The sequence below is a fragment of the Rhinoderma darwinii genome, chromosome 6 (assembly GCF_050947455.1).
Source record: "Rhinoderma darwinii isolate aRhiDar2 chromosome 6, aRhiDar2.hap1, whole genome shotgun sequence".
NCBI classification, from domain to species: domain Eukaryota; kingdom Metazoa; phylum Chordata; class Amphibia; order Anura; family Rhinodermatidae; genus Rhinoderma; species Rhinoderma darwinii.
In genome coordinates this window covers 11,622,650-11,694,738 of record NC_134692.1, presented here as the reverse complement: position 1 = coordinate 11,694,738, position 72,089 = coordinate 11,622,650, and the positions used below count along the sequence as shown (strand labels likewise).

The window sequence follows — 72,089 nt, the reverse complement described above, 5'->3', positions numbered from 1 at the left end:
TGGCTGTAGACCTAGAAATACATAGGTCCAGCCAGAATGAAGAAATGTCATGTTAAAAAAGCAAGACGCATCCGCAGCACACATAACATGTGCATGACAGCTGCGGACTTCATTGCGGAATTTTGAATCTCCATTGAAGTCAATGGAGAAATTCCGCCATGAGTCCGCAACCAGTCCGCCACTGCTCCGCAACAGACAGAGCATGCTGCGGACACCAAATTCCGCTCCGCAGCCTATGCTCCGCAGCGGAATTTTACTCAACGTCTAAACGAACACTTCTAAATTAAAGTGGAAGTCAATGGAGAAACGGCTCCGCTGCGGATTAACGCTGCGGAGTGTCCGCAGCGGAATTCAAGTGCAATTCCGCCACGTGTGAACCCAGCCTTACGGTGTCTGCAGAAATCGGTGAAGATAAAAGTGAGGAACGAAGGCACTTAAAATCTCAGGTTAGACACAATAGAGCAAAGCTTTTTTTATCTAGTTTATGCCACTTTAGTGCCGTAAAATATGTCGGCACATGCTTGTTTTGCGCAAACATTTCGGACTTTTTTCACTTTTACGCCAGTGTATTTTAGCAAGAGGGGCCGGAGTAATCGCAGTGCGACAAATCATTTATGCCATAAACGGACGTAAATTATGGCACAACATCCATAGCTGCAGAAGATTTGACAGCCGGGTATTATATATTTGTCAATACGAACGGTCGTTCCCGATCATTGCTCAGTGTAAATATTCCTGCCGCTCGTTTGTCGTATCAAATCTTTTATGCAAGCAGAAATTTATAGTTTGTCGGCAAAAGAGAATGGAAACTGATGAGAGGTGATTGGAAATAACCAAGTACACGAGCGCCGGTCGACCTCCTATATCGTGGATGGCGCTCGTTACAGGCAGTTTATCTGCCCGTGTAATAGGACCTTTACTGCATTCTATGGGCAAACTATCAAAATGATCAATTCTCTCATCTCTAGTCGACGACTGTCTCTAACCTCCTGGTGCTTTCTTGATGGTTTCACAAATATTCAATGTTTCTCTCATCTACAGTTGGTCTGTGTGGCATCATCTACAGGGGGTGTGTGGCATCATCTACAGGGGGTGTGTGGCATCATCTACAGGGGGTCTGTGTGGCATCATCTACAGGGGGTCTGTGTGGCATCATCTACAGGGGGTCTGTGTGGCATCATCTACAGGGGGTGTGTGTGGCATCATCTACAGGGGGTGTGTGTGGCATCATCTACAGGGGGGGTCTGTGTGGCATCATCTACAGGGGGGTCTGTGTGGCATCATCTACAGGGGGTGTGTGTGGCATCATCTACAGGGGGCATCATCTACAGGGGGTGTGTGGCATCATCTACAGGTGGTGTGTGGCATCATCTACAGGGGGTGTGTGTGGCATCATCTACAGGGGGTGTGTGTGGCATCATCTACGGGGGGTTTGTGTCGCATCATCTACAGGGGGTGTGTGTCGCATCATCTACAGGGGGTGTGTGTGGCATCATCTACAGGGGGCTGTGTGTGGCATCATCTACAGGGGGCTGTGTGGCACTAACAGGGGGGCTGTGTGGCATCATGTACAGGGGGAGTGTCTGGCATCATCTACAGAGTGGCTGTGCATGGCATCATCTACAGGGAGTTGTGTGGCATCTACAGGGGGTTGTGTGGCATCTACAGGGGGTTGTGTGGCATCTACAGGGGGTCTGTGTGGCATCATCTACATGGGGTCTGTGTGGCATCATCTACAGGGGGTTGTGTGGCATCATCTAGAGGGGGTCTGTGTGGCATCATCTACAGGGGCGGTGTGGCATCATCTACAGTTGGTGTGTCTGGCATCATCTATAGGGGCGGTGTGGCATCATCTACAGTCAGGCTGTGTGGCATCATCTACAGGGGGTCTGTGTGGCATCATCTATAGTTGGTGTGTCTGGCATCATCTAAAGGGGGTTGTGTGGCATCATCTACAGGGGGTCTGTGTGGCATCATCTACAGTTGGTGTGTTGCATCATCTACAGGGGGGTGGCATCATCTACAGTTGGTGTGTGTGTGGCATCATCTACAGGGGGTGTGGCATTCACCTACAGGGGGTGTGTGTGGCATCATCTACAGGGGGGCTGTGTGGCATCATGTACAGTTGGTGTGTGTGGCATCATCTACAGGGAGGCTGTGTGGCATCATCTATAGTTGGTGTGTGTGGCATCATCTACAGTTGGTGTGTGTGGTATCATCTACAGAGTGGCTGTGCGTGGCATCATCTACAGGGGGTCTGTGTGGCATCATCTACAGGGGGTCTGTGTGGCATCATCTACAGGGGGTGTGCGTGCCATCATCTACAGGGGGTGTGTGTGTGGCATTATCTACAGGGGGTGTGTGTGGCATCATCTACAGCGGGTGTGTGGCATCATCTACAGGGGGTCTGTGTGGCATCTACACGGGGGTCTATGTGGCATCTACATGGGGTCTGTGTGGCATCTACAGGGGGTCAGTGTGGCATCATCTACAGTTGGTGTGTGTAGCATCATCTACAGGGGGTCTGTGTTGCATCATCTACAGGGGGTCTGTGTGGCATCATCTACAGGGGAGGTGGCATCATCTACAGGGGGTCTATGTGACATCATCTACAGTTTGTGTGTGTGGCATCATCTACAGGGAATCATCTACAGGGCGGCTGTGTGGCATTATCTAGAGGGCATTGTGGTATTATCTACAGAGGGTGTAAAGGATCTGCTAGACACAGCTTCTGTGTCGACGCCCGTGGTTAATCAGCCTGCATCTGCTCCTAGGTCTGTTAGAGTGACTCGATCTGCTACCACTCAGGCTGGTAGGCTGAGGAGTGGGAGAACCTATCACAGCCTGGCCTCATCTACAGGGGGTGTGTGTGGCATCATCTACAGGGGGTGTGTTGCATCTACAGGGGGTTGTGTGGCATCTACAGGGGGTCTGTGTGGCATCATCTACATGGGGTCTGTGTGGCATCATCTACAGTGGGTCTGTGTGGCATCTACAGTGGTGTGTGTGGCATCTACAGGGGGTCTGTGTGGCATCACCTACAGGGGGATGTGTGGCATCATCTACAGGGGGTCTGTGTGGCATCATCTACAGGGGCGGTGTGGCATCATCTACAGGGAGTTGTGTGGCATCATCTACAGTTGGTGTGTCTGGCATCATCTATAGGGGCGGTGTGGCATCATCTACAGGGGGTGTGTCTGGCATCATCTACAGGGGGGTGTGGCATCATCTACAGGGGGGTGTGGCATCATCTACAGGGAGGCTGTGTGGCATCATCTACAGGAGGGGCTGTGTGGCATCATCTACAGGGGGGGCTGTGTGGCATTATCTACAGGGGGTTGTGTGGCATCATCTACAGGGAGGCTGTGTGGCATCATCTACAGGGGGGCTGTGTGGCATCATCTACAGGGGGTCTGTGTGGCACCATCTATAGTTGGTGTGTGTGGCATCATCTAAAGGGGGTTGTGTGGCATCATCTACAGGGGGTCTGTGTGGCATCATCTACAGTTGGTGTGTTGCATCATCTACAGGGGGTGGCATCATCTACAGTTGGTGTGTGTGTGTGTGTGTGTGGCATCATCTACAGGGGGTGTGTGGCATTCACCTACAGGGGGTGTGTGTGGCATCATCTACAGGGGGGCTGTGTGGCATCATCTACAGTTGGTGTGTGTGGCATCATCTACAGGGAGGCTGTGTGGCATCATCTACAGTTGGTGCGTGTGGTATCATCTACAGAGTGGCTGTGCGTGGCATCATCTACAGGGGGTCTGTGTGGCATCTACAGGGGGTCTGTGTGGCATCTACACGGGGTCTGTGTGGCATCTACAGGGGGTCTGTGTGGCATCATCTACAGTTGGTGTGTGTAGCATCATCTACAGGGGGTCTGTGTTGCATCATCTACAGGGGGTCTGTGTGGCATGATCTACAGGGGAGTTGGCATCATCTACAGGGGGTCTATGTGACATCATCTACAGTTTGTGTGTGTGGCATCATCTACAGGGAATCATCTACATGGCGGCTGTGTGGCATTATCTAGAGGGCATTGTGGTATTATCTACAGAGGGTGTAAAGGATCTGCTAGACACAGCTGTGTCGACGCCCGTGGTTAATCAGCCTGCATCTGCTCCTAGGTCTGTTAGAGTGACTCGATCTGCTACCACTCAGGCTGGTAGGCTGAGGAGTGGGAGAACCTATCACAGCCTGGCCTCATCTACAGGGGGTGTGTGGCATCATCTACAGGGGGTGTGTTGCATCTACAGGGGGTTGTGTGGCATCTACAGGGGGTCTGTGTGGCATCATCTACATGGGGTCTGTGTGGCATCATCTACAGTGGGTCTGTGTGGCATCTACAGTGGTGTGTGTGGCATCTACAGGGGGTCTGTGTGGCATCATCTACAGGGGGATGTGTGGCATCATCTACAGGGGGATGTGTGGCATCATCTACAGGGGGTCTGTGTGGCATCATCAACAGGGGCGGTGTGGCATCATCTACAGGGGGTTGTGTGGCATCATCTACAGTTGGTGTGTCTGGCATCATCTATAGGGGCGGTGTGGCATCATCTACAGGGGGTGTGTCTGGCATCATCTACAGGGGGGTGTGGCATCATCTACAGGGAGGCTGTGTGGCATCATCTACAGGAGGGGCTGTGTGGCATCATCTACAGGGGGGCTGTGTGGCATTATCTACAGGGGGTTGTGTGGCATCATCTACAGGGAGGCTGTGTGGCATCATCTACAGGGGGGCTGTGTGGCATCATCTACAGGGGGTCTGTGTGGCATCATCTATAGTTGGTGTGTGTGGCATCATCTAAAGGGGGTTGTGTGGCATCATCTACAGGGGGTCTGTGTGGCATCATCTACAGTTGGTGTGTTGCATCATCTACAGGGGGTGGCATCATCTACAGTTGGTGTGTGTGTGGCATCATCTACAGGGGGTGTGTGGCATTCACCTACAGGGGGTGTGTGTGGCATCATCTACAGGGGGGCTGTGTGGCATCATCTACAGTTGGTGTGTGTGGCATCATCTACAGGGAGGCTGTGTGGCATCATCTATAGTTGGTGTGTGTGGCATCATCTACAGTTGTTGCGTGTGGTATCATCTACAGAGTGGCTGTGCGTGGCATCATCTACAGGGGGTCTGTGTGGCATCTACAGGGGGTCTGTGTGGCATCATCTACAGTTGGTGTGTGTGTGGCATTATCTACAGGGGGTGTGTGGCATCATCTACAGGGGGTGTGTTGCATCTACAGGGGGTTGTGTGGCATCTACAGGGGGTCTGTGTGGCATCATCTACATGGGGTCTGTGTGGCATCATCTACAGTGGGTCTGTGTGGCATCTACAGTGGTGTGTGTGGCATCTACAGGGGGTCTGTGTGGCATCATCTACAGGGGGATGTGTGGCATCATCTACAGGGGGATGTGTGGCATCATCTACAGGGGGTCTGTGTGGCATCATCAACAGGGGCGGTGTGGCATCATCTACAGGGGGTTGTGTGGCATCATCTACAGTTGGTGTGTCTGGCATCATCTATAGGGGCGGTGTGGCATCATCTACAGGGGGTGTGTCTGGCATCATCTACAGGGGGGTGTGGCATCATCTACAGGGAGGCTGTGTGGCATCATCTACAGGAGGGGCTGTGTGGCATCATCTACAGGGGGGCTGTGTGGCATTATCTACAGGGGGTTGTGTGGCATCATCTACAGGGAGGCTGTGTGGCATCATCTACAGGGGGGCTGTGTGGCATCATCTACAGGGGGTCTGTGTGGCATCATCTATAGTTGGTGTGTGTGGCATCATCTAAAGGGGGTTGTGTGGCATCATCTACAGGGGGTCTGTGTGGCATCATCTACAGTTGGTGTGTTGCATCATCTACAGGGGGTGGCATCATCTACAGTTGGTGTGTGTGTGGCATCATCTACAGGGGGTGTGTGGCATTCACCTACAGGGGGTGTGTGTGGCATCATCTACAGGGGGGCTGTGTGGCATCATCTACAGTTGGTGTGTGTGGCATCATCTACAGGGAGGCTGTGTGGCATCATCTATAGTTGGTGTGTGTGGCATCATCTACAGTTGTTGCGTGTGGTATCATCTACAGAGTGGCTGTGCGTGGCATCATCTACAGGGGGTCTGTGTGGCATCTACAGGGGGTCTGTGTGGCATCATCTACAGTTGGTGTGTGTGTGGCATTATCTACAGGGGGTGTGTGTGGCATCATCTACAGCGGGTGTGTGGCATCTACAGGGGGTCTGTGTGGCATCTACACGGGGGTCTATGTGGCATCTACACGGGGTCTGTGTGGCATCTACAGGGGGTCTGTGTGGCATCATCTACAGTTGGTGTGTGTGGCATCATCTACAGGGGGTCTGTGTTGCATCATCTACAGGGGGTCTGTGTGGCATCATCTACAGGGGACGTGGCATCATCTACAGGGGGTCTGTGTGGCATCATCTACAGGGAATCATCTACAGGGCGGCTGTGTGGCATTATCTAGAGGGCATTGTAGTATTATCTACAGAGGGTGTAAAGGATCAGCTTCTGTGTCGACGCCCGTGGTTAATCAGTCTGCATCTGCTCCTAGGTTTGTTAGAGTGACTCGATCTGCTACCACTCAGGCTGGTAGGCTGAGGAGTGGGAGAACCTATCACAGCCTGGCCAGATGGTTTTAGCTCCCACCCTCGGTCTATTTATACCTTAATTTGCTTCTTGTCCTTTGCCTGTGATTCTTTCCTGTTTCCTGGCTCTGCTGTTCCAGCATTACTATTGACCTCTGCTTCATATTGACCCTGGCTTACTGACTACGCTCCTGCTCTGTGTTTGGTACCTCGTACACTCCTGGTTTGACTCGGCTCGTTCACTACTCTTGTTACTCACGGTGTTGCCGTGGGTAACTGCCCCATTTCCCTTAGCTTCTGTGTACTCTTGTCTGTTTGTCTCTCGTGCACGTATTGAGCGTAGGGACCGTCGCCCAGTTGTACGCCGTCGCCTAGGACGGGTCGTGCAAGTAGGCAGGGACTGAGTGGCGGGTAGATTAGGGCTCACCTGTCCGTCTCCTTACCCCGTCATTACAGAGGGCACTGTGGCACTATCTACAGGTGGCACTGTGGCATTATCTACAAAGAGCAGTGTGTGGTACAATCTACAGGAAGCAGTGTGTGGCAATATAAACAGGGGGCCATGTGGCATTATCTACAGGGAGCAGTGTGTTGCAATATCTGCAGGGGGCAGTGTGGAGCTCCATCTATAAGGGGCACGGAGTGTGGCACTATCTACGCTGGTTTTTACACCAGTAGTGGTCAGCACATATCGCCTAGCCCTAGTGATATAGTGAGACATCACCTGCCTGTAAACAATCAGATAACCAGAGACATACCGGCCACCATAGTTGTCAGCCAAACTAGTGCAGAAATGTTGTTCTTTTTTTTTTGTATGCAGAAATTCTGGAAAGTCACGCCCACTAGCCACACCCACCAGATAAACCATGCCCTCATAAGACACACCCATCAAAGACGCCACACCCTACGTGTCCCTGGACATTTTTTAAACATTTTGGCAACTAGGGGCGTAACTAGGAAAGACTGGGCCAAATAGCAAACTTTTGACTGGGGCCCCCCCTCCCCTGGGTATCACACAACCCCCCCCCCCCCTTGTAGATAGTGCTTCCCTATAGATTCCACCACACAGCGCCCCCCTATAGATAGCACCATACATAGCCCCCTGTAGATAACACCATACAGCCCCCCTGTAGATAACGACTTACAGCCCCAAATCCCCCCTGTAGATAACGCGTTACAGCCCCCCTGTAGATAATGTCTTACAGCCCCAAATCCTCCCTGTTGATAACGCCATACAGCCCCCCTGTAGATAATGCCATACAGACACCCCTATAGATGCCATACAGACCCCCCCTGTAGATAATGCCATACAGCCCCCTGTAGATAACGTCTTACAGCCCCAAATCCCCCCTGTAGATAACGCCATAGAGACCCCCCTGTAGATAACGCCATACTAACCCCCCCCCCCTGTAGATAACGCCATACAGACCCCCCCTGTAGATAACGCCATACAGACCCCCCCTGTAGAGAACGCCATACAGATCCCCCTGTAGATTACACCATACAGGCCCCCTCAGTAGATAACGCCATACAGCCCTCCCCTATAGATAACGCCTTACAGAACCCCCTCCTGTAGATAACGCCATACAGACCCACCTGTAGATAACGCCATACAGCCCCCCCTGTAGATAACGCCATACAGTCCACCTCTGTAGATAACGCCATACAGACCCCCCCTGTAGATAACGCCATACAGTCCACCTGAAGATAACGCCATACAGATCCCCCTGTAGATAACGCCTTACAGAACCCCCTCCTGTAGATAACGCCATACAGACCCACCTGTAGATAACGCCATACAGATCCCCCTGTAGATAACGCCATACAGATCCCCCTCCTGTAGATAACGCCATACAGACCCACCTGTAGATAACGCCATACAGACCCCCCTGTAGATAACGCCATACAGACCCACCTGTAGATAACGCCATACAGCCCCCCTGTAGATAACGCCATACAGATCCCCCTCCTGTAGATAACGCCATACAGACCCACCTGTAGATAACGCCATACAGCCCCCCCTGTAGATAACGCCATACAGATCCCCCTCCTGTAGATAACGCCATACAGACCCCCCCTGTAGATAACGCCATATAGCCCCCCCCCCAACAAAAAAAAACGGCCTATAGTTTTGACCTACAAAAGACATGCATCCCCTATCCACAGGATCTCCACAGGATAGGGGATATATGTGTGATCGCTGGCAGCGATAAGAACGGGAGACCGAAAGTCCCCCCAAGTTCTCCATCACAAACCTCTGACTTCCGGAGTCTGCGCAGTTCAATAAAAATGAAAGGAGCGCTGGTCCCGCATGCGCACAAGCGCGACCGGTGCGCAAGTCATTTCTACGGAGCTGCCGACACAGTCCGGGGTTTGTCATGGAGAACTTCGGGGGACTTTCGGTCCCCCGTTCTCCTTATCGATGGGCGTCCCAGCGATCACACATGTATCCCCTATCCTGTGGATAGGGGATGCATGTCTTATGTAGGAACAACCCCTTCAGTGGCGTCGTGCTGTAGCAGCCATAGCAGCTGCTAGCGGAGCCTCCGGCCATGGGGGGGGGGGCCGTGCCGGCGGGTGGCACGGGCCCCCTCATGCTGCGGGCCCTGTAGCAGCCGCTACTGCTGCTATAGCGGTAGTTACGCCACTGTTGGTAACTATGCATAAGGACACAGTGATGATCAGTGACTCCAGTTTAGCTGCACTGTCTATTGGAGTCTGAAGTAGTCTTAAATCCACCTCCTGTCTCATCAGAGGGTCAGATTACTGCTCTGTCCCTCTTCCTTGCTTTACACTGCAGCTCTACTCGGGCAGTTGGATTTTCCCCTTTCTGCACTTTCCTTGTAAAGAGGTGATTTTGGTAATAGGAGTATGATAGGGAATTGTTATAATATGGCTTGCTTGGAGTTCTGTATATTATGTATCAGTACTGGTTATCCTTTTTGTTTTGTATGTCACAAAATGTATAAATAAAGAGTGTTGTAATAAAAAGTGGCAGCTAGTAACCAACCAATCAACTCGCTGCTTTCATTTTTTTTTACCCGTATCAGATGGATAATAGCTGTATGCTGATTGGTTGCTTGTGACAGCAATGCTGCTTTTCTTTGCAGTATTTTTTTTTTTTTACATCTCTCCCAGTGTGTTTCTGATTCTCTGACTCTCCTCTCCGTCTCCAATCCAGCTCCGCACCTGAACCTCTCATTCCTGCATAACCTAAAACGTGCCCGTAACAAGCATGGCCGCTGCTTATCCAAATCCTTCCCACAAACCCACAGTGCAATGAAAATGACCTATCATGTGACTAGAGGATGTTAGCTCATTGCCGCCATTTTTACTATGGGCACCCTGTCTGTTAAAATAATAGACACGGAGAAATGAAGGCAGAGAAAGACTAGGAGAATAAGACGAGGCAGATCCCGCATCTCCCTGTGTCAATCAGTCACGGGTTAGTTATTCAAGACTCATTCTACCATAGCGTTCGCCTGTTCCCGCAGCCACAGCCGCCTGTCCCATGGTGCGGAAGCAATTCCGTACAGTGACGTCACGTCCGCGCAGCATCATAACAACAACGTCCCGGCTGAGAGGAGTCCGTACACCTGGGAGCTGTCAACGGGGGCCACGTACAGCGCAGAGCCCGGGGCCAGGGGGTAGAAGGACGGGGGCAGAGAAGAGCTGTGGTGGTGTAAGGACAGGACAAGCAGAAGGTGGGAGACAAACATAGACCTGGCAGGATGTGGGGGGAATAATGACAGGGCAGGCAGGGGTTGGGGGGGAGGTATAAGGATAGGACTTGAGAGTATATAGCAAAAACAGGCAGCGGACAAGTAGGGCTATTGGGGTATAATAGGGGTTTAAGGACAGGGCAATCAGTGGGTAGGGGTATAAGGGCATAATAGGTTAGGGCAGGCAGCGGGTAGAGTATAAGGGCATAATAAGTGTTTACGGTCTGGGCAGGCGGCAGTTGCAGGCAGTGGGATACAGTATAGGGGTGTAATAGGGGTATAAAGTCAGGGCAGGCAGCAGATGCGGATATAAGGGCAGGGCAGGCAATTGGGGGTATAATAAGAGATGGTTGGGTGATATAAGTTCAGGACCGGCAGGGATTACAAACATAGGGAAGGGGTTGGAGATCGGGGGTATAAGGACCGTTCTGGGGTCTACACACAACACTAGTAATCTGGGGGTTCAGAGTAGAAAAGCGACGTCTATTAGTTAATAATTGGACAGAAAAAAACTGTTCTGATTTTAGGAGCTTTAACACAGGCGCCGATAAGCGTCGTTGACTTGTAATTATTTTCTAGGTTGGGGAGGTCAGAGGCGAATGAATGATGGTGTAGATGAGATCTGCGCGGGCGTGACGGTATGTAGACGGAGCCGGGGGCCGGTGACTGAGACCTCTGTGATTTGGGGTTGGTAGAGTCTGCAGACAGGGAGTAGCACGAGGGGAATGTTGCGGAGGAACACGGGAGAAGCGGCGTCGTATCGGAGGCTTGGAGGTGCGTTCTTTCTGGGGAGATATAGGAAGTGCTAGAAGGCGAAGTCTGGTTGACGCGTGGCGGTCTGGACACGATGAGCGTCATGGCTGAACCGTCCGCTCCCGGGGAGCAGAGAATGGTCCGGGAAGAGGCGACTGCTTGGTCTTCAGGAGATCCGTCCCAGGGTGATGAAAGAAGCGGCCGCGACTCCGCAGCCTCCGAGGAGGACATGAAATCCTTAGAGGCCACTCTGCACCAGCACCTCAGTGAATGGGCACCGCTGCTCACTGCTGGGCAGCGGCTTCTGGTGTGGGAGCGGCCGGTGCCCAGTCTGCTGACCGCTGCCGCTCTTCACGGGATGTTTTGGTGAGTCTGCCTCATTCCCTGCCTGGAATAGCTGATAACAGGGGACAACAGATTGTATTAACTGCACAGGAATTGGGAGCTGTAATAATGGTTATATTGGTTGTCACCCAGCTTTCCCAGAACAAGACATAACCAAGAAACCGCAACTGGACACAAGAGTCGTAGATTCCTCTTAAAGGGGTATTACCTTCTATTAAAGGGATGACCCTAAATTAAGGAGCTGCAGCGCCGATTTAGAGCTGCGTCCCCTTCGCTGTTTTTCCTTGCACAGCAGCGCCCTGGCCACCCACTGTGCATGTGAATAGGACCCGCTACACAGTCCGGTAGCCTCTGCACTGCAGGGGGACGCAGCGCTAAATTAGCACTGCTGCAACCCCCTAATTCCCAGGATCGGCGGGGGTCCCAGAGGTCAGATTGATCCTAGTGATATGCCATCGCTTTATAAGATGGGAATACCCCTTTAAGGCTGGGGCTCCCTGACCTCATGAAGTCGCTGCAATACGGTTTCAGTTGTTTCTTATAGGGGGAAAAAAGTTGCGCGGGACCTTTTATCAGTTTACTTTCTAATGCGTCTTCCTTGCCTTTCGTTGCAGGTTATTTTCCTACCTGTCCCTGAGACCTCTTTTTTTGATGAGCTTCTTTCTGCTGGGCCTGCTGGGTGTGGATCGCTGGAAGCCCTGGCTGCTCAGTCGCTGCAGAGGTGACGCCCTCATATAATTATAGACTGGCGGAGTTCTGCTTTATACATAAGATAAATGACATCATACATGCTAATGACAAGTGGTTGTGGAGTTCGGGATACTGAGTATATTGCTGTTTCCATGACAACAGAATTCTGATCTATATAAGACCAGTGACACGTTGCAATTTTTGGATTGTAATGTTGCAATTTGACGTAGTGACCCATGAAAGTCAATGGAGTTTAGTAACAATTCAAAGAAATGTTTCTTGCAACTGAAATGGACCAATGTACATAAAAGTTCTGAAACTTTTTTTATGTACTATTTTCCAAGATCTCTACTTGCTGTCAAAAAATTCAAACTGTGGTAGCGAATGAAATTCAAAACTCCCACGGGTGATCTGTCTCTCTCTCTCTCTCTCTCTGTCTCTCTCTCTGTCTCTCTCTGTCTCTCTCTCTCTCCATAGACAGCAAGCAAAGATCCTTAAAACAATTAAAATTTGAAAAATATTAGAACTTTTTGTTATACAATTATTAAGCTTTATTAACTGTACAGGTGTGCAATGGGTCTATAGAATCATTGTATATTTTAAATATTAGGTCACTAATTTGGGGGTTCTGCTAGCAGCAAGAATGTCTAAGTGTAGGGACACACACAGCGTAAACACTGCGAATTTTCCGCAACATATTTAATTGCAGAAAATCCGTTCATAAATTGACAAGCGATGCCCGTTTATGCTGCGGAGTCGCTGCTCTTCTGTTGCAAAAATGTTATTTAAACCCTACAACTTTTTCCCATTATTAATATCCCGTTTTCTGTTTTACAGTTCAGACTCTGGGGGATCCGTCCACTGACAGGTAAGAGCTTCATCCGACTCTACTACTCAACTGCTGAGGGTCCGTCGTATTCCCAGCCGCTCCCCTGCCTCCCTGCATTTTAATTCTCACTGCATCTCGGGGATAACGATTATATGTAAATGAGCTGATGAAATCGTTGATGATACCTAGATGGGCTGAAAATGGAGACCTGAAAAGTGAGAATTTTTACAGCTGATCCTGGCAGCCGTCCCAGCGCTTTGCTGATTTTTGTCAGAAAAGTCGCCATAGGTGCCGCTAAAGTGCACTGAAACATTATATGTTTATTGTTATTTGCACATAGAATATGAAAAGTGAATAACCATCTGAGACTGCTACGTCATATGATATAGGAATGTAGACTAAGACCTTGCTGTATATTTATAGTGACTCCATGTCGGCGGTTGGGGGGACCGGTCATCACCGCCTGCTGAGTCTACCAGAGCTGTGTCACTGCCTAGCGGAGACCTGGTTCACGTCACACCAGTACATCCAGGAGCTGCTGCTATCCAAAAAGCAAAATCCAGGAAAGGTGGGTAAATACAAGAGGGAGAAGTTACAGTGAGAGGATGCGGATCGCTCACTATGATGTAAGGGGGCTTGCACCGGCGCGGGCACCCTCCCCATGCCCGGAGGCTCCGCTAGCTATGGCTGCTACAGTGGTAGCGACACCACGTTCAATAGTGTCTGCATCCTTTGGACGCTGATGCTATTGAACACTATGACAGAGCAGGGAGGTATCTCCCTGCACTGCCATAGGCTACTGTATACAGTGGCGTAGCTCTAGGGGTCGCAATTGCGACCACAGGGCCCCCGTAGCCACACCGCGCTGGTCCCACTTCCTGAATGCTGGAGCAACGAGCTGACTGCTCCTTGCTCCAACATTCACTCTGCCGTGAGAGGGTCGGCGCAGGCAGGCGCGATTTAGTAACGTCATCGCGCCAATCTGCGACCTGTCGTGGGAACGGGGATAGGTAAGTAATTATGTTATTTTTTTTTCTGTTAGACACTATGGGGCATTATACTGGGTAGGGAAGGGGGGCTGATAGGTGGCAGCTGTAGGAGCATTTTACTTTATGAGCAGCATTATACGGTGGGAGCATTATACTGTGTGGGGGGCATTATACTGTGTGGGGGACATTATACTGTGTGGGGGCAGCTATGAGGGTATTATGCTGCATGGGAGAATTTGTTTGGGCATTGTAGAGCATGGGGCATCTGTGTGGGCAATATACTGTATGGGGGAATTATACTGTGTGGGCTGAATCAGGTGTTTATGGGCGAGGATTGGGTGGGATTAGAGGCGTGGCTTAAAGAAAAATTGCCGCTGTGCGCCACATTGAATGTCCCTCTTTGTGATACTTGAAAGTATAGTACTGTCTACAGTGGGGGGGAGCTGTATGGCACTGTCTGCAGGGGGGGGGGCTGTATGGCACTATTTACAGGGGGGCACTATCTACAAGGGCGTGGCACCCAGGGTGGCGGCAGTCAAAAGTTTGCTATGAGGCCCAGTGTGTCCTAGTTATGCCCCTGGTTGTATTAAAGGGATATTCCCACAAATTATTTTTATCACACCAGTTACCTCTAATATAGTCCCTCGCTAATGGTAGAAGATGAAATGAGCAAATGAGGGGTCATATATATTATTTGTGAGGAAGCGCCTTTAAAAGGGGTGTCCAGTTTAGGAAACCCACATCATACACCCTATTAGTGAATTCTGAGTTTTAATATTGTGGGGTCCTCTGTTCAGGATCCTCATCTCATCGCAGAGTGGAGAGCGGTTATATAGAGAGTCTCTCTCTCTCTGGAGGACCAGTCCTGTATTACACAGACAACACATTGATATGAATGGACACTGTAATGCTTCATTTCTCCTGTGGTGGCGCTGCAGGGAAATTGAACACGCACCTCCAGGTTTCCCTACAGATCACAACTGATTGCTGGGGGACACTTTGTGATCAGTTTATTGTCAGGGTGCCCTTCTAACAAGTAGAGATTGTCCATAGCGGAGAACCCTTATAGAGAGTTGTCCTCTTCTGTTCCACCACTTCTTAGTTATATCTATTGGTAGGAAAGATGAAACCACACAGCCCAAAATGTCCGGCACCTGGGGGGGTTTTCACCCTCCTGAAGGGCAAACTTGCTTAGTAATGAAGCGTACAGGAGCATGGCGTGTACAACTGCCAATAAGGAATATTTGCCTCTCAGTGCTTCAAGAAAGTTGGGTAACAACCCCTAGGGAGCTTTAGTGATGGCCATATTGGTTGGTCCCCCAAGAAATTTAACTAAGAACAGATGAGACGCCATTTTTAACAGCTTTGCAGTGGACGAGACTGGATGTAAAGAGCAATTCCATCCTAGAATGAAAATTATGCTTCACCATTTACACAAAGAATTGGGGAACTCTCGTAAGGTGGTCACGGGCATAAGATAACTGTTTTGCCAAACTCGCCCATTAACATGGGCATTTTATGCTTTGTATTGATGGATGGAGATAAGCTTGTACCAGGCGCCGCTTATCTCATACAGAATCGGATAGAATTTTTTTTTATCTGTCCCTATAATGGGAAGTATATGTACGACTAGTTCTACTGCTCGTATACACGTGTATGGGTTGTGGTCGGATCAGTTGTTTTGTATGTAGTGTGAGTTTTATTAGGGGAGGGGCTGCTGCTGAATTGAGGGGGCCCCCCAAGGCTTTTGATCTCCCCTCTGCATAGAGGATTTATTCATTTTTCTTCTCTTTCTACTCAGTTCTGTGCAATGGTTTGTTCGTGCTGTGCAGTTCTGGCTGTGGTCGGACATTATGTTCCAGGCATTATGATTTCCTACATAATACGTAAGAATCTCCGCTACTGCTAAGCGACATTTGTCCTTTACGTGATGAGACGACGCGCACGTGACGGCGGCGTCTGCCTCTCTTTTGCAGTACTCAGCGTGCTGCTGTGGCCACTGGTTGTGTATCGAGAACTCATCCAGAAGATGTACACCGCTCTAGAACCCATCCTCATGAAGCTAGACTACAGCATGAAGGGAGAGGATCTGCCGCGTTCCCATAAGAGTAAGTATCGTCCTGAGGGTTGGGGGACATAGAGAGGTGCGGTGTGGGGAGCTATAAGGGGTGCAAATATTTAGCATCGGGATCCAGTAGCTGCAAGATGCATCCACTACTGAATTTACATACCAGGCCACTCCCATGAATAAAGCCACACCACAACCACCCCCATTATGCAAATTAGCGCAGTGTTAACCTGAAAAGAACTTGCACTGTAAAAGCGCCATACACTGACCATTCTTTCATGGCCGCACATGTCGGACTACTGCACAACTGAGACTTGTGTGTCTAATTAGAAATCCAGCCTTCCGGCATCATTAAGGCATGGCTGCTTTTTCTTTTTTTTCTTTTATAACAACAGCGCCACTCCTGTCCATGGACTGTGTCTGGTATTGCATCTCCGTCCCATTCACTAGAATACTGCAGTACCAGGCAAAGCCCATGGATATAAGTGGCGCTGTTTCTGGGTAGACAAACCCTTCGAAAAATGGTCATCCTGTTAATTCAGGTGGCTTAACATTGTAATCAGACTTTTTTTTAGTTGTATCTATTTCTGGGAAAGCAGGGTGACCAGCAATATGGTCGCCATTACAGCCCTTAAAGGGGTTGCCCATCCACAGTCTTGGTTTCCTGAATAGTAAAGCGGTCTAGTTCTACAGTAATACATCACCCGTTTCCATATGGCTCCATAACGTAAGGTTTGCCATTGGGAAAAACAGGATGACCCTTCCCAGAATCCGAGGCTAAATATTCTATTCTACTTTTTCATAACCATTTATAGGAACCGATCGTTCCTAATTCTCAGAGTATCTCTTGTCGGATATTTTTTTTTTTTTTTTTTATCGTATTAGAAAGACAAACCAAGAAGGAGCCGGAAGAGGGTCAGGAAATGACCGCAGATACAGACAGCGAGAGCGAGATCGAGTTGTCCGGCTTCTCTCCTGAGGTAGGTGGACGTAGTCCTGGCCGGTAGGTGAACATTTTGTAGCATTATATGACGGCCGTTGAAATAAATGGAAGTCCATGTAATGCATAGACGCTCCGGTTCCGGAGCAGCTCTCCGTTTCTGCTCATAGAGTGAGATTTGGCGCGGAGGACCCCCCCCCCCCCCCTCTATAACATCCATATGATCAAATAGGGCATCTGCACAGGGGTTGTGGTCATCATGAGACCATCCCTTTAACTGTGTATAAGGCCAGTCCTGCGCATGGAGGGCTGTGACCCAACAACCTCTTCAATGACCAGATAAGATTGGTTGAACAATAAAAATTTATTTTTGAGACTGGCGATCAAAAATAAGTTTTTCTTGCGGAGACCTTCGCGCATAAATACTCAGAAAAACATTAGATCTGAAATCATTCACCGGGGTAAAAAGGGGCCGAACAATGTTGAGGGTCAGAGGGAAAACTGAAAGATCGTCAGAGATATGTGGGAATGATAATGGGGGCAGGGATTTGTCTGGACTTGCGGTCAGGAATATCAATGATATCTCCCCAGCGTGTACTGGCTGATAACATTGAATAGTAGATGGCATTCACCTGCAGAGTATCTCATCTTGTTGGTGGAATGGCAGGTGAAGCGTCTAAAGGCTGCCATCGGAGTGGAGGATAAATGCTGTTTTTGCTCCCATGAAAATTGTAGGGGACCAGCCAAATGCCCCATGCGTACACTATAAGGCCTAGTTCACACTGAATTTTTTGGCGCTGTTTTTGATGCCTAAAATCGCCTCCTACTGATTTCAATGGGAGGCGGAGGCGTTTTTTTGTTTTCCCCCGCGAGTGGAGGAAAACGCTCGCGGGGAAAAAAAAAAGCAACGTGGTCTTTCTTCAGGCGTTTCCGTCGCTGATCTCCCATTGACATCAATGGGAGGCAGAGAAAGAGGTTTTCGCTGCGTCTTTTGTCTGCAGAGCTCAATGGCCGCGGCCGAACAACGCGGCAAAGTGAGTGCAGGCAGCTTAATATCTGCCTCAAAATTCTTGAAGGAAGTGTGAACAGGGCCTAAATAATTCATAGCTTTATAAATGCAGTTGCATCACTAGACTTGACTACAGCGTCTGGTGACTTCTAGCCGTGCTCTGAATCCACTACAGCTGTTGTGGCCTGCTGGGACTTGTAGTTTCACATCAGTCTTCCATGGCCTGCTGGGACTTGTAGTTTCACAACAACTGGTGGGAAGGGCGGACACAGGATGCAGAACACTAAGGTTGTTCCCATTAGACATTTATGGTATGTCCGGAGGATAGGCCATAAATGTCTGTTAGCTGGAGGTCCCTCTGGGGGGGGTCTCCTGTTCTTGGTGCAGGTCCCAGAGGTGGTGATGGGGATACCCCTTTAATTATTAGACACTGTTCAGGATATACAGTGATATGATTAACTCCTTGTGATCTCTTAAAGCTGGACGTGAGAATCACCGCCTTAGCCCTGTCTATAACCGACTCTGAATTGTCCGATGAAGAGGCTTCAATCCTGGAAAGCGGCGGATTCTCCGTATCCAGAGCGACGACACCGCAGCTGCCTGACGTGTCAGAGGGTGAGTGACCAGTCGACAAATAGACTGATTAGGCTCCGGGGTTATTTAGATGTGCAACTGCTCATCTTCTATAGGTGGAACTCCAGATCTGTTCTATATGGGATCAAACACCGCATACCCTCCCTGATTGGTAAGGGGCTTAGTAACGTAAATAAAAATCCATGTATCACACCCCTGGGGTCACTGGACGGCTTCACAGGGGAGACGTGACCGTGACAGACTGTGATCTATCTTCCTGCTCTTAAGGCCCTATAAGTTTATTAAGGTTAATTTTTTTTATTTTTGTTTTTACCTCCGCTCCTGTAATTAGATTTGGAACAGCCGGCGGCCGTCTCTGAAGAACCCCCTCCCATAGATCCCACGGAGTCACCATTGTGGCTGAGGCATCGTGACGGCGATGAGAAGCGTTTACCACCGTCTGAGATGCCGCTTTTACCGGCTGAACAACTAACCCTAAATCCAGAAGAGCTGTTGCCCACACTCACTTCTCCCCTCCATTTTGTCAACACGCACTTCAATGGGAAGGGGCAGCCCCACCAACAGGAAGGTGAAATCCAAAACCGAGAAGAACCCGCCAGTAGAGTCATCACCACCACAGCAATTCAGAGCTCAACGGCCCTTCAGAGCCCAGCCGCACCTTTAGCCGCTCTGGAACTTTTACATCCTGAAACCGTAGAGCCCGGGGGGGATGGGGAGGATTTTGAGCTTCTGGAACCGGGCGAGCTGGATCTGATGCGGAAGGAGCTGGAGGAAGCCGAGAGGCCGTTATCCTCTTCTCAATCCCATCAACAAGAGCCAGATTCTTAAGGCTGCCATTTAGGAGCGAAAGTTTGTGTCTTTGTTTTTTCTCCGGCCCACAACCAACTAAAGGTTACACGCCATTTTAAACGCCGCCCCCTGAAGCATGGAAGCGGTATGACACATGGGCATTGGCATAAAGCACAGATTATCGACAACCTTCTCAAACGAGAAGACTTTTATCCATTTAAAGCACCCAATCCGGCCTTTTAATTTATCCCCTTGAACTTGCTTATAGTGTTATTACATTGTTTTAATAGGTTTGCTACCCCCCAATCCAAGCAGCTGGTCGTCTCGCCGAGGACCTCACTAATCCAAACAGCTGACCGGCTGAGTTTTTGTAAGAGTGTTTACCTGGGTTTGTGGATTTTTTTATTCTGGTAATTATTTTTGTTCTTCTTTCGTAGCTCCCCTCACCCAAGAAAAAAATAATAAAATACCTGCCGCTGATTTGATCGGTACCTATCTCATTGCTGCGAGGGGTAAATGCACAGGCAGCCTTAGCACATTTAAATACCTTTTTTTAGGATTTACAAAGATTTAATATAATTAAGCAACTTTGTAAATGATTGTACTGATCTTGAGTTACACATCTTATGCTCCAGTCACATCCAAAGCTGCATTTTAAAATTTCACTTCGAATAAGACCCCACTCGGCAGACAGCTTTGCTGTGCTGTGATCTGGGAGATGTGTTTTATCCATATATTAGACTACTGCACACAGCCTGGTGTGAACACTACATCTCCCTCCGTGCAGAACAGCTGGACATGCTCTGTTCAGACATTGAACCAGCTTGGCGATAGCAGTGGGATGTGAGGCGAGAGCAAAGAAGAAGACTTTTGAATGCAGCTCTGGATGTGAATGAGGCATGGAGTAACTCAAGATCGGGTATGAAATGCAAGGTGTTTGCAAAGTTACTCAGCAGTGTATATAGATAGTAGGTGTAAAATGGTGGTAAACCGGTGCAGTCCCCTTATGTGGTGTTGATCCGAGCATCGATACGCCTCGTCATGAGGGTAGAGGGTTTGGACATGAAGTGCTCAGGCAATGTAAAATGTTTGCAGGATAAAGCATAGGACTGATCCACAAGTTGTGTCCATCCTATATCCGCCTTGTGTTACTTCGGAATATCTGTGTATCCTCTAAGGCCCATATAGGAAGGATTACACGGCAGGTCCAAACACGGGGAACACCGGAAAATTGCCCCTCCGGATTTGCCAGGACAGATCCTCTTAGAATGAGCTGATCTGTACAGGACGGGTCCTTCCTGTGGTGATTGCATCTCAAAAAATGCTGTTCCAAATTGAAACTTTTAAGAATTGTTATTTACAGTACTAATATTTATTACCATATTATATTGTTACATCGTGCGTTCAGATTTTGAGGATTTTTTTTTAACGGTCTCTGCAGCATCTTCTAAAATGTCTATGAAGACGGAAGACACTTTCATAGTGTTTTTCTAAAAAGTGGTAGGTTCCAGTTTCTGAATACACATTTAACTTCAAGGGTTTCTTCTAAAGGTTTAAATCCATATAGTTTTGTCACATAATTTTACAGTTTACATATAGATATGATCTACATATAAAGTTATCACTTTGTAAATACATTACTTATCCTGTACTGATCCTTAGTTACTGCCTGTATTATACTCCAGAGCTGCACTCACTATTCTGCTGGTGGAGTCACTGTGTACATACATGCATTACTTATCCTGTACTGATCCTGAGTTACATCCTGTATTATACTCCAGAGCTGTACTCACTATTCTGCTGGTGGAGTCACTGTGTACATACATTACTTATCCTGTACTGATCCGGAATTACATCCTGTATTATACTCCAGAGCTGCACTCACTATTCTGCTGGTGGAGTCACTGTGTACATACATTACTTATCCTGTACTGATCCTGAGTTACATCCTGTATTATACGCCAGAGCTGCACTCACTATTCTGCTGGTGGAGTCACTGTGTACATACATTACATTACTTATCCTGTACTCATCCTGAGTTACATCCTGTATTATACTCCAGAGCTGCACTCACTATTCTGCTGGTGGAGTCACTGTGTACATACATTACATTACTTATCCTGTACTGATCCTGAGTTACAGCCTATATTATACAGGCTGAATTAACAAGTCTCCAGCCTTCAGCGCTGGAAGCTTCCAACATCTCTTGCTGGTTCAGTGTCTACACCGAGCTTTCACTGATGAGTTAAATTCTGAGTTGTGCCATCTTTTATAGCACTGTGTGTGGAATAATACATGCCCCATGCTCGGCTCAGCAGCTAGGGTTGTGTTTCTCTACAATCTTGTTGACTGTTTACAATAACAACCAGCAGAATAGTGAGTGCAGCTCTGGAGTATAATACAGGATATAACTCAGGATAAGTAATGTAATGTATGTACACAGTGACTCCACCAGCAGAATAGTGAGTGCAGCTCTGGAGTATAATACAGGATGTAACTCAGGATCAGTACAGGATGAGTAATGTATGTACACAGTGACTCCACCAGCAGAATAGTGAGTACAGCTCTGGAGTATAATACAGGATATAACTCAGGATCAGTACAGGATAAGTAATGTATGTACACAGTGACTCCACCAGCAGAATAGTGAGTGCAGCTCTGGAGTATAATACAGGATGTAACTCAGGATAAGTAATGTAATGTATGTACACAGTGGCTCCACCAGCAGAATAGTGAGTGCAGCTCTGGAGAATAATACAGGATGTAACTCAGGATCAGTACAAGATAAGTAATGCCATGTATTTACAAGGTGACTTAACTTTTTACATAGATTATATCCATATATAAGCTGCATACATGTATGGACAAGTCCTTTGAAGATGTAGGTCACTTTAGGTTTTAATAAGCCAATGAGGGAGTAAACACAGTTTCCTACCCTCCTCTGTGTTGTGAGCGAGCGTGCGTGTGTGTGTGTATGAGTGTATGTGCAGATGATGGTGTGTGCGATCAGTCTCATCTCCTAGTGTAGAGCACTGTGTACATGTCTGTAGCTGTATCTGTAAGTCTGTGTGTAGATGTACAATAATATGACTAACACCCGCTCCCTCCTGAAAAAACAATATGAGAGCAATGTATTTACAGTCCGCTCATCATGTTCACCTTCTCCCTGGATATAAATCATTAAAGATGTTACACGATACCTGAAGCTTGTGGGGAAATTATTTCTAGCTATAGAAGTTTTGTTATTAAACTGTTCTGCTCCCCAAAGAGCTTCATAGATTGTGAAAACCTTTTATCTTCTTTTTTATGAGTGATCTTCCTGCTAATGTGTCGGTAACCACACCCCATACATGAGCCAGTAACTCTTCTACAGTATTGTACATGGCATCCCGGACGCACCCCCAAGTGTTGTGGAAGGTGCTAGTGTCCCCAACTCCGACACCTTCAGCCTCATCCATGTTCTCTTTACAGGGGTTGTTGAGATTAGAAATCCATTTTTACACCCCCTAGTGAATTTTGAGATATCGGGGGGGTCCTCTGGTCAGGATCCTCATCTCTTGGTCAGAGTGGAGAGCGTTTACATAGAGCGTCTCTCTCTCTCTCTCTCTCTCTCTCTCTCTCTGGAGGACCTGTCCTGTATTACACACAACCTATTCATATGAATGGATGCCGTGTAATGCTTAGTTTCCCCTGTGGTGGCGCTGCAGGGAATATGAACACTTACAGCCAGGTTTCCCCACAGATTACAGCTGATCGCTGGAGGTCCTGGGACCCTTCTAACAAGTAGGGATTTTCCAAAGTAGAGAACACTATTTAAATGAGTTTTTAACCCTAAGAACATTTATCTGCTATCCACAGGATATGACTGGGACCCCCACCGTTCACTAGAATGGAGCGGCCGTCGCGCATGTCCTCTGCCGCACCATTCAATGTCTATTAGAATGACAAACAGCTGAGCGCTGCACTCCGCTGTTTACGACGGCCCCGTAGACATTGAAGGGAGCGGCAGAGGACATGTACGACTGCCGCTCCATTCAAAATCCTCCTTACTGCGAATATGTAGTGAGGAGGAACGGGGATCTAGTGATCAGTGGGGATCCCAGTGATCATTGATTTATCACCTATCCTGTGGGAAAGTCATAAATGTTCATTTTTAGGCTATGTTCACACAGAGTTTTTTGCAGGAGGAAAATTCCTCCTGCAAAAAATGCTCCAGACAGTTTTTGCACAGTGGTTTGACAAAAACTCGTCAAAACACTCGTCGAGGCGTTTTTTCCCTCTTCCTGACTGATTGAAATGGGGTTTTGGAGGCGGAAACCGCCTCAAGATGGGTCATGACGCTTCTTTTTACCGCAACGTGTTTTTTTTACTCGCGGTAAAAAACTTGTCCAACTCACATTGAAATCAATATGAGGCATTTTCGGGCGTTTTTTGACAAGTTTTTCGGAGCGGTTTCCGCTCAAAAAAACTCGTCAAAAAACTCAGTGTGAACAGGGCCCTCAAGACCCAGGTATTGCTTTGCTTTATTTTACGTTGAACCTCCTTCCCAGCATCGACTCCTGGCTCTTCCATATGTTTTCTGGGGTCTACGAATCGCCTATATTCATCCTCTGCATACATCATCCTGAAGAATTGGGTCGTGTTTAAGCTGCGATACGACTGTTTAGACTTTTTTGCAAATGGTATCCATCGGAGAACAGATATTTCCCACAATACAGACTGGTTTTTCCTCATTTAAAATCCTTCATATAGTGGTAAGTATTGCCCCAGAGGCGCGGGCCCTGTTCACATGGTTTTTTTTGTCTCCATTTAAAACGGCGGGAAAAACTCCTGATGTATATGTTAAACGGAGGCCTGACCGTGGCGTTATAAGCAAAAGATCGCATTGTGACATATATATACACACCGTATTGTTGCGATCTTATTGACCCGCACAGTAAGACCGGGTTCCCCCGTAGCTTAAACACTGCGGAATTTCCGCAACCGAAATCTGTGCTGAAACTCTGCAACATTTACAGTAGCAGCAAAGTTAATGAGATTTAGTAAATCTCATGCCCGCGCTGCGGAAAAAAAAAACGTAGCGGAAATGTTAATAAATTGACCTGTGGTGTGGAATTAATTTCTGCAGCATGTCAATGTATGCTGAGTTTTCATTGCTTTTCCATTGCGGGTTTTTCCCATTGAATTCAATGGGGATGCAAAACTCGCAACAAAAGGCCAAGTGTTACGCCTGCAAAAATCGCAACTATGGAAAAAAGAAAAACAAACTAAGGGCGGATTTACACGAGCGTGTGCGTTTTGCGCACGCAAAAACCGTGGGGTTTTGCGTGCGCAAAAGGCACTTGACAATTCCGTGTGTCATGTTCATATGATTAAACCAGAACAAGAAACAAGTCACGACCAGGTGTTTGAAAAAATACAAAAAATCTTTATTAAAGTAAATTAGACACATGAAGAAAACGTATAACACTTAGACATACTAAAATGCCATGGACCCTTGAACACAAACGGAATCCGAACGTAAAAGCAGCATGGCCCCCCAGATGTAAAAATGGTCTGACACAACCTATAAATGGCTAAAGTGCATAAATATATATTAATGAGCAGGTACTAGGCATGGTACGCTTTTGCACAGATGAACACATAAGTAAGTGTAGAGAATATATATAAGGTACAATCTTAAGTAAAAATGACATGTAAAGTAATATACCTACACCTGCGTATAAGAGGATAAATAGGAGATCAAGACCAGGAGGGCGACCTCTGCTTAACCCAACGCGCGTTTCGCTGGTGCTTCGTCAGGGGTTGTCGCTGACGAAGCACCAGCGAAACGCGCGTTGGGTTAAGCAGAGGTCGCCCTCCTGGTCTTGATCTCCTATTTATCCTCTTATACGCAGGTGTAGGTATATTACTTTACATGTCATTTTTACTTAAGATTGTACCTTATATATATTCTCTACACTTACTTATGTGTTCATCTGTGCAAAAGCGTACCATGCCTAGTACCTGCTCATTAATATATATTTATGCACTTTAGCCATTTATAGGTTGTGTCAGACCATTTTTACATCTGGGGGGCCATGCTGCTTTTACGTTCGGATTCCGTTTGTGTTCAAGGGTCCATGGCATTTTAGTATGTCTAAGTGTTATACGTTTTCTTCATGTGTCTAATTTACTTTAATAAAGATTTTTTGTATTTTTTCAAACACCTGGTCGTGACTTGTTTCTTGTTCTGGTTTAGTTGTAATTAGTCACTAGGACCACTAGTATTATTCGGGTTTTTATTCGGTTTGCTAAATGTTCATATGATGCGCGGCTGTGTGCTTTTCGCGCAGCCGCCATAATTATGACACTCCGTTTGGATGTTTGTAAACAGAAAAGCACGTGGTGCTTTTTTGTTTTCAATCATCCTTTTGACAGCTGTTGCGCGAATCGCGCTGGTCGCACGGAAGTGCTTCCGTGCGGCATGCGTGGTTTTCACGCACCTATTGACTTCAATGGGTGCGTGATGCGCGAAAAACGCAGAAAGAACGGACATGTCGTGACTTTTTCGCCGCGCACACACGCTGCGTAAAAATCCCGCACATGTCTGCACGGCCCCATAGACTAATATAGGTCCGTGCGATGCGTGTGAAAATCACGCACATGTCTGCACGGCCCCATAGACTAATATAGGTCCGTGCGACGCGTGTGAAAATCACGCGCGTTGCACGGACATATATCACGTTTGTCTGAATAAGCCCTTAATTTAATTTTTTAGGGGACCAAATACTGCAATTCCGGCGTTTACGGAGTTCACCCTGCGGGTTAAATCTTGGTCTATTGTTATAGTTCAGACTTTTATGGATGGGGCGATATTATATTCATTTTATTTATATTTCTACTTTAGGGTAAAAATGGAAAAAGTATTTGTTTTTTCAACTTTTAATATTTTTTTAATTTTTTTTGCATATTACTAAAATCTTTAACTCTGCTGGCTGGGCTTAATAGGAGCACCAAGATGGCAGACCCGGGGGCTTTCATTAGGGCCCCAGGCTGCTATGCCAGCTATTAGAACCAATCGCTTTGCTATTAACTGCGGCATCCAAGTGGTTATACCAAAATCTGAATTATCTCCGATCCCGGAGAGGTGTCAACTGTATTAAACAGCTGACACCCGCAACATAAAGATTTTTGTAGCGCTGCCGGGGGACCGGACGTCTAGTTGCACAACCTTCTTTGATGACGACTCTTTTTCATGTGACCGGTCCCGCTGTAATGTATGTACAAGCAGGAGCAGTAGTACAGCGGGATCGGTCACGTGACAAAGTCGTATCGTCATCAAAGAAGGCCGTGCAACTAGACTTCCGGTCCACTGGCAGCGCTATAAAAATCGAGGAAAATCTAAGAATCAGCGAGACAGGGACCGGAATGTATATTAGCGATTGTACTCACATACTGCTTTTGGTCCCCGCATAATCCCTTTAATTTGGGACTGATGGGTTTTAGTACCACAGACAGAACGATTATTATGATTAATTTAACGTGCATACTGCGACCTTATCGGATCTGAAAGGCATACGGCGCTGTTCACGGATCCTCCATCGCGGATTCTGTCCGGTTTGACAGCAAGAACAGTGCAGCATGTAGCGTCATTCTTTCCGTCAAAGCAACTGACCCCACGATGGAACCCGACAGACCCTCCGGCGGTATCCGTCGTACAACAGATCTAGCACCGCGTTGTGGTTTTCATTATAAACAGAAGCTACGACACGGATGTGAACAGCGCCTTACAGTATTTGTGTATAAACAGCCGCCTCCAGATCCTGATATTAAGCTCTAAACCAAACCTAAACTTATAGGCGGTTTCCCCACTTTATACTTGTATGGCGTTTCCGCTGCATATTTTATTTTTTATGTAACGGAGTGAGTTAATAATCTACACGCAGCGCACTGTAAAATGTCAGAATATGTGGCCCGGTGACGTCATCGTTACAGGTTTGGCAGCTGCTTCATCCTGATAAGGTCGTCACAGGGCGTGGGCCATTGTCAGACAGCAGATCCTTCCACGCAACAAGGATTCCCTGCTCAGCCGCCATTATGAGAGCCTGCCGGATATAATGCGGCTGGTGCAGCGCCTGCGTCTGTCCCTCAGACAGCGGATGTGATTGATGGATGTTGGGAAACTGCTCAAGTTCTTCCTTTGCACTAGTTCCTATTCATCTGCCCCAAAATATCTTATTAATGGTGAAATCCACCTTTAGGGTATGTTCACACGACCTCTTTTCAGGTGTAATGGAGGCGTTTTACGCCTGAAAAGACGACTCCAATACGTCGGCAAACATCTGCCCATTGCTTGCAATGGGTCTTACGATGTTCTGTGCAGACGAGCTGTCATTTTACACGTCGCTGTCAAAAGACGGTGCGTAAAATTACGGCCGCGGCAAAGAAGTGCAGGACAATTCTTGGGACGTAATTGGAGCAGTTTTTCATTGACTCCAATGAAAACCAGCTCCAATTACATCCATAAAAGACGCCGCAAAAAACGCGTGCACTTGTAAAAACGTCTCCGTAATTTCAGACGTAAGTGGTGTTGCCGTGTGAGCATACCCTTATTGTAAGGCTATGTTCACACTGAGTATTTTGGGGGAGGAATATCTGCCCCAAAATTCCGTTTGGAACTTTGAGGCAGATTTTCCTCTCCCTGCACGCCGATTTTCGCGGCGATTTTCGCGCCGTTTTTCGCCCGCGGCCATTGAGCGCCGCGGGCATAAAACATCGCGAAATACGCTTTCTCTGCCTCCCATTGAAGTCAATGGGAGGTCAGAGGCGGAAGCGCCCGAAGATAGGGCATGTCGCTTCTTTTTCCCGCGAGGCAGTTTTACTGCTCGCGGGAAAAAGACGCCGATGCCTCCCATTGAAATCAATGGGAGGCGTTCTCGGGCCGTTTTTGCCGAGTTTTGCGACGCGGTTTCCGCGTCAAAAAACTCGGCAAAATACTCCATGTGAACATCCCCTAAAAGAGGTTGTCACAGCCCCGCCCCTATTAGTAAAATCACTTTCTTAGCCCATGATCTGTGGAAACCAAGACCTGTGAGTATTCTCTAGGTTATGACACAATACTGGAGAACCGGGATCTCCTTGTGTTGTCGTCTTCTGTTTCTGGAAAAGGTGACAACTAATATGGCCTCCATTACAGCAACCACAGGGGTTGTCATCCATTTTTCTCAGGCTCCTGATTGGAAAATTGGCAGCAATGTGGGACGGATGATGCATGGAATGTAATGGCGGCCATATTGGTTGTCCCCCAGTAATGGATGGTAAGCTGTAAATCTCTGAGCTGTGGAGGAGCGGGTTACACGGGCGATCCCGATCACATCCACAATGACCCCGCTTGATATCTGGCTTGTACCAGGACATTAATGTTTTTGATACCGGGCGCTGGTCATTTATTATAAATCTGATTTGTAATTTTCCAAAATGTGACAGACGCGGTGATCCAGGATAACCTCAGGCCCCGTATCCGTCTGCTAGTAAAACTGCTACCTGTGATTACAAATTAATACAGTACAAGCAAAGTAAATCCCACGTTGCTGATTTTTTTTCTGCATGGAAATTGACCTGCGGTTCGTATTTTAAGATCCGCGGCGTGTCAATTTTTCTTGCGTTTCCGCCTGCGAATTCTATCTGACAAGTTTAGAAAAAAAACAAAACACCAAATTCTGCAGCGTAAAACCTAATTGTTAGGTGCGGATTAAACCTGCGGAATTACCTGCGGGTTTGATGCAGATTTTCTGCACCAAATTCCGCAACGTGTGCCTGTAGCCTAAGGGGTTTTCCAGTCTTCCGTAAATAAAGCTTAATCACTATATAATGAAAAGATTATCATGAGGTGAAATACAGCGGATCTGCTAGAAGGCACAAAGCAGTTTAGGATTAAGGAGGGTGCTGCAACCTGTGGGATATCATATCACCGTGGGACAACTTGAGATCCTTTTCAGCATAACTTCACGGAGCAGAAAGGCTACCAGGGTCCTGACCAATTTCAGAAGATTTGATAGGACATTATTGGTAAAATTAAAATGTTCTTTTATTAATACAATCAGTGGGAGCTGTGTATAAACAGTGCGCAGTGAGCTCCCCCTAGTGGTGGCTGCAGGCAGACAGAATTTTATCATTTACCTCTATTCAGGGGATTTGGAGCTCTAGATCAGAAAAACGGAACTCGTCCATAGGAATGCATCGAATAGCATGAAAATCTCTTTAAAATTGCTCCAGTAAACTGGCTGGTAGCTGAAGTACCGACTCAGAACATGGTGGTCCAGGGGTTGAGGAAACTGTTTTATCTAGACCGCATTGGTATATTACAGAATAAAGACACGCAGAGCAAAAAATTCTTTGAGAAATGGAAGCTTTTCCTCACAAAATATTTCACCAGTGAAGAACGAAGGGACATCATAGATCCGTTTACGGGAACGTCATGGTACTTGATTGAAGATCTTAAGGGCACTTTAGGGGCACTGAAAATATCACGGGAGTAAAGCATATATATCCACTGGGATTTCTTTATTCTTGCGGACTAGCTGCCTGAGTTGGTGAACTGCTTCACGAAGCTCCAATTGTTATGTATGCTCCAATTTCTTATTTGTTCTGTGTATTGTTTAGTTATGTAAGTTAGGCAGATATGCAAAGTTATGTAACAATGTTTACAGGAATACCCGACATGTGGGGTTAAAGGAAGGGAAGGATAGAGGAGATAGAGGAGATGAAGGAGGGCTGATAGCCCATGGGGAATAACTTCCAAGATCAAACCTAGTTTGCTGGGAAGCATTCACTATCACATGTTCATTTATACATTTTTTGTAATGTTTATTATTATGGCAATGCATTACTGTATGATTTGTGTTTTTTTTTTGTGTGGTGAAAAAATTCAATAAAAATATGTTTAAAAAAAAAAAAAATTGCTCCAGTCAAGCAATTTGCCAGCGATTGTTATTTTTAATCGCTACATGCTGGGATTTCAGAGGTACTGACCTGTCTGGAGTGATGCATTCCTATGGACAGCGATTTTTTTGTAGTGAGATAAATACGCAGTGTGTAGCCCTTGTCTAATTCACTCCATGCCTCCCAACCGTCCTGGATCCAGCGGGACAGTCCCAGATTCCGGGCGGTGTCCTGCGAGGCCAGGGGCATGTCCCAGTGTCAACTGTATCTGCGTTGAAATGCAGATACAGCTGAATATAATGGTGGAACAGGAAGCTGTCAGCTCCCTGCTCCACCATTCACTATGTAACGCCTGCCGTGAGCGACTTGGCACAGACAGGCGCAATGCAGTGATATCATTGCGCCTGTATGCGCCAAATCACACACGGCACTGACCGGAGGAGACCTGCAGAGAGATCTCCTCCACTTATTAACAGGTCTAGGTCAGTATGTGTATTTTATTTATTTCTTTTAGGAGGCCCTATGGGGGCATTATATTGTGTGGGGAGACACTGCTGGCATGATACTGTGGGGGCATTGTACTGAGTGAAGGGCACTATGGGGGCATTATACTATGTAGGGGGCACTGTGGGGCATTATGCTATGTAGGGGGCACTATTGGGGCATTATATTGTGTGGGGAGATACTGCTGGCATGATACTGTGTGGGCACTATGGGGGCATTGTACTGAGTGGAGGGCACTATGGGGGCATTGTACTGAGTGAAGGGCACTATGGGGGCATTATATTGTGTGGGGAGATGCTGCTGGCATGATACTGTGTGGGCACTATGGGGGCATTGTACTGAGTGGAGGGCACTATGGGGGCATTGTACTGAGTGAAGGGCACTATGGAGGCATTGTACTGAGTGAAGGGCACTATGGGGGCATTATATTGTGTGGGGAGATGCTGCTGGCATGATACTGTGTGGGCACTATGGGGGCATTGTACTGAGTGAAGGGCACTATGGGGGCATTGTACTGAGTGAAGGGCACTATGGGGGCATTATATTGTGTGGGGAGATGCTGCTGGCATGATACTGTGTGGGCACTATGGGGGCATTGTACTGAGTGAGGGGCACTATGGGGGCATTATACTATGTAGGGGGCACTGTGGGACATTATACTATGTAGGGGGGCACTGTGGGGCATTATACTATGTAGGGGGCACTATTGGGGCATTATATTGTGTGGAGGGCACTATGGGGGCATTATACTGTCTGAAGTGCACTATGGGGGCATTATACTACGTAGGGGGAACTATACTGTGTGGAGGGCACTATGAGGGGATTATATTGTGTGGCAAGGCACTGCTGCCATGATACTGTGTGGGAGCACAAAGGGAACTGGGTGTGTATGGACAGTTTTCTTTAACTGACTGCAAGCAGAGATCTTGACCATAGTGAGGATTTGCTATAATAAAGTATATGATAAAGTTTCATACAGTCTATCAAAATCAGTTTTTAATTAAAAATTACAATAAAAATACAGGGAGATATCACACCGAGCACAGCAGAACATGACATTGGGATAGGGGGTGGGTAGTGGAGTGCCAGCTCATGATCAGCGGGGTGATAGTGATTGATCGCATTGTGGACCTGAGGCGGCAGATGCTGAATCACTGTAAACAGCGCAGTACAGACACCTGCTGAGTCACCGCGGACAACACGGCGGGCGCAGGGACCCAGGGGCGCTTCACCGGCTGCGGGAGCACATGCGCAGTGCAAAATAACTGAGACAGTCACCGGGAGCCAGCAGACAGCTACACCAATCACCGAGAGACAGCAGACAGCTACACTAGTCACCGAGAGACAGCAGACAGCTACACCAGTCACCGGGAGATAGCAGACAGCTACACCAGTCACCGGGAGACAGCAGACTGGACGGGGACACATGCATGCACTAGAGACGGCTTCATTCTGAGAGACAGACGATCCCTGGAGAGACTGCTAGATACTGAGATTTACCGCAAGAGACGGCAGCATGTAAATAGAGAGACTGCCAGAGACAGACACTAACTGGAAGCCCGCCTGAGGCAGTCAGTCTTAAACTTTTGCTTTACAGAAAGAGACTGAATCTTGAATGAGACCGCAGGACATTTAGAGACATCTCCAGCTAAGAGACTGCTGCATGCAAAGAGACAGACTGCCTGACAACCTGAGACGACAAGAGACTGCCTGACAACCTGAGACAACAAGAGACTTCTGCAAACAGAGAGACTGCCTGACACACTACACATAGATAGAAGAAAACAATTAGAGACTGTCACAGACTGTCTACCTGAGACCCTCACAGACTGTCTACCTGAGACCCTCACAGACTGTCTACCTGAGACCCTCACAGACTGTCTACCTGAGACCCTCACAGACTGTCTACCTGAGACCCTCACAGACTGTCTACCTGAGACCCTCACAGACTGTCTACCTGAGACCCTCACAGACTGTCTACCTGAGACCCTCACAGACTGTCTACCTGAGACCCTACACTCCCACTACAGAGAGAGCGACCAGCTTCAGAGACTGCAGGAAGAAGAGACATCCTGCACCAGACTCCATAGAGGTGAGTGAGACAATGACACAATTTATCATTACCAGGCGGAGAGCAGAGCGCGCCATATAGAGCTGTAGACCTGGCTGTGTGTATTTTGGATTGGATACATCTAACATTGTGTTGCTAGGTTACTGCTGTTATAGTAGCATCTGCCCCTTTAAAAAAAAGCGCACAGTTAGGGTATGTTCACAAGGCCCATTTTCAGCCGTTTTTCAGGCCGCAAACACCCCAAAAACGGCTGAAAAAACGGAAGCTGAACGCCTCCAAACATCTGCCCATTGGTTTCAATGGGAAAAAACGGCGTTCCGTTCCCACGGGGCTTATTTTACGCGGCCGTTTTTAAAAAACAAACCACCTCCTTCTGTTTTTCTTCCTGTGTTGCAGTTCCGAGTGACATCCGTGTACAGAATACAAGGCCTTTTGGAAAATGAAAGACGGAGCCTGATTGGTTGCCATGGGCAACTACTCCTACTTTTCCTTTGCACCAGTTTTGATATATCTCCCCATTGTTTCCATAGTGACCTAACGTCATAGGTGTCCGTGCCGGGAATTATGGAGCATATCCTACTTTTCGTTTTTTACGGGCCATGCTCCCATACTTTGTATGGGAGCACAACCTGAAAATGCCCGCCATGCCCGCAATCGCGGGCCGTGATTATGGGCACGGCCATGTGCATGAGGCCTAAGGGACTCTTGCAAACTTTTGAGAAGGGACATCACGGAGATCCTGAAAGCGCCATATGTTTTATGTTATGCCACACCCATTTGTAAAGAACACGCCCCTAACCTACAACGTTCAAAGGGTAACTAAACGTTCAACAAACTTCTGACATGTCATAGTGACATGTCAGAAGTTTGGATTGGTGGGGGCCCGAGCACTGAGACCCCCACCAATCGCTAGAATGAAGCGCTCAGCCGCTTCGTGTCTGTTCAGCTTTCTCTGGAAAGCCGATGTATCGGTGTACGGGCTGATAGACTTTCTATTGAATCCGTGCTCCGCTACATTGATTTCCGGAAAAAGTCGAACAGACACGAAGCGGCTGAGCCCTTCTGCCGCTTCATTCTAGCGATTAGTGGGGGTCTCCGTGCTCGGACCCCCACCAATCAAAACTCCTGACATGTCAGAAGTTTGTCAAACGTTTAGTTACCCTTTAAATCACAAATAGTTCATATGACCCCCATCATTACACCCCAAGACAAATACAGACCCCCTAAAGTATTACAGACCCCCGGCGACACGCTCCAGGTACTCCCCTCTCCTCGTTCCTGTATTCCTTTTCACTCCCGGGTGCCACGGCAGACAACGTCCTGATGCCGCTCCTGGCGTCGGAACGTTGTCGGTGGCAGCGCCGGGAATGAAAAGGATTATAGAAACCAGGAGAGGTGAGTGTATTTTTGGGCACCCGGTAGATCTGCCTGCTCTTTCAAAAGTCATGGAGGTCTCCCCTTTTTGTGGGAGTCTCCCCGACACGTGACTTTGTGCACGTTTGACCGATCTGCGGTAATGGGGGTGTTCAGGGATGGTAAACCTCTATCTGTGGGGTCTAAGGCCAGTATGTCTCTGGCTCCGTGGCCCGTTCATCTTCTTCGTTTATTTCAGTGACAGCTCTTGCGTCCAACACAATCCATTAGCGGGTTTCTAGGTAAAACTTACTAAACCTGCTCCGTGATAGAGACGTCACACGATGCTCACATTACACAACCGGAATAAGTAGCTGTAATATTTACATTATAATAATTGTGGTGACGGCGTCCATATTGTACCGATCCTCTCACCCACCCGTGTAAAATGCTGACCTCATCGTGACAGGTAACAGAAATCTCATCCTGAGGTGACCGGGTTCCTGTTATCACTCTCCGAGAGGGAAAGCGGCCGTTTTGTGGACTAAAGGAGAGGAACTGGCGCAACGCTAAAGTGACTGTCACTTCGCTCTAGCTCTTGGCGGGGGTCACAGTAGTTGGACTCCCACCTATCGGACATTGATGACATATCCTAACCGGATGCCAACATTGACTGTACTAAGAAAACTTCTTAAATCATTGTATAATAAAAAGATCTGCAACTTCGTAATATACATTGTGTTTCTATTTCTCACAGTTTTCAAGATCTCTGCTTGTTGTCATTAAATCTGTTCAGACCTAATACTGCTAGACAATTCTCTGAAGTAAAAAGCCTGGACTCCAGGGAGATGCATTTAGCAAAACTGTGTACAGCGTTCAGCCCCTGGATGTAAGCAAGAATGCTTTTCTACGCTGGCAGCAAGCAGAGATCTTGAAAGCGGTGAGGAATTCATATACAAGGTATATTCGAAAGCTGCAGAACTTTTCACTATACAGGGTTAAAAAAATAAATATAATTTTAACATAAAAACAGAAAACCCCTTTAGGCCCCTCGCTCACAGGATGGAAATGCTGCAGATTTTCCATGTGGTTCTGCCCACGGAAAATCTGCAGCAGATTACAGTACCAGCCATGTGGATGAGATTCTATGTAGTGAGATTTGCTCCTTCTGTTAGGCCGTGTTCACACAGAGGATTTTTAATGTGGGAAAAATCAGATGTGGATTTGGACGAGGTTCCGTGGCAGAAATCCAACGCTGACCCTCGGATTTCTGATGCGGTTTTGCTGCGAATCTGCATGTGGTTACCCATCTCTGTTTTCAGGTGGAATGCATATCACTTTTTTTTTACCTTTTAGCAACCAGTGTCAGGCAGCTGCTGCCAAGGCAAATAAAATAATGGGATGCATCAAAAGAGAACTAGATGCTCATGACAAGAACATAGTTTTGCCTCTATACAAATCACTGGTCAGACCACACGTGGAATATTGTGTACAATTTTAGGCACCTGTGCATAAGAAGGACGTGGCTGAACTAGAATGGGTGCAAAGATGGGCGACCAAGGTAATTAAGGGAATGAGTGGTACCAACAAAAGTGATCAAATTTGGGGCTATTCGGTTTAGAAAAAAGACGGCTTAAGGGAGATCTAATTACAGTTTACAAATATATAACTGAACAGTACAGAGATCTTTCTAATGATCTTTTTACACCTAGGCCTGTAACAAGGACAAGGGGGCATCTCTACGTCTAGAGGAGAAAAGGTTTCACCTTCATCACAGATGGGGATTCTTTACTGTAAGAGCGGTGACACTATGGAACTCTCTGCCCCAGGATGTGGTGGAGGTCGATTCTTTGAACAAGTTCAAGAAGGGCCTTGATGACTTTCTTGGAAAATATAATATGACAGGTTATGAGTCCTAGATTGTGGAGAAGGGACGTTGCTCCAGGGATTTATTCTTATTGCTATATTTAGAGTCCGGGAGGAATTTTTTCCACTAATGAGGCAATTGGCATCAACCTGATGGGGGTTTTGCCTTCCTCTTGAATTAGGGTATGTGCACACACACTAATTACGTCCGTAATTGACGGACGTATTTCGGCTGCAAGTACCGGACCGACCACAGTGCAGGGAGCCGGGCTCCTAGCATCATACTTATGTACGATGCTAGGAGTCCCTGCCTCTCTGCAGGACAACTGTCCCGTACTGTAATCATGTTTTCACTACGGGACAGTAGTTCCACGGAGAGGCAGGGACTCCTAGCGTCGTACATAAGTATGATGCTAGGAGCCTGGCTCCCTGCACTGTGTTCGGTCCGGGACTTGCGGCCGAAATACGTCCGTCAATTACGGACGTAATTAGTGTGTGTGCACATACCCTTACACGGTAGGATTATACGTTGGACTTTGTAATCTATAGACCCCCCAATATAACTGAGGAGATAGAAGGTCAGCTATATAAACAGATGGAGCGGGCTGCACAGGCGGGTACTGTAGTGATAATGGGAGATTTTAATTATCGGGATATTAATTGGTGTCATGGTTCGGCTTCAACTGCAAAGGGGAGACATTTCCTCAACCTGTTGCAAGAAAATTTTATGTGCCAGTTTGTGGAAGACCCGACTAGAGGTGAAGCTCTGTTGGATCTGGTCATTTCTAATAATGCAGATCTTGTTGGGAATGTCAATGTTTGTGAAAACCTTGGTAACAGTGATCACAATATAGTTACATTTTACCTATACTGTAAAAAACAAACGCAGGCTGGGAGGGCAAAAACATTTAATTTTAAGAAAGCCAATTTCCCCAGGATGAGGCGGCAATTCAGGATATAGACTGGGAAGAACTAATGTCAAATAATGGAACAAATGATAAATGGGAGATTTTCAAATCTACTTTGAGTTATTATAGTGCAAAATTTATTCCTACAGGTAACAAGTATAAACGACTCAAATTAAACCCCACATGGCTTACACCTTCTGTGAAAGGGGCAATACATGACAAAAAAAGGGCATTTAAAAAATACAAATCTGAGGGTACAGCTGTAGCCTTTGTAAAATATAAAGAGCTTAATAAAATCTGTAAAAATGTAATAAAATCAGCAAAAATACAAAATGAAAGGCAGGTGGCCAAGGATAGTAAAACAAATCCTAAAAAATTCTTCAAGCATATAAATGCAAAAAAGCCAAGGTCTGAACATGTAGGACCCCTAGATAATGGTAATGGGGAGTTGGTCACAGGGGATCAAGAGAAGGCAGAGTTACTAAATGGGTTCTTTAGCTCTGTATATACAACAGAAGAAAGAGCAGCTGATGTAGCCGGTGCCAGTGCTGTTAATATATCAGTTGATATACTGAAGTGGATGAATGTAGAGATGGTCCAAGCTAAATTAAATAAAATAAATGTGCACAAGGCCCCGGGACCAGATGGGTTACACCCTAGAGTTCTTAAAGGGAATGTGTTGCCAGAAAAACATGTTGTTTTTTTTTAAATTAAACATTTAGTGTGTGGGTGATTAAACATTGTTCAAATTTTTTTTATTTTTTTCACGAGTCAGGAAATATTATAAATTAATTCTAATTTATAATACTACCCATTTTTGGTCACTAGATGGAGCTATTCCCAAAAATTGCAGCTTTGCAAAATTGGGTAAAAAGCCCTCGCTCTAGTGAGCTCTCAGCATCCCCCCCTCCTTTATCCTGGCTAGTGTCGGGATAAACGAGGGGTTTGAACGGTGTAACCTCCTACACTGTGTGCCGCCATTTTTTGATCTAACACACAGTGTAGTAGGTTTACATACAGTAGTAAACACACACAAACACGAACATACATTGAAATCTCTTACCTGCTCCTGCCGCCGCGGCTCCCTCCGGCCCGTCCGCTCCGTTTGCTGCCGCTGGTCCAAGTGCACAAATCCGGAAGCCGCGACCGGAAGTAGTAATCTTACTGTCCGGCCGCGACTTCCGGTCCACAGGAAAATGGAGCCGGACGGCGCCAATTTCGAATTGGACTGTGTGGGAGCGGCGCATGCGCAGTTCCCACACAGACGCCGTACACTGAAGTCAATGGGACGGGAGCCGTTCGCAGTCCCTATGGGACTGTGGCTGCCGTATTCCATGTCTGTATGTGTCGTTAATCGACACATACAGAAATGGAACAAAAAATGGCAGCCCCCATAGGGAAGAAAAAGTGTAAAAATAAGAAAAAGTAAAACACAAACACACAAATATAAACGTTTTTAATAAAGCACTAACATCTTTAACATATTAAAAAAAAAAATTGTGATGACACTGTTCCTTTAAAGAGCTTAGTTCAGTTATTTCTGTCCCCCTTTTCATAATATTCAGAGAATCTCTAGTGACTGGTATAGTGCCAAGGGACTGGCGCAGGGCAAATGTGGTGCCTATTTTCAAAAAGGGCTCTAGGTCTTCCCCGGGTAATTATAGACCAGTAAGCTTAACATCCATCGTGGGGAAAATGTTTGAGGGGCTATTGAGGGACTATATACAGGATTATGTGACAATAAATAGCATTATAAGTGACAGCCAGCACGGTTTTACTAAGGACAGAAGTTGTCAAACTAACCTAATCTGTTTTTATGAAGAGGTGAGCAGAAGTCTAGACAGAGGGGCCGCTGTGGATTTAGTGTTTTTGGACTTTGCAAAGGCATTTGACACTGTCCCCCATAGACGCCTAATGGGTAAATTTAAGGACTATAGGTTTAGAAAATATAGTTTGTAATTGGATTGAGAATTGGCTCAAGGACCGAATCCAGAGAGTTGTGGTCAATGAGTCCTACTCTGAATGGTCCCCGGTAATAAGTGGTGTACCCCAGGGCTCAGTGCTGGGACCACTATTATTCAACTTATTTATTAATGATATAGAGGATGGGATTAATAGCACTATTTCTATTTTTGCAGATGACACCAAGCTATGTAATATAGTTCAGACTATGGAAGATGTTCATGAATTACAGGCAGATTTAAACAAACTAAGTGTTTGGGCGTCCACTTGGCAGATGAAGTTTAATGTAGATAAATGTAAAGTTATGCACCTGGGTACCAACAACCTGCATGCATCATATGTCCTAGGGGGCGCTACACTGGGGGAGTCACTTGTTGAGAAGGATCTGGGTGTACTTGTAAATCATAAACTAAATTTCAGCATGCAGTGTCAATCAGCTGCTTCAAAGGCCAGCAGGATATTGTCGTGTATTAAAAGAGGCATGGACTCGCGGGACAGGGATGTAATATTACCACTTTACAAAGCATTAGTGAGGCCTCATCTAGAATGTTCAGTTCTGGGCTCCAGTTCATAGAAAGGATGCCCTGGAGTTGGAAAAAATACAAAGAAGAGCAACGAAGCTAATAAGGGGCATGGAGAATTTAAGTTATGAGGAAAGATTGAAAGAATTAAACCTATTTAGCCTTGAAAAAAGACGACTAAGAGGGGACATGATTAACTTATATAAATATATTAATGGCACATACAAAAAATATGGTGAAATCCTGTTCCTTGTAAAACCCCCTCAAAAAACAAGGGGGCGCTCCCTCCGTCTGGAGAAAAAAAGGTTCAAGCTGCAGAGGCGACAAGCCTTCTTTACAGTGAGAACTGTGAATCTATGGAATAGCCTACCGCAGGAGCCGTCACAGCAGGGACAGTAGACACCGCAGGAGCCGTCACAGCAGGGACAGTAGACACCGCAGGAGCCGTCACAGCAGGGACAGTAGACACCGCAGGAGCCGTCACAGCAGGGACAGTAGATGGCTTTAAAAAAGGCTTAGATAATTTCCTAGAACAAAAAAATATTAGCTCCTATGTGTAGAAATTTTTCCTTCCCTTTTCCCATCCCTTGGTTGAACTTGATGGACATGTGTCTTTTTTCAGCCGTACTGACTATGTAACTATATGTAACTATGTAACTATGTACTATGTATGTAACTTGATGGGGCTCTTTTAACATTATCAACTATGTAACTTTTTTTTTTGTGAATCATCGGAGTTTTCAATTTGCGCGCTGAAAAGTTCTCATTGAAAACAAGGAAAGGCATTTTACAAGTGAAATCTGTCTGAACACGTGTTAATTTTACTCAGTGTGAACAAGGCCTTACGGTCATTCGCAGTGGATTTTTACCCTTTTTCAAAGTTTAAGTGTGAAATCCACTGTGAATCCGCAGCAAAATTTGCATCAAATTCGCTACGTGTGGCTATTCAAGGGAGTTATCTAAGGGGGACATTCTCTGTCTATGTTGTCATAGAGGGGGGTTCCCTTCTTCAGACCCCTCATTATCACCCCTTTACCATAAAATCAGAGGAAAGTCTCCGCTCAGTTACCGGTCTTGTGAATTTTCACATGATATTGAAGTTTATTGCTGGAAGGAAGTGTGGATTATCAGACTTTGTTGATTATCAGATGCTGGTCACTGTACTAATAATATTTGTATTTTTTAGGTATTTGACCCCCTATTAGAAGAATGGCGGCGCTAGGAAGCTACTGTGAACATACTGGCAGTGTGTCCCAGGCATGGCTGGACCATGGACTGTCTCCCTGTTTTTACTTCACCTTGGTCCCATCCGTTCTCCTCAGCTTCTCTTTTCTCCTGGGGACACTGCAGTCCGTCTTTTATGCCAAGCATAGCCGGACAATGGAGCCCAAGTATGTACCCAAGTCCCGCCTTTACCGCCTGCAGCTGGCACTGTCCATTGTGCTGATAGTCCAGGCCCTGGCAGGTCTGATCTGGCAGGCTGCGGGCACTAAGGTCTTGTACGGATACATGATTGTACACGGCTGCCTGTCCGCAGGGGCTTGGGGCTTCAGCATCTGGCTGCTTCATTTGGAGCGGACAAGGGCTCTCGAGCGAGAGAGGAGCAGGGGCCACGGAGTTGTGCTCCTTCTGTTCTGGGCATTGGCCTTTGCGGCAGAGAACTTGGCATTCATATCATGGATGAGTCCGCATTGGTGGTGGACATCGATGGACAGTGTGTTGCAAAAGGTAAGCCCTGACATTTCTACATGTTCTTCTTACTTATAGATACGGGAATCACAATCCATGTCGTGGGACAGAAGTCTGTGTGTAGGCCTAGGCTAGGGCTGCACTGTGACTTTAGTTGCGGGACTGTTGCATACGTTTGGAGTTGTGCGACAGAGACGTCCTATATGTGCCACTCAATACTTCTGCAACAGTGACGTGCACAGAATTTGCAGTATTGGCGCAACTTGCAACCATTGCGCAGTTGATGCACTTTAAAGAGGCTCTGTCACCACGTTATAAATGCCCTATCTCTTTTATAAGAAGATCGGCGCTATAATGTAGGTGACAGAAGTGCTTTTTATTTAGAAAAACAATCTATTTTTACCACATTATGAGCGATTTTTAGCTTTATGCTAATTAATTTCTTAATGCCCAAGTGGGCGTGTTTTACTTTAGACCAAGTGGGCGTTGTATAGAGGAGTTTATGACGCTGACCAATCAGTGACCAGTCAGCGTCATGCACTTCTCTCCATTCATTTACACTGCACTAGCGATATAGTTATATCGTTATGTGCAGCCACATACACAAACACTAACATTACTGCAGTGTCCTGATAATGAATATACATTACCTCCAGCCAGGACGTGATGTTTATTCAGAATCCTGACACTTCTGAATCTTTTCTGTGAGATTCCAGCAAGGCAAGCGTAATCTCGCGAGATTACGATGTAACCTGTCATTTCAAACGAGATTACGCTTCCCTTGCTGGAATCTCACAGAAAAGATTCAGACGTGTCAGGATTCTGAATACACATGACGTCCAGGCTGGTAGTGATGTATATTCATTATCAGGACACTGCAGTAATGTTATAGTGTGTGTATGTGGCTGCACATAACAATATAACTATATCACTAGTGCAGTGTAAATGAATGGAGATGAGTGCATGAGGCTGAGTGGTCACTGATTGGTCAGCGTCATGCACTCCTCTGTACAACGCCCACTTGGTCTAAAGTAAAACACGCCCACTTGGGCATTAAAAAACTCATTAGCATAAAGCTACAAATCGTTTAAAATAGATAGTTTTTCTAAATAAAAAGCATTACTGTCCCCTACATTATAGCGCCGATCTCCTTATATAGTAGACAGGCCACTTATAATGTGGTGACAGAGTCTCTTTAAAGAAATGATTGGGAAAACCACTCTCTTCCAACTTTTTTTGTATTTACTTCTATTGGAGCATTAAGTTTCAGTTCCGAAACTTTCCTGTAACTGGTGTCATGCCTCTAAAGTCATAGTACAGCTTTAGGGTTCTTGCACGTGACCCTGAGTGCGCCCCGAGTCCCGTCTGTGATGCCTGGAAAGATAGATTTTCTATCTTTCCACGGATCAGAGAGTCGTTTTCACGGACACGATTCACCCACTGAAGTGAATTGGTCCGTGAAAAGTATCGGGTGCCACTCGGATGCGTGAAAAACGGCCCGTGTGACACAAGATTATGACTTCAGCTGCACAATCGCAGCACGACGTGGGTCACTTGACTCGAATACCGGATGCAACTGTTGCGCAAAGTCGTGCAACGTTTCCCTGCTTGAACGCTTCAAAAGAGGTTTGTGAAAAAAGTTTCTTAAAAGTTTACTTGGATTGGCATACAATTGTTGCGCATAAGATGCTTTTTCGTGGATGTGCGGCTACACACGGCTGAAGCAGCGTTGCACACAAAAGTCTATGTGTAACCCCGGCTTATAGTAAAATGTTTTGCTTTACTTTCCTTGTCCTGATCTTCAGTTGCATCGTGTCTTCCAGTCCAGGCACATCCAGAGCTGCTTTCATAATTCTTTTGGCTGTGGCTTGAAATCTGTCAGCGGCGTGTTGACAGACACACCCCTATCATTTAAAATTTGCCGTTTGGTACAATTTACTATTGTAGATCTATATATATTTTTTCTATATCTCAGAATAATTTACACTGCCATGTATCAGATTATTGTATACACCATTGTGGTCTTCCTGCAGTGATACTGTATATTGGAGGGCCGTTTCTAGACTTGTTGATATTCAATCCTAACTATAAGAACTTTGGGTCCAGGCACATGTTCTTCATGTAGGATTCTAATCTGACTTTGTCTTTACAGGTGCAGTTTGGTCTGTGGACTCTTCGATACCTCTGCACGTTATTTCTCTTCATGCTGGGATTTCTAGCCCCCGGTCGGCCACGTAAGCCGTACATTATTCTTATTAATGAAGATGAAAGGGATATCGAGAACACACAGGTGGGTGAAGGGGGAATTAAGGCACATGGAGTAACTAAAGTGGAGGTGCAATCACTTTTTAGGATTTAAAGAGCAATTCTCATTACCTTTCTACCCTGGGAGGAGCTTTTTAGTGTGCTCATTGTAGCCCCCTGCTGAATCTGCCAAGAGGTGTTAGGAATGGGTAGTGACAACTACTCATAGCCTATTACTGGCTTACAAAAGTGGTTGTCAATTTTAACGGTCATTCAGTCGCTGTCATGACAAACTATTAGAGTGTTTCCTACACGAGAACTAACTACACAATAATATTTTTAAAAAAATACTGCCCCCTATATACAAGAATATAACTACTATAATACTGCCCTCTATATACAAGAATATAACTACTATAATACTGCCCCTATATACAAGAATATAACTACTATAATACTGCCCCCTATATACAAGAATATAACTACTATAATACTGCCCCCTATATACAAGAATATAACTACTATAATACTGCCCCTATATACAAGAATATAACTACTATAATGCCCCTATATACAAGAATATAACTACTATAATACTGCCCCCTATATACAAGAATATAACTACTATAATACTGCCCCTATATACAAGAATATAACTACTATAATACTGCCCCTATATACAAGAATATAACTACTATAATGCCCCTATATACAAGAATATAACTACTATAATACTGCCCCCTATATACAAGAATATAACTACTATAATACTGCCCCTTTATACAAGAACATAACTACTATAATGCCCCTATATACAAGAATATAACTACTATAATACTGCCCCCTATATACAAGAATATAACTACTATAATACTGCCCCCTATATACAAGAATATAACTACTATAATACTGCCCCCTATATACAAGAATATAACTACTATAATACTGCCACCTATATACAAGAATATAACTACTATAATACTGCCCCTATATACAAGAATATAACTACTATAATACTGCCCCTATATACAAGAATATAACTACTATAATACTGCCCCCTATATACAAGAATATAACTACTATAATACTGCCACCTATATACAAGAATATAACTACTATAATACTGCCCCTATATACAAGAATATAACTACTATAATACTGCCCCCTATATACAAGAATATAACTACTATAATACTGCCCCCTATATACAAGAATATAACTACTATAATACTGCCCCCTATATACAAGAATATAACTACTATAATACTGCCCCTATATACAAGAATATATCTACTATAATACTGCCCCCTATATACTAGAATATAACTACTATAATACTGGTCCTATATACAAGAATATAACTACTATAATACTGCCCCCTATATACAAGAATATAACTACTATAATACTGCCCCCTATATACAAGAATATAACTACTATAATACTGCCTCTTATATACAAGAATATAACTACTATAATACTGACCCCTATACACAAGAATATAACTACTATAATACTGCCCCCTATATACAAGAATATAACTACTCTAATACTGCCCCCTATATACAAGAATATAACTACTATAATACTGCCCCCTATATACAAGAATATAACTACTATAATACAGCCCCCTATATACAAGAATATAACTACTATAATACTGCCTCCTATATACAAGAATATAACTACTATAATACTGCCCCTATATACAAGAATATAACTACTATAATACTGCCCTCTATATACAAGAATATAACTACTATAATACTTCTCCTATATACAAGAATATAACTACTATAATACTGCTCCTATATACAAGAATATAACTACTATAATACTGCTCCCTATATACAAGAATATACCTACTATAATATTGCCCCCTATATACAAGAATATAACTACTATAAAACTGCCCCCTATATACAAGAATATACCTACTATAATATTGCCCCCTATATACAAGAATATAACTACTATAATACTGCCCCCTATATACAATAATATAACTACTATAATACTGCCCTATATACAAGAATATATCTACTATAATACTGCCCCTATATACAAGAATATAACTACTATAATACTGAATCCTATATACAAGAATATAACTACTATAATACTGCCCCCTATATACAATAATATAACTACTATAATACTGCCCTATATACAAGAATATATCTACTATAATACTCCCCCCTATATTCAAGAATATAACTACTATAATACTGCCTCCTATATACAAGAATATAACTACTATAATACTGCCCCTATATACAAGAATATAATTACTATAATACTGCCCCTATATACAAGAATATAACTACTATAATACTGCCCCTATTTACAAGAATATAACTACTATAATACTGCCCCTATATACAAGAATATAACTACTATAATACTGCCCCTATATACAAGAATATAACTACTATAATACTGCCCCTATATACAAGAATATAACTACTATAATACTGCCCCTATATACAAGAATATAACTACTATAATACTACTCCTATATACAAGAATATAACTACTATAATACTGCCCCTATGTACAAGAATATAACTACTATAATACTGCCCCCTATATACAAGAATATAACTACTATAATACTGCCCCCTATATACAAGAATATAACTACTATAATACTGCCCCTATATACAAGAATATAACTACTATAATACTGCCCTCTATATACAAGAATATAACTACTATACTACTGCCCCCTATATACAAGAATATAACTACTATAATACTGCCCTCTATATACAAGAATATAACTACTATAATACTGCCCCCTATATACAAGAATATAACTACTATAATACTGCTCCTATATACAAGAATATAACTACTATAATACTGCTCCTATATACAAGAATATAACTACTATAATACTGCTCCTATATACAAGAATATAACTACTATAATACTGCTCCTATATACAAGAATATAACTATTATAATACTGCCCCCTATATACAAGAATATAACTACTATAATACTGCTCCTATATACAAGAATATAACTACTATAATACTGCTCCTATGTACAAGAATATAACTACTATAATACTGCCCCTATATACAAGAATATAACAACTATAATACTGCTCCTATATACAAGAATATAACTACTATAATACTGCCCCCTATATACAAGAATATAACTACTATAATACTGCTCCTATATACAAGAATATAACTACTATAATACTGCCCCTATATACAAGAATATAACTACTATAATACTGCCCCCTATATACAAGAATATAACTACTATAATACTGCCCCTATATACAAGCATATAACTACTATAATACTGCTCCTATATACAAGAATATAACTACTATAATACTGCCCCTATATACAAGAATATAACTACTATAATACTGCCCCCTATATACAAGAATATAACTACTATAATACTGCTCCTATATACAAGAATATAACTACTATAATACTGCCCCTATATACAAGAATATAACTACTATAATACTGCCCCTATATACAAGAATATAACTACTATAATACTGCCCCTATATACAAGAATATAACTACTATAATACTGCTCCCTATATACAAGAATATAACTACTATAATACTGCCCCTATATACAAGAATATAACTACTATAATACTGCCCCTATATACAAGAATATAACTACTATAATATTACGCTCTATATACAAGAATATAACTACTATAATACTGCCCCCTATATACAAGAATATAACTACTATAACACTGCCCCTATATACAAGAATATAACTACTATAATACTGCCCCTGTATACAAGAATATAACTACTATAATACTGCCCCTATATACAAGAATATAACTACTATAATACTGAATCCTATATACAAGAATATAACTACTATAATACTGCCCCCTATATACAATAATATAACTACTATAATACTGCCCTATATACAAGAATATATCTACTATAATACTGCCCTTATATACAAGAATATAACTACTATAATACTGCCTCCTATATACAAGAATATAACTACTATAATACTCCCCCCTATATTCAAGAATATAACTACTATAATACTCCCCCCTATATTCAAGAATATAACTACTATAATACTGCCTCCTATATACAAGAATATAACTACTATAATACTGCCCCTATATACAAGAATATAATTACTATAATACTGCCCCTATATACAAGAATATAACTACTATAATACTGCCCCTGTATACAAGAATATAACTACTATAATACTGCCCCTATATACAAGAATATAACTACTATAATACTGCTCATAGCTATATACAAGAATATAACTACTATAATACTGCACCTATGTACAAGAATATAACTACTATAATACTGCACCTATGTACAAGAATATAACTACTAGAATACTGCCCCTATATACAAGAATATAACTACTAGAATACTGCCTCCTATATACAAGAATATAACTACTATAATACTGCCTTCTATATACAATAATATAACTACTATAATACTGCCCCTATATACAAGAATATAACTACTATAATACTGCCTTCTATATACAATAATATAACTACTATAATACTGCCCCTATTTACAAGAATATAACTACTATAATACTGCCCCTATATACAAGAATATAACTACTATAATACTGCCCCTATATACAAGAATATAACTACTATAATACTGCCCCTATATACAAGAATATAACTACTATAATACTGCTCCTATGTACAAGAATATAACTACTATAATACTGCCCCTATATACAAGAATATAACTACTATAATACTACTCCTATATACAAGAATATAACTACTATAATACTGCCCCTATGTACAAGAATATAACTACTATAATACTGCCCCCTATATACAAGAATATAACTACTATAATACTGCCCCCTATATACAAGAATATAACTACTATAATACTGCCCCTATATACAAGAATATAACTACTATAATACTGCCCTCTATATACAAGAATATAACTACTATAATACTTCCCCCTATATACAAGAATATAACTACTATAATACTGCCCTCTATATACAAGAATATAACTACTATAATACTGCCCCCTATATACAAGAATATAACTACTATAATACTGCTCCTATATACAAGAATATAACTACTATAATACTGCTCCTATATACAAGAATATAACTACTATAATACTGCTCCTATATACAAGAATATAACTACTATAATACTGCTCCTATATACAAGAATATAACTATTATAATACTGCCCCCTATATACAAGAATATAACTACTATAATACTGCTCCTATATACAAGAATATAACTACTATAATACTGCTCCTATGTACAAGAATATAACTACTATAATACTGCCCCTATATACAAGAATATAACAACTATAATACTGCTCCTATATACAAGAATATAACTACTATAATACTGCCCCCTATATACAAGAATATAACTACTATAATACTGCTCCTATATACAAGAATATAACTACTATAATACTGCCCCTATATACAAGAATATAACTACTATAATACTGCCCCCTATATACAAGAATATAACTACTATAATACTGCCCCTATATACAAGCATATAACTACTATAATACTGCTCCTATATACAAGAATATAACTACTATAATACTGCCCCTATATACAAGAATATAACTACTATAATACTGCCCCCTATATACAAGAATATAACTACTATAATACTGCTCCTATATACAAGAATATAACTACTATAATACTGCCCCTATATACAAGAATATAACTACTATAATACTGCCCCCTATATACAAGAATATAACTACTATAATACTGCCCCTATATACAAGAATATAACTACTATAATACTGCTCCCTATATACAAGAATATAACTACTATAATACTGCCCCTATATACAAGAATATAACTACTATAATACTGCCCCTATATACAAGAATAGAACTACTATAATACTGCCTCCTATATACAAGAATAGAACTACTATAACACTGCTCCCTATATACAAGAATATAACTACTATAATACTGCCCCTATATACAAGAATATAACTACTATAATACTGCCCCTATATACAAGAATATAACTACTATAATACTGCCCCTATATACAAGAATATAACTACTATAATACTGCCCCTATATACAAGAATATAACTACTATAATACTGCCCCTATATACAAGAATATAACTACTATAATATTACGCTCTATATACAAGAATATAACTACTATAATACTGCCCCTATATACAAGAATATAACTACTATAATACTGCTCCTATATACAAGAATATAACTAATATAATACTGCCCCCTATATATAAGAATATAACTACTATAATACTGCTCCCTATATACAAGAATATAACTACTATAACACTGCCCCTATATACAAGAATATAACTACTATAATACTGCCCCTATATACAAGAATATAACTACTATAATACTGCCCCTATATACAAGAATATAACTACTATAATACTGCCCCTATATACAAGAATATAACTACTATAATACTGCCCCTATATACAAGAATATAACTACTATAATACTGCTCCTATATACAAGAATATAACTACTATAATACTGCCCCCTATATACAAGAATATAACTACTATAATACTGCCCCTATATACAAGAATATAACTACTATAATACTGCTCCCTATATACAAGAATATAACTACTATAATACTGCCCCTATATACAAGAATATAACTACTATAATACTGCCCCTATATACAAGAATAGAACTACTATAATACTGCCTCCTATATACAAGAATAGAACTACTATAACACTGCTCCCTATATACAAGAATATAACTACTATAATACTGCCCCTATATACAAGAATATAACTACTATAATACTGCCCCTATATACAAGAATATAACTACTATAATACTGCCCCTATATACAAGAATATAACTACTATAATACTGCCCCTATATACAAGAATATAACTACTATAATATTACGCTCTATATACAAGAATATAACTACTATAATACTGCCCCTATATACAAGAATATAACTACTATAATACTGCTCCTATATACAAGAATATAACTAATATAATACTGCCCCCTATATATAAGAATATAACTACTATAATACTGCTCCCTATATACAAGAATATAATCACTATAATACTGCCCCTATATACAAGAATATAACTACTATAATACTGCTCCCTATATACAAGAATATAATCACTATAATACTGCCCCTATATACAAGAATATAACTACTATAATACTGCCCTCTATATACAAGAATATAACTACTATAATACTGCCCCTATATACAAGAATATAACTACTATAATACTGCCCCTATATACAAGAATATAACTACTATAATACTGCCCCTATATACAAGAATATAACTACTATAATACTGCCCCTATATACAAGAATATAACTACTATAATACTGCCCCTATATACAAGAATATAACTACTATAATATTACGCTCTATATACAAGAATATAACTACTATAATACTGCCCCCTATATACAAGAATATAACTACTATAACACTGCCCCTATATACAAGAATATAACTACTATAACACTGCCCCTATATACAGGAATATAACTACTATAACACTGCCCCTATATACAAGAATATAACTACTATAATACTGCTCCTATATACAAGAATATAACTACTATAATACTGCTCCTATATACAAGAATATAACTACTATAACACTGCCCCTATATACAAGAATATAACTACTATAATACTGCTCCTATATACAAGAATATAACTACTATAATACTGCCCCTATATACAAGAATATAACTACTATAATACTGCCCCTATATACAAGAATATAACTGTGTTCCCACTTTCCAAGTTTACGGATAATTCAGTTGGGTATTTTTTTTTCTGTGTGAACCATGGGATATACCACATCTGTACGTAATACACTGGAGCACCGAGCGCCTCTGCACATAGAGAGGGACATTATTTTGTTTTGAGACCTCTGTGTAACCTCTCAGCCTGTAAGGGGCATTATGTGGATTCAGTGTAGCGGGCACGGTGCTGGGGCAGACTGGGGTAGCAGCTCCGATGTTTCCGTGTTCAGCTGGATAACATACAACATGGTGAGTGCATAAGTGTTTTTAGGGCCATTTCTGCAGAACGCATGCTGGGAGTTGTGGTTTTATGACAGTTGGAGTGTTACAGGTTGCAGACCTCTGTCATAGGTTATTGATTCATCTGCTTTCATTATTCTCTTGTATCAGCCTCTCTTGAGAAACCCAAATGAATCCACCTGGCAGGGTTTCTGGAAGAAGGTCCGTCTTCTTGTGCCGTACATGTGGCCTCGAGGGAACGTTCTGCTGCAACTTCTGGTTCTCCTCTGCATGGGACTGATGGGGCTAGAACGAGCCATCAATGTCTTCGTTCCCATATACTATAAAAATATAGGTGAGAGGATGACCCTAGATCTTTGCGCCTTCATCCCCCATTGACTAATGCATGCGTTTAATCAGGTTTCCTATCAATAAATAATGAATCGTTGTGTAATGAAAAGTTCTGGTGTGTCAATGCCTCACCGTTTTCAAGATCCCTGCTTGCTATCAGTAATTGGAAACATTCCTATTTACATCCAGAGGCTGAAAACCCATCCAACTCACAGAATTGCAGGGCTCTCTGATCTCAGTTTGTAAGCAAGAATACTTTTATTCACTGAAAGCAAGCAGAGTTCTAGAAAATGGTGAGAAACTGAAACACAAAGTATATTAGAAAGTTGCAGAACCTTTTATTATACAATGAAATGTAACTGGAAAATCCCTTTAATTCTGGGTTCGTCATGTAAGCCTATATGTTCTGTCTTTTATAACAGTGGACCAGCTGACGGAGGGTTCTGCGTGGCACACGCTGGCGTTCACCGTCTGCATATATGTCCTACTCAAGCTTCTGCAAGGTGGAGGAGCAGGTAATGTCAAATATCTATATGGGATACGCAAGTGACAGTACAGGGCACATCGGAGATTCATAAAGAGGGGCAGAACAGAGTTTTTCATTGGAGTAGCAGTTTTGACCGGTCCCCTGAGCTGGTGGGATCACAGAGGACCCCCTACACCATGACAGGCAATGGGTGGTTCAGCGGAACAGTGATACATTGTATCTATTGCACATATATGGTTATTTAATTACATTAGACTCTTTAGCCAATCACAGAGGGTCTCTCTGCTGGGATCTACCCTCCCCTGAGCAGCTATGGTCCACTTCCCCTCCCCCACCATATTCTATAGGGCATTTGAGTGGGGTTTATCTAAAATCAGACATGCCCTTTAAAGTATTGGGGTAGATTTACTAATGAAAATGCGGCAAAATCGGTGCGCCACATTTACGAAACGTTTTAGACCGTTTTTGCGACTCATCCGACATGGGAGTGACTTAGTGTAAAAGGGGCGTGACTTAATGTTGGTGCAAAAAAATTAAGCCAACCAAGAGACGGTAAAAATTTAGACAGAAGTGTCTAAAAATGCGCCAAATTTATCACACAGCATGAGCCGCTGTGATAAATTTGGCGCTTCTAGTCGAATCATAAATCCGCCCCATTGTGTCTCCAGTGTTTACTACATCCTTGCTTTACGATGACCAATACTTTTGTTTTTTCCTCCACTCCTCCCTCTTTTATTAAGGAGCGACAGGTTTTGTAAGCAACCTGCGAACGTTCATGTGGATCCGCGTGCAGCAGTACACGAATCGCGTGGTGCAGATCCGCCTGTTCGCCCACCTGCACGCCCTTTCCCTGCGCTGGCATCTTGGCCGTAAAACCGGTGAAGTGTTGCGCAGCGTGGACAGAGGCACCAGCAGCATCAACAGCCTCTTGAGGTAAGGACTCCTGGGGACTGATGCTCGGCGATCACTGTGATTATGGTGCTGGCGCCGCGTATGATCGATTGCTGTGTCTGTCTTTTTGCAGTTACATTGTATTCAGTATCGTGCCCACCATCGCGGATATTATTATCGGAATTATCTATTTCACATCTTTCTTCAACGCCTGGTTTGGACTCATCATTTTCGTCTGTATGACTTTATACCTGAGTGAGTATTATGGAGAAATGGTATAAATCGGGACCGTTTATCTAAGGCCTCATGCACACGACCGTAGCCGTGTGCACGGCCGTGATTTTCGCGTCGGCCGGCTGCGGACTGTCAGCCGCAGACCGCCCGCAAATTGCGGGACATGCACATGGCCGCGGCCATTGTTTTCAATGAGCCCGGACCGCAGAACAGGGCCGTAATAAGACATGCCCGTTATTTCTGCGGTCCGGTCTCCCGGGCCGTGCAAGGACCACAAAAACTACGATCGTGTGCACGGCCCCATAGAAAAGAATGGGGCCGCAATTCTCCCGTGGATTTTCGGGGGAATTGCGGCCGCAAAAACACGGTGGTGTGCATGGGGCCTGTGAAGGCTCTGTGTTCGGTCTGGATGTACGGACTGTTTGTTGGGCCTATTTCCCGGGCCGACCACAGATCAGGGAGCAGGGCTCCTAGCATTATCGTTATCCATGATTCTAGAAGTCCCTGTCTCTCCGCGGGAAAACTGACCTGTACTGAAAACATGATTACAGTATAAGACCGTGTTTCCACAGCGAGGCAGGGACTCCTAGCGTCGTACATAACTATAATGCTAGGAGCCCGGCTCCCTGAAATGTGGTTAGTCCGGGAAATACGGCCGACGTGCTGTCAGTATATCACGGACCAAACACGATTGTGTGAATGAGGCCTTAGATTCTAAAATCTTACACATGGTGACTGGGAATCTTAAAGTGTAGCTAAACGTACGACAAACTTCTGACATGTCATAGTGACATGTCAGCAGTTTGTATAGGTGGGGGTCCGAGCACTGAGACCCCCACCAATCGCTAGAACGAAGCGTAAGAAGGTCTCGTGTGAGCGCTCAGCCGCTTCGTGTCTGTTCGGCTTTTCCGGAAATAAATGTATCAGTGTACGGACTCAATAGAAAGTCTATGAGCTCGCACTCCGATACATCGGCTTTGCGGAAAAAGCCGAACAGAAGCGAAGCGGCTGAGCGTTCACACGAACACTTCAGCTGCTTCGTTCTAGCGATTGGTGGGGGTCTCGGTGCTCGGACCCCCACCAATACAAACTACTGACATGTCAGAAGTTTGTCGAACATTTAGCTACACTTTAAGGCCCTTTAACATGGGCCAATATCATATGAACGCTCGTTCCCGATCATTGTCCTGTGTAAACAGCTCAAAGATCAGCCAATGAACGAGCAGTTGCTCGTTCGTCTCCTGATCTGCTCATTTATGTGGCCAATAAAATGGTCGCTAGGCCATTGTGTAAACCGGGAGATGTGCTGCCGACATGATGGAAATGTATGGGGGCGAACGATCGCTTGCTCCTTGTGAAAGGAGCAAACGAGCTGTCTTGTTGATCGGCCGTGTAAAAGGACCCTAAAATCATAGACAATAGGGACTGGTTATCTTAGACCCTGAAATGTTAGGCAATAGGGACTGGGAGTCTCCGACACTGAAATTAGACAATGGGAGTGGTTATCTTAGACCATGAAATCTCTGGCAATGGTGGCTGGGAGTATCTGGGACCTGTGCTTCTCTCCAGAACTGGGGTCACCCGAACCCCATCCCGTCTGATGAGGTGGCCACTGGCTGCCATATCCAGGCAGAGGATGATTGGAGAGGTGGCCTCGCGGCCACGCTTGCTCACCTGTTTCCGAAGATCCCATAGAACAGAATGGAGAGAGCCGTGTACATGAGAGCCATGTGGCCACCTCCCCATTCCTACTTTGCCTGAATGCAGCGGCCGTAGACCACCTCACCGGGCAGTATGAGGGTCGGGCGACCCCAGTTCTGGAGATGTTCCCGTGGATATGCCATCAATGTCTAAGTTGGGAATACCCCTTTAACCTTAACATTCCTGGTTTTCAGCCCTGACCATCATCATCACCGAGTGGAGGACTAAATACCGCCGGGATATGAACACCAGAGACAACGAGGCCAAATCTCGGGCCGTGGATTCACTGCTGAACTTTGAAACGGTGACTCCGACTTTTTACTGCTCTCTCAGCTACATTATAAATGTTCTCATTGTGTCTATTTGCTGCGCCCGGTCATCAAGCCATTCACTACTGAGATCTCTATGTGATGTTTTATCAATGTCTGATACATTTAATACAATAAATAGCTGCTAAGGACCTGGTTTATAAGACCGGGGGATCTTCGGGATCCAGGTAGATCATCATCTCTGGCAGGACCACTAACAACTAGGCTGTATTTCAAGGCAGACCATAAAACCGCTATATGTTTGTTAAAAATCCCATATGTAACCTTTTTCTTTTTATGCAGTTATGTCCCAGACTTCCAGCTATATTCATTTCTATTGAAACCCAAGTAGAAGGAGAAGTTAGCTACTTCCTCCCTCGCTGAGATCACTGCTGAACGGCACTTCCCAGCATTCCTTGTACTTCAACATATTTTTTTTTAAAAACAAAAAACTTTTTACCTGTAAAGGTTCCGGTCTGTCAACATTTAGTCACTGAAACCAGTTCATCGTTTTACTCTATATATTGAATCAAACATGTTTCTGCGCTGTAAGGCCTTATTCACACGAACGATGAAACAACAGCCGTCACGTGGACCTTTGTAATTCAATGGGGCCGTTCAGACGGCCGTTGTTTCAATGGAGCGTGTGAAGGGTCCATGACAAAATAGGAAATGTCCTATTCTTTTGTGCATCATCTCCATAGACTCTTGTCTGTGGGGGATGCGTGATAACGTGTCCCGCAGGGGGGCAGCACAGGAGCACCTCGGAGGGGAAAAACTAGTTTTTCACGTCCGAGGTTTCATACGCTCATGTGAATCTAGCCTAAGGGAGATTGAAGGGGACAGAGTTTTGTCTCTGGGGTTGTCTGCCATGGAGAATGTCTCAAGGTGACCAGGTGACGGAAAAAGCAGCTAATATGGCCGGCGTTGCTGGTACCTGTCAGACAGCTACTTTATTTTCCAGAAAACGAAGCCAGAAGACGTCTGGAATGGAATCGACATAAGTTTTCCAGAGATTTTTTTTATTTTTTGGCTGAAACAGGGGGCGCCCTCTGAGTGGTAGTGTCCTGTTTACTCTCTTGACATGTTTTGACACTTCTCACATGACATTATGGCTACAAGGCGACTTGTGGCCGCGCGACATAAGATCGCATTATCGCGATAAGAAACGTGGTTGTGTTGAGAACCCGCAAGTTACCGCAACCGCTGTCGGAAATCCAAACCTGCTGGATTTCACCGCGGCCACATTTACCGCTGCACATCAGAGGTTCGCTAGGCCGGTCATACACATTATATGGCCATTAGCTGAAGGCTATTTTTTCCATATCCCCAAAAGCATGCACGGCCAGAACGATGGGGGACTGTTGGTCTCCGCCCATACACATTAAACCATGAGTCCATCCTATAAATATCAATGGGTTAGGCCGACTAACATGTATTGCTAGCTTTAGTCTGCGGATTTCTGTGTGAATGCAGATTAGAATTTTCTACAACCTAGTGGAAGTGACGGCTTCATTCTCAGTCATGTCAGTGTCTTATATCACTGTCCGTAATCTTATGTGTTTTTACCAACTCCTCCGCTATATGAGCCCTTAGGATCACTAACATGACGCCCGCTCTTCTCTTCCAGGTGAAGTATTACAATGCTGAGTCTTACGAGGTGAACAGATTCAATGATGCAATAGTGAAGTACCAGGTAAGACGGAGCTTTTCCCCGCAGTCCACGTTCTACTGCTATATAATACAAGTCCCTTAATGGAATTCATTAATTATCAGATGTTCTGCATTACAGGGTGGTCCTGTAAAAGTACATAAAGCTTAAAGTGAATATCCACCCTTTTATCTAAAAAGGTTAAAAATTCTTGGTTGATTAATGTCTTCAAATATTTTAATAGCGGTCGGAGCAATGTTTTTCCTGATACAGAGCTCCAAATCTCCTGCAAAGATTTAAATTTAAAATAAAACATGCTAGTTACCAGCAGCCACCACTAGGGGGAGTTTAGGAACTTGCTACATACTTAACCCCTTAAAGACCAGGCCAAAAAAAAAATATTATTTTTTTGTCGCCATATTTTGAGAGCCATAACTTTTATTTTTCCATCAATTTAATGGTATGAGGGCTAATATTTTGCGTGGGCACCTGTAGTTTTCACCGATACCATTTTGGGGTATATGCGACTTTTTGATCACCTTTTATTCCATTTTTTTGGGGGTGCTAAGGTGACCAAAAAACAGCATGTTTATATATATATATATTTATATATTTATTTTTACGAGCATTCACAGAGCGGGTTAAACAACGCTATATTGTGATAGTTCAGACTTTTATGGACGCAGCGATACAAGTTACGTTAATTATTTATTTTTTTAACATTGTTTTAGGGAAAAAATTTGAAAATATTTATTTTTTTTGTTTTAACTTTTAATATATATATTTTTCTTTTTTTGGGAACATCCCCAAAAACTTTATTTAACTGAGACTTACATTTTTTATTAGTCCCCCTAGGCGACTTGAACCAGCGATCGTTGGATGCAAGTGCTTAAACCCCCCCCCCCCCCACCAATCGCTGAAACGAAGGACAGACTTACTCGGCAGAGCGTTGTGCCCCTTCGGCTGTGATATCGCGTCTACCCGTTTTGGCTCTTCTTGGAGAGGACGTTAGCTGAAGAAGAGCATATAGACTTCTATAGGGGTTATCGATATAGCATAGCTCAGGACACATCTTGTTGTGCACCTATACTCTGCCTCAATGCTAAGTGGACGGGTTGGAGGGGGCCCCCCGTTCGGGGGAAAGGTGCAGGTCCCTAGTGTGGTACCCTGGATATGCCATAAATGTCTGTGGTGACATAACCCCTTTAAGCTCCCCTAGTGGTGGCTGCAGGCAGTTAAAATGCTTTTGTACAACTTTGAAAACTTTTTTTTTTTTATAAATAAAACATTGTATCCGTGTGTTTGGTGCAACTTTGTTATTACATTTTATTTAAAATGTACTTTTTTGAGATACAGCTGCTTTGTATCCTGTATATAGAGCAGCTGTATCATGCGCTGAGTCCATCAGGTCCTGTGGGTCTCTGAGGCTGAGGATCGAGCGGTTACCGATCACATCTAAGTTAGGAACAGGACCCGCTAACCTGGTGGATTCAGGTTTCAGCGCATGATACAGCTGCTCTGTATACAGAATACAAAGCAGCTGTATCTCTATTAAAGTAAAAAGTAATTACAAAGTTGCACCAATCATAATGATACACGGTTTTATTTTTTAAAAAATCGATATATTTGTGCATAGCCTTTAAATCTATGTCTATCCAGGGAATTTGGAGCTCTTTATCAGAAAAACAGAGCTCTCACCGCTATAAAGATATATTAGGAACTTAATCCGCACAGAATTTGGGACCTTAAATTGCCTGATGATAAAAGTCAGACATTCACTTTAAGTTCTCACAATTCCTGATCTCTGCTGCGTCTTCTATTTTTAGTCCATGTTTTCTTGCAGATCTGTGCCCTAAACAAGTGTTTCCGGACTATAGGATGCCGGATTAAAGAAATGTTCTCATATTTGGTTTTACACCTAAGTCACGTTCTTTTCATCCTCGCAGGTGTCAGAGTGGAAAGTTAACGCAACGCTCGCCTTCCTAAATCAGACCCAGAACCTCATCATTGGGCTCGGGCTGCTGGCCGGGTCGCTGCTTTGTGCCTATTTTGTCACCGAGAACAAGTTTAAAGTAAGTTGACCTCAGATTTCGCTGCAGTTCAGTCTATTCTGCACAGATGAGCGTTGCTGACGTCACCTTCTTGCACTCGCAGGTGGGGGATTTTGTATTGTTTGGAACCTACATCATCCAGCTCTACACTCCTCTTAACTGGTTCGGCACCTACTACAGGTAAGTGATTTTTCTGGGTGTGGTATGGCCAATGTGAGCACTTATGTCCCTGCTGTAATATAAATGACCTCTCTATGTACTGACTTCCTACTGAGCTTGTGCTGATACACAAAGCCAAACTGAACAAGCAGAGCTGCAGTGTAAAGCATGGAAGAAGGGGGCAAAGGACCAGTCTTTTACCTCTGATGAGACAGGAGGTGGATTTCAGACTCCAATAGTCAATGCAGCGCAGCTGGATTCACTGATCAGCGTGGCCCTATTAGGGCTGAGTTAAAGAGCAGCGGACACTAAAGAAAATACATTATGTTACCAGGCGCCGTGACGTTAATATAAATGTAAAATAAACTTTACAGAGTTATTTAGTTGTGTATTTCATCGCTTCCCAGGATGATTCAGAATTCATTCATTGACATGGAGAACATGTTTGAGCTGTTCAGTGAAGACCAAGAGGTGAGTGAACCTTCATTCCTGTTCTTTGTGTCAGTTCAGATGCTCACATAGTTATTTAGTTACCTATAGATACATATTGCTACATAGTAAGTTTGCGAGAAAGCTACAGATCCATCTAGTTCACCCTATTGTCATGTAGTGTTGACCTAGTAGTAGCAAAAACAAACCTCCGCAATGGGAAAACATGTACAGAACTAAATACTTCTCACAGCTGAGGGTTTGGTACGATTGTACTCAGTCTAGACAATCCTCTGGACTCCAGACTGTTACAATGTATCAGTGCAGGTAAAATGTTTCAAACTCAGGACAGGGGAGAGATTTGTGCTGCTGATGTACTTGGCTCACAGAGGATTGTCCAGACTGGATACAATTGTAACAAAGCCTCAGCTGTGAGAAGTATTAGGTCTATACAGGTTTTCAATGTCTAGATGTAAACAAGAAATATTCCATTTGCTGCCAGCAAGCAGAGAAGCGTAGCTCAGCAAGCTCGACTGTTTCCTTACAACCAGCCATCAAGTAACTCAGTGGCCAGAGAGTAGCGACAGCGGGACAAGGTAAGACGGTAATCAGGGGACCCCATTTCAGAGATAGATGCGGGACCCACACCTATCGGACGTTTATGGAATATACACAGAATATGTTATAAATGTCATAAATCTCCAAGATGAGAATACCCCTGTAAATGTTATAAAATTCAGTTTTTCCTGCGACCACCACTAGGGGGAGCTTACTATATACTGTGTAATTATGGCGTATGCAGTATTTTCCTAAGCTCCACCTAGTGGTGGCTGCAGGAAAACAGAATTTTATCATTGAGCTCTGTCTATGCATTGGATATATTGAGAAATGAATCGGCGCAATATTTTGGACCAGTTTAGATTAAATAAAATACTAAATGATGTTGAGAGCCGGTCGAACAAGACCTATGGCTTTCCTTATAAAAAGATGGCGCAGTTATTCAGTAGGAAATGATTTTTTTGCCTCTTCCTGATCAGTTTGCTCCTCTATTCCTAATCTGCAGGTGAAGGATTTGGTGAACGCCCCGGGGCTGAAGTTCCGCTTGGGAAAGATTGAATTTGAGAATGTCTATTTCAGCTACACAGACGGGTATGGGGGTCTATGGGGGGGGGGTCACATTGGCCATATTTCTTTTATATTTAGATTTTAACATACAGTAAAATTCTTGTAATAGACCCGATGTGCCGGGGTATCAAATATTATGGATTATCGAAAAGAAAAAAAGTTCAAAGCAAGTGAATCCGATGTAAGACACGGACATACGATCTGCCGCTGGATCTTTAGTAAATGAATGTCTCATAATTGGTTATTTCCGTTGATCTTGGGAGTCCAAATTATTTTGGATTATCAGAATTTCTGGATTATTGGATGCCAGATTACATTAATTACTGTATATATTGGGCTGGGTTGTTTAACCCCTTAAAGAGAACCTTTCATCTCCCCATACATGTGCAGCGCACACACTCTCTCTCTCCTCACTTTTGCTGGAACACTGTTCATATCTGATTGGACAGTGTCACAGCCATAGTAACACGCCCCCTTGACAGTACACGCCCCCTTGACTGTTCAGGGGGTTATTTAAATATCGGGCGCCAAATATAATGGCACCGATATCTAAATAACGGAGGGAGGTAGACATTTTTTTTTTTAAAGTGCCCCGGGTTTGTGCAGCCCTCCCCATTACATGCTGCACTCCGCTTCACATGTATGGGTGGGAAGGGGTGAAAGGTTCTCTTTAAGGACTGAGCCTATTTTGGCATTCAGGACCGCAGGGATGTTTTAGTTTTTCCGTCGATGAAGCGTCTCAGCTGTTTTTTTGCACAACGAGTTGTATTTTTCCATAGCACTATTTTGGGGTACATATAATTTATTGGGTAACTTTTTTTTTATTTAAGGGAGTGGGGGAAAAATTCTGCCGTTGTGTTTTTTTTTTTCTTTTATAATCACACTGCACTGCGGTATGAATAATTTTATTAAGGCCTGTTCACATGAGCGTCACCCTTCCTTTCATGGGTTCCATTAGACCTTTCCGTCGGAGGAACACCTGAACGGAAACCATTCCGTTTGCATTACTATTGATTTCGTAGACTACGCTATTGTTTCCACTAAAAAAAACGGAAACAAACAAACGGAAGCGTTACCACTGAAATCAATGATCGTGCAAGTCTGGAAGTTAGGGCTGGAATCCGTGCCAAAAAATGGCTGAAATCGCCCCCCATTGATTTCAATGGGAGGCATAGGCGGTTTTTTCCTGAGTGGCTTGTAGTCACTTGCTGGGGAAAAAATGCGGTTTGTTCTTTCTTGTCGCGGTTTCCGCCTCTGACTTCAATCAATGGGAGGCAGAAAAACCTAGTGCTAGTTTGAGCGTTTTTTGCCCGCGGTCCTTGCATTACCTTCAATAGGTGCGCACGAAAAATGACGCGAAAAAACTTGTAAAGCGAAACGCAGGCAATTCAAAATCTTCCTCAAAATTCCTGAAGGAAGAACTCAGTGTGAACAGGGCCTTGGAGATCTGCTGCATGTGTTTTATAACTTTGTATCATTATAACATTGTCTGTTACTTTATTCATCTGCATTGTTTCCTTTTCTTCATTGGAGGAGGGAGATTCTCCGTGACGTCTCGTTCACCGTGATGCCGGGGCAGACAGTCGCACTGGTGAGACGCTCACTGAATTTTCTAACGTTTGGATTTTCCACAGAGGGATTTGCTTTTAATCCTGTTTTCCGTATTGCGGGCACGATAGCGGGTTCTGTGTATAAATCCATTATTGTCCAGACCCGTGTGATCTCCAGCGTTCCTTACAGTAATTGTTTTGCATGAAGGAGAGATACGACCTTCAACAAATATAAAGACGGAAATGTATTAATACTGTCTGAAAGTTAGATAGGAAAAAAACTAGACCAGAGCGACAGAAACTGCGCCAAATTTATCACAGTGACGCACGCTGTATGATAAACTTGGCGCGTCTTGCTAGACATGTTAGACAACTTTCTCTTCCTTTACACCGCCTCTTGGCCGGCGTACTCCTTAGCCACACCCCTTTTTCTAGACCCATAACTATGGAGGCACATAGAACTGCGTAGGAGCTGTATACACAAAACAACACGGCAACAACTCAATTCTATTACAATGCAAAGAACTATTGACAATGGGCAAAATAACATTCAGTGGAGGTGATTTATTAAATCTGATATTGCCCATAGCAACCTATAGGACGGCAGCTGTCATGTCTGTAGTGATGGGTTACTATGGTCAATCCAGTCTATCTGGTTAATGCAACAGCCACTGCTTTGTGACAGTACAAGGTAATGAGGTGTCGGAGCATGAAGATTTCAACTAAATCCTGTGTTTTCTTCACCAGGTTGGACCTTCGGGTGCTGGAAAAAGCACCGTCATGCGACTGCTCTTCCGTTTCTATGATGTCAAAGGCGGCAGCATCCGGATAGACGGGCAGGACATCTCCACAGTGAGAGCCAAGCTAGAGTCTTCACTGATCTATCTATCTATCTATCTCATATCTATCTCATATCTATCTCATATCTATCTCATATCTATCTCATATCTATCTCATATCTATCTATCTCATATCTATCTATCTCATATCTATCTATCTCATATCTATCTATCTCATATCTATCTCATATCTATCTCATATCTATCTCATATCTATCTATCTCATCTATCTATCTCATATCTATCTCATATCTATCTATCTATCTCATATCTATCTATCTAAATGTTTCATATCTTTCTGTTTCCCTCGCAGGTCTTGCAGGCTTCATTGCGCTCCCATATTGGTGTGGTTCCCCAGGACACCGTATTGTTTAATGACACCATCCGCAACAATATCCGCTATGGAAGAGTGAACGCTACAGATGAAGAGGTGGAGCAGGCAGCACTGGCAGCTGATATTCACGAGCGCATCTGTACTTTCCGTGATGGTGAGTGATCGATTATAGACTTTAATCACGGGTGAGCTCTAGGCTTTGTGGTTATAGAGCCAACGGTCTAATGTCTATGGGGTCGTCCCAAAGGTCTAATGTCTATGGGGTCGTCCCAAAGGTCTAATGTCTATGGGGTCGTCCCAAAGGTCTAATGTCTATGGGGTCGTCCCAAAGGTCTAATGTCTATGGGGTCGTCCCAAAGGTCTAATGTCTATGGGGTCGTCCCAAGGGTCTAATGTCTATGCTGTCGTCCCAAAGGTCTAATGTCTATGGGGTCGTCCCAAAGGTCTAATGTCTATGGGGTCGTCCCAAAGGTCTAATGTCTATGGGGTCGTCCCAAAGGTCTAATGTCTATGCTGTCGTCCCAAAGGTCTAATGTCTATGGGGTCGTCCCAAAGGTCTAATGTCTATGGGGTCGTCCCAAAGGTCTAATGTCTATGGGGTCGTCCCAAAGGTCTAATGTCTATGGGGTCGTCCCAAAGGTCTAATGTCTATGGGGTCGTCCCAAAGGTCTAATGTCTATGGGGTCGTCCCAAAGGTCTAATGTCTATGGGGTCGTCCCAAAGGTCTAATGTCTATGGGGTCGTCCCAAAGGTCTAATGTCTATGGGGTCGTCCCAAAGGTCTAATGTCTATGGGGTCGTCCCAAAGGTCTAATGTCTATGGGGTCGTCCCAAAGGTCTAATGTCTATGGGGTCGTCCCAAAGGTCTAATGTCTATGGGGTCGTGCCAACGGTCTAATGTCTATGGGGTTGTGCCAACAGTCTAATGCCTATGGGGACATCCCAACTGCCTATGGTGACCTCCCAACGGTCTAATGTCTATGGGAACATCCTATTTATTTAATCACCACGAGGACAATCCGACGGTCTTCCAACATATTTTAAAGAGGGCTATAAAGATTTGACAGGAGATAAGCGGACCCAAGCTGCTTATCTCCAAGCTTAAAGTTATTTATTGTGTAGTCGGGGCTTGGTCTGTATCCTATCTATGGCCAGCTTTATACTTGCAGTTACAACTTTTTTTTTACATAATGTTTCTACATTTGCAGGTTACGACACACAAGTTGGGGAACGAGGTCTAAAACTGAGCGGCGGAGAAAAGCAGCGAGTCGCCATTGCGCGAACCATTCTTAAAGCCCCACAGATCGTTCTTCTAGACGAGGTAAATCTAAACGTTTCTAACTGAAACTCTTATATGGTATACTGAGCTACTAACCAGATGTTGGTTTCCATGTTTGCCCATGATGTTTATGATCCAATGCTTTATTTAACCCTTCACCAGTATTTCACCGATGGTCCCACCAGGCATTTTTGCAGCACGAGAGCACCAAAAACCACCCCCTATACGATCTATTTTTGTGTTTTTCTCTTCCTAGGCCACATCTGCCCTGGACACAGAGACTGAGCGCAACATCCAGGCATCTCTAGCCAAGGTTTGCGCTAACCGGACTACAGTTGTAATTGCCCATAGGTAAGACCATAGCGTGATCTTAAGGTCTGTGTCTCAGGGTGGACAATAAAACTGCTGCATGTATTTCTTAAGAAATCTCATATCATACCATTGTTGTACCGCAGCTGTGTCCCACGCTGCAGATATGAAGATGGTCACAGGGTGGTCCCACTGCTGGGACCCCCAGAAATCAGATGTAACCTGAATGGGAACCTGGCAGCAAGTGTGTCACATGATAGACATAGATTCATGATGGGAGGTGGGGGGTTCTCTCGCTTTAAGGCATCATTCACACCACCCGTTTGCAGAACGGAAAAAATGGATCCTAGTGGCTTCCATGTGCTGTCAGCTTTTTTTGCAGACCCCTACATTAGAATGGGTGAGATGAATCGCAAACATAGACCAGAATAGGACATGTTCTATCATTTGGGCGGAATGGACACACATCCGCAAAATAAAGTGTGTATGGTTCAGTATGGTATCCGCAAAAAAAAAACACGGATAGGACACTGAAGAAAACAACGGCCGTGTGCATGAATCCTGATTGAGTTGGGGGAGGACCTCTGGGTGGCCGGGTCACAGTGATATAATCTGCATTAGAACTAATATGGCTGACAGTGATGGCTGTCAGATAGCTACTTCCTGTCATAGAAATTGAAGGAAGGAGAAGTCTGGAGCAAAAACAGCTGAGCTTAGAAGAGAAAAAGACTGCACAGAGTGGAGTCAGGAGCACAAGACTGTTTTAATTTAGGCTGTAGGTCCTGAAAACACTCCAGGAAACCGGATTCACTGTGTTAGGCCTCATGCACACGACCGTATTTTTTCCCACCCGTAAATACTGGCGTAAATACGGGTCCGGTGTCACATGTATTCGACCCGTTTTGCACCAGTATTTACGGACCAGTGCCCGTAAATATGGGTCCGGTGTCACCCGTATTCCACCCGTATTTACGGGCACGTTTTTGGTGGCAAAATAGCACTGCACTAATCGGCAGCCCCTTCTCTCTATCAGTGCAGGATAGAGAGAAGGGACAGCCCTTTCTGTAATAAAAGTTAAAGAAATTCATACTTACCCGGCCGTTGTCTTGGTGACGCGTCCCTCTCTTCACATCCAGCCCGACATCCCTGGATGACGCGGCAGTCCATGTGACCGCTGCAGCCTGTGATTGACCTGTGATTGGCTGCAGCCTGTGATTGACCTGTGATTGGCTGCAGCGGTCACATGGGCTGAAACGTCATCCAGGGACAGCCAGGACGTCGGGCCGGATGTCGAGAGGGACGCGTCACCAAGGCAACGGCCGGGAGACCGGACTGGAGGAAGCAGGAAGTTCTCGGTAAGTATGAACGTCTTTTATTTTTTACAGGTTGCTCTTTATTCTGATCGGTAGTCACTGTCCAGGGTGCTGAAAGAGTTACTGCCGATCAGTTAACTCTTTCAGCTCCCTGGACAGTGACTATTTACTGACGTCGCTTAGCAACGCTGCCGTAATGACGGGTGCACACATGTAGTTACCCGTCATTACGGGAGCTCCATAGACTTCTATGGGCTGTCCGTGCCGTTATTACGGCCTGAAATAGGACATGTTCTATCTTTTTCAACGGCACGGGCACCTTCCCGTAAGAAAACGGGAAGGCACCCGTCGCCAATAGAAGTCTATGAGCCCGTTATTACGGGTCGTAATTACGACCCGTAATAACGGGAGTTTTTACGGTCGTGTGCATGAGGCCTTATGCCTAGTGCTGGGCTCAAGGGGGCGGAGCATGACATAGCGGTTCTCTCCTCAGTGTTCTGCGAATCCCTGTGTCATGCTCCGCCCCTTCAGGTGCTGAACTAGGCATGAAACGGTATATACGTTTTTATATGGATTGTTCCTGTAAGGTGATAGGCTTAGACCTGTAGCCTATTTTGGGAATATGGACATGCTTATTGAACGCCCCGCTGCTATGCATTGTCTGTTACGATACCAAGATTATACCGCAGCTTCATTGACCCACATTATAAAATGTTTTCTATTTCTATCTTATTTCTAAAATATTATTTGCAGGCTCTCCACAGTGATCAACGCAGACCAGATCCTGGTGCTGAAGGAAGGGCAGATCGTGGAAAGGGGAAGGTAAATGCACTTGGTGTCTCTCGTAGCCGTGTCAAGGCGCTAATGATTATCTCCGTTTTCTGAAATGATTGGTTCCGACTGATCTTTTCTTCCCGCTCTCACTTGCAGCTTCCCCTCCCTCCCCCTCCCTCACAGCGACACAGAACCAGGAAGTAAAACTTTTTTATCCTGATTCCCAACTTCAAATTAGTTCTGTACCCCAAATTTTTGAGCCTGACGTCCTTTAACCCCTTCCCGTCGTAAACAACTTTCAGATTTTCATTTTCGTTTTTTCCTCCCCACCTTCCAGAAGCCATAACGTCTTTATTTTTCCATCGACATAGTACTATGAGGGCTTGATTTTTGCGGGACGAGTTGTAGTTTTTCGTAACACCATTTATTTTGCCGTATAATGTACTAGGAAACGGGAAAAAAATTATTTGTGGGGTAGAAAATGAAAAAAACAGCGATTCCTCCATGGTTTTTTGCGCGCTGTTTTTTACGGAATTTACTGTGCAATTAAAACAACATGTTAACTTTATACTGCGGGTCAATACGATTACGGCGATACCAAATATATATGTTTTTTTCTATATTTTACTACTTTTACATGTAAAAACCTAAGTGTAAAAAAGAAAATGTATTTTGTGTCGCCAAATTCTGAGAGCCGTAACTTTTTTATTTTTCTGTCGATCAAGCGGTATGAGGGCTTATTTTTTGCGGCATAAGCTGTCGTTTTTAATAATACAATTTTGGTGTAAATATGACGGTTTGATCACTTTTTATTTCATTTTTTGTGGGAAATTAGGTGACCAAAAAATAGACATTCTGGCGTTTACAATTTATTTTTTTTACGGCGTTCACGTGCGGGTTACATAACGATATATTATAATAGTTCAGACTTTTACGGACGCGGCGATACCAATTATGTTAATTTATTTCTTTTTTTGACTATGCTCTAGGTAGAAAATGGGAAAAGGGGGTTTTTTTGAACTTTTAATATATATATATATATATATATATATATATATATATATATTTTTTTTTTTACACCCAAAAACTTTATTTAACTTTTTTTTATTAGCCCCCCTAGGGGACTTCAACCAGCGATCGTTAGATCGCTTGCACGATATACTGCAATACTAATGTATTGCAGTATATCGTGATTCCGACAGGCACCTATTAAGCCCTGCCGGAGGCAAGGCTTAATAGGTGTACAAAGATGGCGGACTTGAGGGCGTTCATTAAGCCCCCAGGCAGCCATAGCAACCATCGCCCCCCCCCCCCGCGCGATTGCTTTACAGGGGGGGCGCGATGAGCTGTTAGAGGGGGTCGTCCCCCTCTTTCTGACGATTTAAATGCTGCGGTCAGTATTGACCGCGGAATTTAACGAGTTAAACTAGTGGGATCGCGCTAGAGTGTGATGCCGCTAGTTACTCTGAAGTGTCGGCTGTAACATACAGCCGACACCGTCCTCGTATGGATTGAGCTCACTGCATGAGCCCGCTCCATACTTCCCCTATCCAACTTTGGCGTATGGATACGTCAAATGTCGGGAAGGGGTTAAAAGCTTAGATTCTGGGCTTTAATATGATACCAAGAATAGATTCTTCACACGCATCCTTGGCAGTAAAATGGTTAAAGAGTACGTATACTTTTGCAGACAATGGTTTCTCGTGTGCAGACCTACAGTGTGCGTCTCCATGGTTACAGACTACAAACAAGCCCTGCGTAGTCTGATTCCGCAGTCACACTACTTTCCATCTGTCCCCTACTCATCGCTACTTTGGAAGAATCAAACTGCACAAAGGTTTTGTTTGTAGTCTGAAAACAGAGACACATAGATCTGCATTAGAGCTGTGGACACAAAACGGTAGGTGTTTTTTAAACACAACTATTTACAAAGATGCTTCATCTTTTATTTTCAATACATTGGAGCAATAAAAACTGTTGCAGAAGTATACATACCCTTTTGTCAGTGATCACTATGATTGGCATCAGTTATGAAAAATATGAATACAGTGGTTGGATTTGGAACAAATGGACCGGCGTATTGAAGAGAACGATGCCTTATTGTCACTTCCCGTTACTTTCAGGCACGAGGAGTTGCTCGCCAAGGAAAGCGTCTACGCTGGAATGTGGCAGAAGCAGCAAAGCGGCAACGAGTCGTCATCTGACTCCGAGTCTGAGAGAAAAGACCGCGTGTCGGAGAAACTACAGCAGCCAAAACCAGCGCTCCGGAAACCTCATTAGACCGGGGAGATGTCACTCATCCGGTGCCCCGGCCATGGACAATGCCGGCGGCTGCAACAGAATAGTTTCCCCTCCTCAGCGTTCTGGGGGATTAGATCCTGCAGTGACCTGATCGCCTCTTATCAGAGGAGGCAGAATGTGGCCACCCGGGAACAAACCCTCCGAAGACACAACCTCCGTGACTGCCGCATTATAGAATCTCTCAGGTTTTGGCCATAGAACTTTAATAAGCCGCGTTGCACTAAAAGAGACACTAAACCTAAATTTCACCTCTCTCTATTTTGCTGTGCAGTTGAATGTAATCTATTGTCCTCTGTTATCAGCCATTTGCGGCTGCAGAGAGACGGACTGTAGAGTTTTTCAATGGAATGACTGACAGGAAGTGTAGAAAAATCCCCCCCCCCATCACCAATTTTATATTTTTCTGAAAACCTCCAGACACTTCTATGTCTATATATTATCTGCTAATCTTATAATGCGCCACTCTTGTAGGACGACACGATTAGTGGCCCTTTTAAAGAGGCTCTGTCACCAGATTTTGCAACCCCTATCTGCTATTGCATGTGATCGGCGCTGCAATGTAGATTACAGTAACGTTTTTATTTTTAAAAAACGAGCATTTTTGGCCAAGTTATGACCATTTTTGTATTTATGCAAATGAGGCTTGCAAAAGTACAACTGGGTGTGTTGAAAAGTAAAAGTACAACTGGGCGTGTTGAAAAGTAAAAGTCCAAGTGGGCGTGTTTAAAGTAAAAGTACAACTGGGCGTGTATTATGTGCGTACATCGGGGCGTTTTTAATACTTTTACTAGCTGGGCGTTAGGAATGGGAGTGTATGATTCTGACGAATCAGCATCATCCAGTTCTGTTCGTTAACACCCAGCTTCTGGCAGTGCAGACACACAGCGTGTTCTCGAGAGATCACACTGTGACGTCACTTCCTGCCCCAGGTCCTGCATCGTGTCGGCACCAGAGGCTACAGTTGATTCTGCAGCAGCATCAGTGTTTGCAGGTAAGTCGATGTAGCTACTTACCTGCAAACGCTGATGCTGCTGCAGAATCATCTGGTGCCGATGTGTCCTCGCTCGTCCGACACGATGCAGGACCTGTGAGTGACATCACAGCGTGATCTGCCAGAAGCTGGGCATTGTGTAGAGAAGTGGATGATACTTCTCGTCAGAACGCCCAGCTAGTAAAAGTAGTAAACACGCCCCGATGTACGCACATAATACACGCCCAGTTGTACTTTTACTTTAAACACGCCCACTTGGACTTTTGCAAGCCTCATTTGCATAAATACAAAAATGGTCATAACTTGGCCAAAAATGCTGTTTTTTTTAAAAATAAAAACGTTACTGTAATCTACATTGCAGCGCCGATCTGCCGCAATAGCAGATAGGGGTTGCAAAATCTGGTGACAGAGCCTCTTTAAAGTGATTTTTCTCTACAACCCCCGTCCTATTAGGACATATGGACATCAAGATCGGGATCCCCTTCTGTGTGTCACAATGGAGAGCCAGAGTCGTGTACCCGGCAGGTCCGTGCACTATATGGATGGCCGCCATGTAACGCTACGGTTTCCCTGCGGCGGCCACTGCAGGGCGACTGTGCGCTCTGAAATCACATCTGATCGACATGCCGGCTTTATTTTAAAAAGGGGTTGTCGCCTTGAGACAGCAGGGTCTGCTAAACCTAAAATCAAGGGGGATACAAGGAAGCTTAGATTTAGGCTGCTGTATGCAAGGTCCATACACTGAAGGCCTGGTCTAGTGTCCCTGTGTAATGGCTCTGCGGACTAAAACAAGTATATTTGTTTCTTTGACCCTGCAGAGCCATATAGATTATTAACCTTCCTCTGTATCTGTTCTGCAGGAACCAACACTCTCCTGACCCTACATACAGCAGCGCACATCTCAGCTTCCAAGACCTCTTATAAGGCGCATTTGCACAGGCAAAAAAAAAAATCGGCCGAACAAACTTTATTAATGATGCTCGTTGCCGATCTGGTGCGTGTAAACGTGGCAGCGACCAGGCGACAAATGATCAAACAGTCGTTTGTCGGCTGATCGCACAGTTTATGCAGGCTAAAGAAATCCTCGCTGTCGGACCGCGCTCTATGTGCTGCTGTATGCTCTGTATTCTCTTACTGAAGTCTTTATATAAAATCCGAGGTACAGTATGGATCTTATCGACCTCTATGGACTCCGTGTAACGGCTCCGTACAACTGGGAACTTGTACAAAGCCGTAATACAGCTGCGTGTGAGGCCGAACTGCGCTCAAACCTGAATTTTCAGGTGTGGCTGCAAGCCGAATCTGATATTTACTCACAGTCGTGCTGCCAAAATCACTCATTAAATTACAGATCATGCTAAAAACACTCCCGCCATGTTATTTGCTTAGGGATATGGGATAAGCGGCAATCGGACCCACCTGATGCCGCTTATCTCAAAGGAAAATGGCATCAGACAGGTGGAAATCTAATGTGTAGGATTCTTGTTTCCCTTGATGGGCGGGGCTTCGGGGTGCTCTATGACCGGCTTCTACTCTTTAAACACTTTTTGGTACGC

The 72,089-nt window shown here is 44.2% G+C and overlaps 2 protein-coding genes across 2 annotated transcripts; both read left to right on the top strand.

Annotated features, from left to right (window-relative positions):
• Nucleotides 1-9,861: 9,861 nt before the first annotated feature.
• Nucleotides 9,862-22,539, top strand: RETREG2 (reticulophagy regulator family member 2). The gene is made up of 9 exons (XM_075829128.1): nt 9,862-11,453; nt 12,047-12,153; nt 12,960-12,990; nt 13,375-13,519; nt 15,742-15,826; nt 15,917-16,048; nt 16,894-16,988; nt 18,437-18,572; nt 18,883-22,539. The coding sequence occupies exons 1-9, from the start codon at nt 11,182-11,184 to the stop codon at nt 19,377-19,379; spliced, it is 1,500 nt and encodes a 499-aa protein (XP_075685243.1). The 5' UTR covers nt 9,862-11,181; the 3' UTR covers nt 19,380-22,539.
• A 9,488-nt stretch (nt 22,540-32,027) lies between these two features.
• Nucleotides 32,028-70,533, top strand: ABCB6 (ATP binding cassette subfamily B member 6 (LAN blood group)). Its single transcript, XM_075829127.1, has 20 exons — nt 32,028-32,859; nt 40,635-41,176; nt 43,290-43,427; nt 51,629-51,812; nt 52,231-52,323; nt 53,036-53,228; nt 53,320-53,441; nt 55,316-55,425; nt 57,060-57,125; nt 59,027-59,152; nt 59,235-59,311; nt 59,698-59,761; nt 60,783-60,868; nt 62,378-62,435; nt 63,142-63,246; nt 63,547-63,721; nt 64,775-64,887; nt 65,102-65,196; nt 67,221-67,289; nt 69,365-70,533. Exons 2-20 carry the CDS (start codon nt 40,658-40,660, stop codon nt 69,519-69,521), a joined length of 2,550 nt encoding a protein of 849 aa, XP_075685242.1. The 5' UTR covers nt 32,028-32,859; nt 40,635-40,657; the 3' UTR covers nt 69,522-70,533.
• The last annotated feature ends 1,556 nt before the right edge of the window (nt 70,534-72,089 follow it).

Bases quoted from the DNA above. Each gene is read 5' to 3' on its own strand.
- RETREG2 (XM_075829128.1), top strand. From the start codon at position 11,182: ATGAGCGTCATGGCTGAACCGTCCGCTCCCGGGGAGCAGAGAATGGTC. The intron at 11,454-12,046 runs GTGAGTCTGCCT...CTTTCGTTGCAG, and splicing joins GCTCTTCACGGGATGTTTTG to GTTATTTTCCTACCTGTCCC. The intron at 13,520-15,741 runs GTGGGTAAATAC...CTTTCTACTCAG, and splicing joins AAAAGCAAAATCCAGGAAAG to TTCTGTGCAATGGTTTGTTC.
- ABCB6 (XM_075829127.1), top strand. From the start codon at position 40,658: ATGGCGGCGCTAGGAAGCTACTGTGAACATACTGGCAGTGTGTCCCAG. The intron at 63,722-64,774 runs GTGAGTGATCGA...CTACATTTGCAG, and splicing joins CATCTGTACTTTCCGTGATG to GTTACGACACACAAGTTGGG. The intron at 64,888-65,101 runs GTAAATCTAAAC...TTCTCTTCCTAG, and splicing joins AGATCGTTCTTCTAGACGAG to GCCACATCTGCCCTGGACAC.